Consider the following 72,089-nt stretch of genomic DNA (forward strand, 5'->3'; position numbering starts at 1 on the left):
GTCGCTCAACACCCACTTCTCCCTCAAATCCCCTCTTCATCCCTGTCATTCCTTATTTTGGCGGGTCGGTTTTTAGGTTTGTTTGGAGTAATAACACAGCAGAGACTCCCAGCCCTGGAGAGTTCGCTGGCAGGACTGAATATGACTTCATGGAGGTATACCTTTCTCTCTTTATTCATTTTCCATATTAGACCCTTTATGTGTCATACTGCACAGAAGTGTTCTTGTGCTAGAGTGAATGTACAGTAATTAAGCATTTTGGGACCTCTTAAACTTGCAATAACAGATTTTTCTCAGCCACTTGGGGGCAGCGCAAACAAGCTGTGAACACAAAACTGACTTCGCTTTTAAATTTAGCTAACTTTGCTAATTAAAGCCCTTTTTCCATACTCAGTTGCTGATTTGGCCCGACTTGGTTCGACTTCACCCGTAAGCCCATGCACGGTATCTCTCTATTACAACAGGATAACTCGCTAGAAGGTGCGTCTTGAACAATATTTTGCTTTTATTGTGAAGCAGCAAAATCAGGAAATGTTGGGTGTTTATCAGCAGTAACTAAACACTGCACAGCTGAAAGAGAATGCAAAACAGTAAAATAAAGGAAAAAACTTGTTTCTCGCAGAGTCAACGCGCGCTTGTTGGGACCACGTGCTTGGAAAATATCTGGATGTTTAGCTGCTGAATGCTCTGTTATATTCACCAGTTAGTACCACACTGTGTCTGTACAGGTAGCATTTAAAGATGCCTGCTCCACACAGTACAAGTAGCAATGTGATCTATTGTTGATATAAAAAATATGGACTCTTTTTTTAAACTCAGAACAACAGCTGTGTCACACAGATGTTTCAAAGGTCCAAACCATTTTTTGAGGAACTCATGCACATTGAGTCTGTAAAAACAACAGCACCGGTCTCTGTGTCTGTTTGGATTTATTTGCTCTGGATAGGCTCTAGTTTAAAAGGAGCCTGGCCTCCGCTGCCTCTCAGTGTCGCTCCATCCTCCCCCACAGCTCCTCTAGTATCCAAGGATGTGTCTCATTCTCATGTCTGTGGTGTAAGTTTTATTCCTCTCTAACTCTCATATTCCTCCCACCAATCCTCCCATTCCCTCCAGCTGCCAAGTGAAGACAAAGAAGCTGCTTCAGCCCTCCTTTGGTCTGGTGATTATCTAAGCGAGGGCCCATCAATCTAAAATATCTCCAGACTCCCAAGAATGCCCCCTTTTTCTGGCTGCCAGGTTGGCGATAAACACATATCAGATCCTGAAAATCAGCTCTTAATGAACCATTAGATGCACGCAGACTGATGAAGCCTCCCTCCGTGTTATCATAACCTCCCAAACTGCTGCTCCGTCACGCTTGATAGACTGATACGATCTGATTTTAGCAGCGAGCTCAGATCACTCCATTCTAAGAAAGAAAAAGGCGTCTTCATCGTTTCTTTATTTTCACTTAATTTCATCCGTTAGCCACATGATGCATGATAAGGTTATTATTGCATCTGGCCTCGCAAAGGTTGCATGTGCTGTTTTATTGGCTCTTGGTAGGAATTCCATGAGGCAGGTGAACGAGGAAATGGAGTTCATTCAACACTATACAATTATCTGAATGTTTGTTGTCATTAAAAGCTCTTTTTTCCCCCTCCTTCCTGATGAACAGCGCTGAAACTCGACATTCTGGAGAGCAGACCAGACACTTTTCCAGCTCATTAACCGTACATTTGTACATGTGCAAATAATTTTCACTAAATTGAATAATACTTAGAGTCTCTTGAAGACATTTTATATGACCTTAAAAGTCACATCCAGAGTATATAGTTTACAGTATTGTTGCAGACAGATTTTGGTCCCCCTAAACCGTCTTAGACTGACCATGTCATCTCCCGCCGCCTTTGATCGCCCGGCGTCATTATATCTTGTCTCAACTGGAGCATTCCTTTGTGTGTCTCTGATCACCTCCTGATGACTGCGCTATGGAGATAAGAGACAAGGGACGAAGAGATCTGGATTTAATATAAAAAGGAGCCCCGGTGAAATCAATCACACACAAGAGAACGGAACAGGGAGTCACCCTGATCTCGATTAGTGTCAAGAGAGCGGAAAAGGGGTGTTGACAGGACGGGAGGGAAGGTCAGAGGGAGATGCAGGGTCAGGGAGGGAGAGAGACGATACGTTTTTTAAGGAGGGAATATAGAGTTAACCCCTGTATCTGCGAGGCACGCTTCCCTTGTCCTGCTCCACGCTTGGTCTGATTTATTCCTCTTCGCTTTCTGCGTTTTTGTGGCTTTCACCTCCAAAATGCCACGGTCCAATATCTACTCTACGAACTCAGTCTCTCACTTGCCTGGGTTTGGTTTAACAAACCAGATAATGCACAGGACACGACGGATGAAAGTGACGGCCAAGACAGTTGCTGAAGTTATTTGTTACTTTGCACCATTTAGTGGAGTTGATATAACATGTATTCTGTGGTGAAGAGGAGCAAGCAAACTTTATTATTCTGCCTTGTGTTCGCCGATGTGAGTTGTGTCGTTGAGTCGCCTCTATTTTTGAAACATTGAGTCTATTATATTGGCGGTGGTCTTTCTTTTCTCTTGGCCCTGCTGCAGCACCTCATTCAGCTACCTTTCTTTTTTGTTTCCTCCTCCTCACTGCACAAAGTGTGATTATTGAAACAAGACGTGGTGCTTTTGGCAAACCAACATGTTTCTGTTTCCTTTTCATACTGGTTCACAAGAAAATTAGCAAACAGCACGCCCACTATGTCTTCTGTCTAAAATCAGGAATATCTTGGCTAATTACTATAAATAATCCAAATGTGATTTGAGGTATTTTAATGAATATGTTGGCTGTTGCTTGCCTTTTTTCTTTTCTTTTGGAAGATTATTGTCATGATATTGCCAAGTTTACATATCGGTCTGTTTCTAATTGACTGACCTGGAGAACACGTTGTACTTCCACAAGGAAATGTCTCTACTTATTGCATTTTTAGTGTTCAGGGGTTACTGGATGAACCAGAAACCCATTGAGAGCATTAGCTGGTTATTATTTACTCTTCTTTTAAGATCCATTTTTTGTGCTTCATTGTGTTCATGTGCATTGTCTGCTTGCATGTGTTGTTCAATGTACAGTACAGTATTTGTTTAGTGCTTGCAGGCACACAAATCACACAGTGATACAGACTCTGAATCCGACAACCAGTAACATGCAGTAGTGTGAAATAGGACTGGGCATGATCCCGTCCTCCCCTACCGAGTATCTGACACTTCCCAGAGCTCCTAATACTGTCTAACCTGTACTGCTCTCTGGTGGCTCTTATAGCCTTCATAAGGCCTGGCGTTAGCCCCACTGTACACCCACTGTACACGACTCCAACGGGACGTATTCACTCGGTTTTCTCACAGTTTGTACACGGCCCCCGTGTGTGCACGTCAGCAGCCAAATAGCTTCTTTTATGCGTTTCATACTAAAGCAGACTGATTATGACTGCACAGATGTAGCCACTGTAAAGGTCCCCACTCATCACATGCTTGCTTCACTGACACTGCACCGTTGTTTCAACAACCCGACTAGAAACTTTTAGTATTAATTTTATTGCATTATAAGCGAGGGATGACTGGACATCGGTAATATGTTTCCTCTTCTGTACAAGAAATCTGTGTTCGTGGCTGTTACACAGATTTTTTTTGACACCTTACCTTCTATTTTTTGTTTCTTCAAATCGTACATCTTAACATTATCTCCACATCTATATTGACAGAATTTCACACACACACACACACACACAGTCACAGAGCCATGTTTATACAGCCCAGCGGTGGATTTTGGGAGGTGTGAGGCCAGAACTGGCAGTGTCCTCTTACACAGTCAGTGCTCTTAGCCAGCAGCTAATAAAGACTTGCATTGATCCTGATGGGTGGGGTGGGCTTCAGCGAGGACCACAGTCAGAGGGGGCTATGAACTGTATGTTAATATGCATGCATGAGTGTGTGTTTGAGGTGCTTGATGGGCTCTTTTCAGCTGGCATAGGTCTGGAGGCTGAAACACCCTGCTGGGGTCAGCAGCGTTTTAAGTGAGTGATCAGTCAAACAGGGGCCAATGAACAGTTCATGTTCCTCAACTGTGATTCAAAACCATCCAATGAATTTCTTATAAAACATACTGTGAGGTGGAAAGGGGGGGGGGGGGCGTTACACACTATTGGAGAGACAGCAACATATTTTCGATGGTGTCCAAGAGCGCACCGCATCGCTCCATGTCAGCCCATCCCTCATCCTTTGATGGCCCTGCGTCACACTGTCTGAGTCCTCGAACAACGACAGTTCACATACTTGCTCATTTCCTCGTATTTGCCTTTTTTACAGCACACATTGCATCTAGTAAATCCCTGTTAATGTGGACTGTCGATAGAGAACTTCAAGCTTCAGATTGACATGACTAATTGCTGTAGCTCAAATATTTTCTTGTGTCATTTACTGAGTCATATACCCTCATGTGTATTTATTTATTTATTTATTGTTCTGGTTGCCAAGAGAGGCTAACGAAAAAGACGAAAAAGCACTCTGAATGCACGCATGTAATAAGATGCGTTCTTGATCATTACGATACACTCTAGATTTTTGCTGCTACGGCCTTGGTCTGGTACGACCAGTAGCTTGTTGTTAGCTAATGTTAGCGAACTTCAAATAGATATTTCTGGTTACTGACATGACTGAATCCTTTTACTGATGTAATCTTAGCACGTCAACAAACGTTACACAGTCCCAATGTTTAGGTGGAAATCCACTGGTTGGCATCCTTGATGGTGACAGCTCTGTTTTAGTACTGCAGTTCAGTAGACAAGCAGCAGCGGCCAGTGTTGTGATTCCCTTTCTCCAGTTTGTGCCGCTTCCTTTAATTGTGGTGGCTATGGATACTTATGTACCTTTTTAATTTAATTTTATAGCACTAACAAAACAAAAAAAATCATAGCGTCTTTTTTTCTTTTGAAAACTTTTAAGTTCTGAATTAAATTCTTTGTCAGATCTTGTCATCATATTCTTTCCACAGATCACTTTGCCAATGTTATACTATTTATTACAGTATAACATAATATTTTACTTAAGCTGACTTATTTGATGTCGTACGACACCAGTATAGAAATATTTCAAACAAAACACATGCCTCAATAAGACATGACATGAACTGTGTATCATAGATAAGCAATAGAGAGAAGAAAAAACGAGTATTTTTTAACATTCCGGCATTGAGCCATATTTGCATTAATGCTAACCGCAAAATTCATCACTCTAGATCTAGCAGAAGTCACGCGGCTGATTCTATGGATTTACAATTTGCTGGCTCAATATTTTATATAGGAATATGCCCCAAACCATGGTAGGGTGGTATTTCTCTCTTCCTGGTCTGTTGTCTGCTTTTCCGCCGTCTGTCCTGCTCCCTGCGCCAGAGAAGCCCATTCAGATGGAGCCTCGTCAGTCTACAGTCCAGTAGCCTCCAGCACGGAGGCATTTCAGCTCCTTCAGGGGGATTTGACCAAGATTTCCTGGCCCTTATTAAATTATAATCTCCCTTCTACCGCTTTCTTTCTCCCCTTCTCTCCATCTCGGACAGAAAAATAGGCCTCCCTCTCTGTTTTGCTGCCAACTGATGTGTGTGTGTCTGTGTGTGCATATACGTGTGAAGCTGTTTCGGCTGCCAGCGGAAGGACTGTATGGGATGATTGGCGGGGCACGCATCTGAACTGGGTCAACAGGGAGATCAAGAGCTAAAGCTTTTACTTTCTGCTCCCTTTTCATTTTTCTCCTCCATCTCCCAGTCTTTGTTTTCGGCCTGTCGTGATGACTTCATGTCTTCTTCGTGGCTTCTTGCTTTTCCTCCCCCTTCTGTTGCTTCAATTTCTTTTACGGTCAATAAGGCTTTTCCTCTGATTCTTCCTCTTCTCCCCGTCCCTTGACACAAGTTTCCATCTCCCCCTGTCTCCATCAGTGGTAGCCTTTTACAATGTGATCTGTATTAGCTTAGTGTTTTCATGGAGTGGCAAACTGTGGAATCCTTTGATAGAAAAAGACGACAAGAGGACTTTTCTGGGCTTTTCCCTCCTGGAAGTCAGTCCCAACTACGCGCAGCTTGGGATTTTTTCCAGTCTTGGCAAAAAAGAATGGAACAATTGATGGTGTGCGATTGTTCCGGGTTTAGTCTTCTTATTTAAGCTCCCCGGAACATTTCTCACCTTCAGAGCACTCAATCGTAAATAGACCCATGCACACACGCTCCACATGGTCTTGACTCCGCGCTACAGCCACCTTTGCCTTTTGGATGAACTGCCACCATGAATACTTTGACAATGAACACTGGAAATAACAAAGCTATGTTGTGAAAAAAGAAAAAAATCCACTTTGTTATGAGGAAAATCATGATTCCTTTATGCGACAGCTTGTTTGGAGTACTTTTCTTTGTCTCACTTTTGTCAGTTTTCTGTGTGTTCTCTGGCCTGTGTGTCTACAGCCCAATTCAGAGGCCCCATTCTGGCAGAAGCAAAGCCACCCACTCAGTGAAGTGAGAAAGGTAACAGCTACATGGCACCCAAACACAAGACATAACAGAGACCAAGCCAAACCCAGCACATTAGAGCCCTACAGAGAGAGTCCAGCATCTGATCCCTGATCCTGCACAGCACCATACAATCCAGCTACTGAACAACTGACCACCGACTGTAGCTTTGGATATCTCCAAATGCAAAATGCACAGGGCTCTAAAAAGACCAAAATACAAAGAGTTTGGAGGATGCTGTCTTATTTTTTGTCTTTTCAAATCAAAAACACAAGTCTACCATACGTGTAACAACGTGGACATTATGAGTTAAACTGTGTGTTTATGTTCTGTAACATAAGCTTTGAAAGTGATCATGCTCATTTAACTAGCATGCTATCTACAGCTGGGGTATGTCTTTAGCTAACTAGTAAAACATTTTTGGGTTGCACATTACTTTAGAAAAATCTCAGTTGGGGACCAGAATATTCAATCTGCTGGAGACGTGGTGCTAGTTTCAAGTAACACTCGGAACACTTTCCTGCTCTTTATTTATTTTGTACACTAGAGCAACCCCAGCCAAACCTGTGTGAGAGGACCTACGGGTTAATAATTCTGTGACTAATTAACCTCACTTTGACTGCTTTACCCTTTACCCCTGAGTACACACACACTTATGCTTCTTGTGCACAATACATCAGCCCCATCTTATGATTAGCACGTCTGCTTCTGCACTTACATAAGTGCCCAGGGGTATTAACCGTGCCCTTCTGAATGAAGTCATCAATGAATGGAAACCCTCCGTCTGACCTCTTCACTCATTTCCCCTCTCCATGTTTTCTTCGCAACCTGTCTCACCACCCACACTTTACACCACCCTCCATTTCCTTTTTACTCTCATTCGTTCCCTCTTAAACCCCTCCATCAGCATAAACTCACCCCTCTCCGACCATCTCTCCGCCGTTTTCTCACCCGCTTCAACCTTCAGGGATGTTAGAAAAACACAGCCCTGCTCCACGGGTACCTTTTCCTGAATTGATGAGACTCTTTTACTGTTTTATGAGGGGAGCAAAGCGAGGCTTTTTTCAATCCGGTCTTCAGTTCACCCGTGGTACATTTTTGACTGTCATCTCCCATTTTGCTTCTTCCCGTTCACATTATGACGGACACATTTGAAAACCAAGGACGCACATTCTGTCATGCTGTTGTAAGGGGATCCTCAGGTTGCAACAGAAGGCAACAAGCAAGACAGATGACAGACACAATAGGCCGCCGTGACAGATTCACCAAAAAACAAGGTTGTGATTGTATTCCCATCCCAAGCATTCCATGTGTAAAGTCAGAGAGTGACATTTGTGTCGTCTGCAGTGCAGATATATAAATATCATCATGAAGACTCTTTGACTCTCCATCATCTTCTGTTTAATACATTTCAACAGTTTTCACATGTTTACTGTCTGGCCACATACAGACCTGAAGAAATAATTGTCATCATTTTGTGACATTTTATTGACCAAACAATTACTCGAATCAAAGAATGGAACATTTATTGTGTATGTTAGCGAGTTAATATGCGGTTTAGTGTGATTGTATGTGAGCACACATGTGATGTGTATGCATCAGCATATGTAGAAATGTAAACAGTGCACATCACGTCTCGACGTTGAACAAATTTACAGTATTACTAATGATTCAGTGTAAACACTGCTGAGGACACAGGGGCTTTTATTGTGGCGGCACAGAAGGAACAATATTTTCCTGAGAGCAACCAAACAAAGTCTTCAGCACCACACTTTCCAGCCGGTGGCTACTGAAGTAACCGATGTGAATGCCTCTTAAATATTTGCATTTACTTTGTGGCCACTTTTATACACACACATGGATGTGAACAGCCGTACTGTTCCACCAGTGCTTATTTGCACAGTGTTGAGTGATACAGGCTGCCGTTCAAAGCCACCGAAAACACTACTCAAATATTACGCAGTGCGCTGAAACCGGAAAGGTGTAATGGTCCAAGTGCCACTCGGGCTTAAAGAGGGAGTACCTCATTCGAAAGCAGGTGATTCTCTAAATATAACCCCACACGCTCAATTCCCTCTCCCCCGTCACACACACCCTCAAACTCGGTATAGAGCTGTGTGGCTCCGGCCGCCAGCATGTTGTATAACTGTTGTGCTCACTTTCTCCCTCCTCGGTGTTTCCCTCAATGTCTTATGTAGGTACAGAACAAGGCGTTCACACAGTTCAATGGTCAATGGGGCTCTGTGTTGTCTGGAAGCGATACCTTAGCAACGCTTCGGCCTGTTTGTGTATATTTTAAGAGTTTGCTTAGTGTTCTCAGGTGCATGTATTTTTACTGCAAATCTGTAAAATCCATTAATACTCAAACGTCTAGACTACAGTTTGAAAAATATACCACCGATGTATAAATTTAATTTATTTTTAGAGTGCCTCTTCCTCTCTAGTGCTGGAAATTCACTCTGGCTGTAAAAGGGGAGTCTCCCACCATTGCTTTGCTGAATTTACAAGAAGAGAGTTCGGTAAAGGAAGCTGACCACCCGTGTGGGTTCATGATTAACAGTCAGGAATGGTTATGGTCATGGTGGTGGCTCAGGTTTGTCAGAATTGGATGAATCAGCTAAAATATGTGGTCAGGTTTTAAGTGCACTTCTCTGCGAGACCTGTGGTCGTAACCAAACTATCTAACAATCATGGACCTCGGTTGTTGTTGAACCATTTGGAGTTTTTGTAAAAGCTGGTACATGATGTTCAGGTGATGATTCCCCCCCCCCCACTCAAATTTTCACCATAAAAGCAACCGCCTCCTCTTTCCTCAGTGACACAGAACCCTCACTCTTGGTGTACCTATAATCTCTCTGTGGCACGTGGTTTAGGAAATGCCTGGCAGTCTGGATCCACACATGTACCACTTCAGGGAAGTGGAGGCAGAGCACCTTCAACCTCACCTCCCCAGCGCTGTTGATTTCATTAGCGGGTATAGCCGAGCAGTTAGGGAAGTGTGTGCTTGGCTTGCACTCAGCCGCGGTGTCTGCGTCTCCTTTGCCTGTCTGAGCAGGCCAATTGAGATGCTGCTGAGTTTGGGGTCTGGAGGCTGTTGAGTCTTCTCTGCGGCTCGAAAGCCTTCGCAGATTAGTGTTTCGGCTCCGTTGAAATGGCATCCAACACATGTTTGAAAAAGACTGCGAGCTTCGGGTATGATTTGTGTCTGCGACTCAGATTACCTGGTGGTTTGGAGACTGTGAGGTGTATTGGATGTGGGAAAGTGCGATGTCTGTCTGTGCTCATTATGTACACTCGCCGACATGTGTCTTTGTATTGGATGTGGGCTTGGATGGATTTCCGAACCGACTCGGTCGGCCTTTTTGCCTCTGATCTTTATCAGAGTCTTTTATTATTGAGTAACTGCAAACCAAAAATAGTCCAATGTTTGCTTTTGTTTCTTCTTTCCTTCATACTGCAGCTGGACAGCATACTGAGGCGACAGTAACATAACATTACTAGAGCAATTTTACTTTTTTTAGAAGAACAGCTCAACTTTAAGAAGAAAGAACCTCGGGCATCGCAGGCTGTGTTTGATGGTTTCCGATAATCATCATGTGGACGGCCTCTCTTCATATCCTGTGTGAACAAATGACTGATGTTCAGGTGCAGGTTGTGAACCAACAGCAGCAAGAGTATGGATCAACTGCAAGAAAGTGATGCAAAAAAGATGCAAAGAGACAAAAAACAACTTCAAAGTGACACAAACCAACTATAAAAAGACACAAAATGACTACAAAGAAATGCAAAATGACAACAGTGGGACACAATGCAACAACAAAGAGACACAAAATGATTACAGTGAGAAACAAAACAACCAAAAAGACATCCATCCATCTGTCCATGGATGTGGATGTCAGACATGGTGCAGTTATTTAACAGCTGGCTGGAGGTTGGAACAGCAAAGTGATGACTGTAAGAATGGAATGATGGAGCTGGCGGTGCGGTTGCCCTTTTACACCCGATGGTCAGACTCTCCCTTACTCCCTCATTAATGCTTCTTTTCTCTTCTGCTCTTTCTTTCTTTGTGTATTTTTGGATCTGTTACCGTGATGCGTGTGGTGATTTCTTTTTTTCAGCTAAATCTGTTTTATATAAAGTGTCACTCGGCCTGACAGACGGGACTTTTTCACCGTAACTCTGGATGCTGCTCATGTTTAATGACCGAGGGCGGCTTTGATTACCATTAGCTCTGCTCTCCCCTCAAACCCGGGGTTTTGTCTCGGTTTGTTTTGAATGGGCCGATTTGTATGGGAAAGTGGGGGAAAGTTAACGAGTTTGAGCATTTTCAAGACACCCGCGTAACCACTTACCAGAGCTATATTGTGTTCTCGTGCATACTGAGAGTGTGTGTGTGTGTTGTGTTAGGTGGGTGTTCTCGTGTGCGATGGAGTCTCAAGCCAGCAGTGGCTCATGGTGGCCAGCCAGCCAGACAGGATTGCGTGAGATTCTTTAATAACGTCGGTAGAGCTCTTTGAACAAAAACATTTGATAAACAGATTGTGCAGGTCTGTGAACTGCCTTGTCTGTGCCCGATCCCTGTTCATGCACGGCTCCTGGGTTTGAATGCTTTGGTTCTTGAGAGAGTTTGATGCCTGCAGAATGGTGGGTATCCAGAGCCGCCTGTTAAATTACGTCTGCAACAAAACCTCAGACCCCCATACCAGACGAGGTTCCCTGCCAGCCAGCCGGCAAGTCGGCCAACGACCATACACTGCCCTCCCATACTGTTCTCTCCTTTTCCCGTTTATTTCTTCCTCGTCTTTGCTTTCCTCATTTTGCAGAGATTAAGCTTTTGTGAGCCCTGATTCTTCCAGGCACAGACTCCAGCAACCCACAGTAGCCTACCATAAAAAAGCATAAACAGATACCGCAGACACACACACGCACTTATGTCTAATGACAAAAAACCCAGAGAAACACTTTGGTAAGTGACTGTTAAACCGGAATTTGACTACCTAGCAGTGTGGTTGCTAAACAATCACAGACGTCGGTAAAAGCGAAGCTGTAAAACAGACCTCATCTCTGCACACACATGGTGTCGATGAACACATCGTTTTCTAAGTACGTGTGAGTTGAGGTCTGCTGTGGACTCCCAGATTACTCGAAATCCATGCTTCCAATTAACTGCTGTGTATAATTTGGTGTAATTTTAAAATTACAAAATGACAGATAACTTTCAAATGAGAAAAGCATCAACGTTCTACGTTGTAAACTTTCAGAGTGAACTCTCCTCTCACTGTCGCTCTCCAAACTAAGTCCATATCAGCAGACACTAGCAAACTTCCGCACACACACACACACACACACACACAGGACGAAATGAGTATTATATGAAGCAGGGGAAATTAGCTAGAGACCTACTGCAGCATCCTCCTCCATCTCTTTGGCACTTAATGCTGCTTTATATTAATGACCCAAAATAAGTAAGAGGTGGAATTCAGAAATTACATTTGCCAGAGTGATGAAGTGTATCTCTCTTGTGTCTCATTTTGTTTGCCAAATGTCACCTCTCGCTGATATTGGTGTGACTTTGCTGTAAAGTCCTGTAAGTCCAAAACACTGTATGTCAGTTAAATCACAAAATCCCGAGCAGGTTAGAGAGAAACTTGCAGTTTGCAGTTTTTCACAACCACGCACCGCTTTCTCTCATCTTCACACCATTTCCGTGCCTGATATAAGCATGACATGTTGGGCATTCAAACAGGAGCAGGCTGAACCTGACATTCCATTTTGCATCCCACATCATGACAATATAAGACAGCTGACAAAAACAGCTCAGGGGAGAGTTCAAGTGGAAATTTAAGCCATTTTCACACATAATTCCACCAGTTAAAGGACACCCGCAGTGGCTCACTTATGATACGCAAACACACTAACCATCCTCTGGTGGTTTCCTGTTCGCACCTGACCACGGTTGTGAAAATATTTGGCAGAGGGAGATGTGGTCATTTCTTCCTCGAGTAAATTAAAGTCAACAGATCTGCTTGCCACAGGTTCTGAGAGCCATCTAGGCCAAATATTAACCCAACCAAGTACTTACAGCATATAGTGTAGCAGCAGAGAGCCGGGACATTCATCAGCAATTATGCTCACGTTGTGTTGTATTTGTACGTGTGTGCACCTCATGTTTGGACAGATAAAATGTATGGGTAACAGTCTTGTGTAACCTATCCTTTACCAGTACTGGAGGTAGTGTCAGTCTGTAATATATAGCTGCACATAGAGTAATGTATGCTGTAGTAAAAACTCATTATCACTGTGGGTGTAAATTCCACATCAGCTTTATCCCATCATACTCCCCTTGACTCCCGGATTAATCCTTGCAAACTCCAATCTAAGATTAAAAAAGGAGACGATAAAGCCCAGTCATTTTGAGCATAATAACGAATATGGCCCTCTTTTCTGTTCTGTTTATTCCTCCAGTTGTTTTTGTGTGACATCTGAAGCCTGAGATGCTGATGACCATGCTGCTGGCTCCTGTCTGTGTGCTGCTGACGCTGGGAGCGCGTGCTCTTGCTGGAGGCTATCCCCCCATCGCCCACATGAAGTACATGCAGCCCATGATGAAAGGGCCTATTGGACCCCCGTTCAGAGAAGGCAAGGGACATTACGTTGGTAAGTAATCCATGGGGTTATACAGTATGTGTCTCTTTTACTTCGATGTCTCAGTCTGCTCTGCACAAACTGTTTGCTGTGAACTCTGCGGGCCGATAGGGCCCCTCACACTTCAGCAACAGTCCATTGGGGCATTTGGAACTGATTCATAATGATTTAAACCTACATTGTTGAGATACTCTCCTCAGTAAAGCCATATTAAAAATGAGAAACTGCAAATTAGCAACTGATATTAATGCAGTACACAATACCCAAACTAAGTTTTGATGTTTGTGTTAAGTTATTTCAAATTGAATAGTTCCCGACTCAAAGTTATTTTCTGCAAACAGTATACATGTAACTTTTCTCCAACTATCTGAACCAACGGCAGCACTGATGTGGATCACATGCAAGTCCTAAACTACAGTACAGTAAAGAACAGAGATATAACGACTTCCTAGGAACAAAGGAAGTCTCCAACATTGCGGTTGAATATGTGACTGATGTTGAGACCCTCCCAGGACAGACTTGTGCACTAAAGCCACTGGTTTAGTGGCTCTCTTCAGGCAGTTAAAGGACTCGCTGAAGTGTGTGTCTCGTTGCCCTGCGGGTCCTACAGCACTTGGCAGCTTCTCAGTTGGGGCCTAATGGAGGCCTGATTGCCCACTGTTTGCTGAGCTCCACTTGGCCAGTTGTTCTTCCTGGCATCTGGATGCCGTTACCCCCAGTGTTTATCACATATTTTTCAGCTGTATGATGAAGGAGAGAGTGTGAAGGATATAAAAATAGATTGTATAAAAGGCTCAGGCAAAAGGGGAACTGGGACAGGGAGGGGGCTGATAATCATCCTGAAAAAATGTTCATGCTGTCATTGCTATCATTATCAAATTTGACTCAAACTACCAATACAAGGTCTGGATCAGATGAGACCCGCCATGTCTTAGCGGAGGCCCCTTCTTCGAAGCAAAGTTCAAAGCAAACGAGGGGCACATTTTCATTTCAGTGCCATAATATGATGTTGGAAAAGACAGACTCCAGAAGTTGGATTCAGAGCAATTTCAGTGTTCATGTGTTGCAGTTAAATCCCTCACAGAAACATCAAAGATAGTTATGCTTTCTATAAATGGGATTTCAAAAGTGTGGTAGAAACAAGTTTAAGATTTGGACGAGTGAAACGAATGCGCCATGTGGCTCGCGTGACTACAATGCCTTTACTGCCACCCAGTGGTCACATGTCCACATTGCATCACCACTGAAAGTTTGTCAATTATTATTAATTAACTATATACTATGATTATCAGTTCAGTTGATCTTTATTAACAGACTCAAAGTCCATTAGAAAAACACAAACAACACATACATAGGATCTTTAGATCTACTGTATCCGATGTAGTGTTAGAATTTGCAAATACAGTCAACATCCCAGAAATGTATAAAATAATGTTTGTGATGTTATACAGAATATGTGAAGGTATAACGCATTTGTATAGTACTAATTATATCAAACCACAGATACAAAATCTCATAACTTAGCTTATAATGAGTGTAACTCAAATAATTGTTTCAGTAGATCAGTGGGGAGAATGCGTAAAAAGAAAGGTTAAAGACTATAAAAACTTGTCAAATGTCTAAAAGCAATTAGAAATGTAAGAAGAAGGCTACCAGTCAAGTGTGTAGGCTTTCTTGTGCAATCATTGATGAGCTGTGGGTTCTGTCCTCTCAAGTGTGAAGCACCTTATTTCCTCTCTCTGGGTGATATATCACGGTGCTCAGTAGCTAATAAACAAACAGAGCTGAGGCCAGAATGCTCATTACACACCTGAACACAATGTTTCGGCTGGCACCCTGGCTGATATAGACAAACCTCTTGTCTAAATATATTATACGAACCATTTATTCGGCGGAGGATACCAAAATAATTACACCTGCAATCTCATGAAAACTGTACAGTCTGGTAAATAGTTCAAAGTTAAACCTGGAAGTCAGACAGTAAGCAAACTCATCACATTTAAAATGTAACACTTTAATAATGATTAATTACTTATTAAAGTTTAAATGTTATCATACACAAATGCAATAATGACCACAACCACAAAAATAAAACCTTCATTGTTAATGTTGGTATTTTGCAACCACTTTGGGGCACATATGATCACTTTGTATAAAATGTACGTGTGTCTAGTTCAATTTTCCTACTTTTTTTTCAGTCTTCAAAACTACATGATGCAGGCTTATCACATGCTAAATATAATAATGTACACACACGTATACGGTACTATGACCCATGTGCTGTTGTATTAAGCTTTTATTCTCATCATAGTGGATGGATGCATTCTCATGAAGTGCCAGCAGGGGGAAGTAGTGCTCTGTGGTTAAGTTAGGGGAAATAATGGGATTTCCAACTTGAATGTATTTTAAAATATGGATACTTGTCATTTGTGCTTTCTTATGAAAATAATACAAGGTGAGCTTCCCTCTGGCAGACCTACAGGCGAGGTGTTGCTGAGTTGAGGAACAGCAAGCAATGCTGAAATGTTGTGATTGGAGTGTTCTGCAGACCAGGCCTGTGTTTCTGCTCAGTGTGGCCTTGCTGTGTTGTGCTTCACTCTGCCAGGAAAGAATATTGAGACAGTTTCTGACATGTAGCATACTTCTTCAGTCTAGTTTCCCCTTTGTCACAAAATCAAAACATTTGCATTTCACAGACACTCTCAAAGTCGCTCAGGTGTAAAACAGAAAAGTGAACTCCTGTCCAGTTGTATGATTACATGGATTGTTATAGGGATTGAAGACCTGTCCAGAATATAACCTGCCTTCTGCTCAATCTGACCTGTGATATGACCTGAATAGTCAGGAAGCTTACCATGCCTTTAATAGATGGAAAAGATCATCAAATCACAAAATTGTATAAAAGTGAATTCAGAGGACCCTTTCCAGCATGATTGGGGTTTTTTCCCAGGTAATGATGTTGTGATGTCACATGTTTCATCTATGTAGCTTAATTCATGATTCCTTCTGTCGGCCCTTAATTGTTGTGTTCACTTGGCAATGGACAATGCCCACTCAGTACTATTTTTATATCTTCTCTCTTTAGTGCCTTTGCAACTGCATTTATTGATTCAATGTTGACGATGAAATTTCAAAACTTCAGTGGCTTATTAAAAACTACTGATACCGACATAAAAAATATATTTTTAGAATTGGTCTACTGGCGCATGCTGTGCTGCAACAGGCTGGATCACTATAGCTTACCTTTGGATAGACTTTAAAGGTATTGTGCAGTATTGTGTAAAGTCCAGTGTTTGAAGTATCTTTAGTTCTCACATGACAATGAAGCAGTGTTGCCTTCTGAGTAAAAAAAAACGGTTTAAATGGACCTCTAATGGTGAAGCAGCTGGTTGATGCAGTTGGCTGCAGTGTAGATAGGAATTGCATCCCTCAGGTTTTTTTGTATTGCTTTGACCTACATTCATTTAAGAGATTTGTTTTGATTTCGATCAAAACACACAAACACATTTATATGTTACATGGTATGTTTCTGATCAGTTTTCTACTTCTTATTTGTTTTAAAATACATTGGCATGCCAACGATGTGATCTTTTCTTTTTCCAGATATGCCACCCATGATGGAAGTCAAGGGGGAACCAGGCCTCCAAGGCAAACCTGGACCTAGAGGCCCCTCAGGGCCAGAAGGAATTCCAGGCAAACCTGGACTGGGCAAGCCGGGTCTCAATGGCCAGCCAGGTTCTCAGGGGCCTCCTGGTTTTCCAGGAATGGGTAAGCCTGGACTTCCAGGTCTCCCAGGAAAGATTGGACTAAAGGGGATGCCTGGACTTAATGGCGAGGTTGGCCCTCGTGGTGAACCAGGTCCCAGAGGTTCTTCAGGGCAGCCCGGCCTCCCTGGCCCATCTGGCCTGTCTCTAAATGGGAAACCTGGACTTCCAGGCATGAGAGGCCCCTTTGGGGCTCGGGGTGAACCGGGAACAAAGGGTCTTTCTGGCCCACCAGGTGAACGTGGGTTTAAGGGCGAGAATGGAAATGGAAAGCCAGGGCCTTCAGGTATAAGGGGTCCTCCTGGGCTAAAAGGCAGTTCAGGACCACCTGGTCTTCCAGGTATAGGCAAACCAGGCCTAAAAGGTTTGTCTGGACTGCCTGGTCTTAAAGGTGATCAAGGACTCCCAGGGGAACAAGGAGAACCCGGAGAGTCTGGGGCTCCAGGTCTACAGGGTCTGCCAGGACCAGTTGGGCTAGGGAAGCCTGGGCAAGACGGACTGCCTGGAGGACCAGGTCCACTAGGTCCAAAAGGTGAGCCAGGGACCAGGGGTTCTCCTGGATTTCCTGGCACTCCTGGTTATGGAAAACCTGGTCTGAGTGGGCCTAAAGGAGAAAAGGGCTATGGTGGGTTGCCTGGTCTCCCAGGGGACAAAGGAGAGCAAGGAATGTCGGGCCCGATTGGAGAACTCGGCCTTGATGGGCAATCAGGACCACCAGGACTTCAAGGCCCAATGGGACTGCCTGGAAAACATGGAATGCCAGGACTGAAGGGAGAGCTGGGGCCCCAGGGCCCTCCGGGACTTCCTGGCCTCAGAGGTGACCAAGGCCCCACTGGATCCTTTGGAAAACCTGGCATCCCTGGAGAGAAAGGCATCCCTGGGCCTAACGGTTCTATTGGAAAACCTGGACCCAAAGGTGATGGAGGGCATATTGGCCTACCTGGCAATCCAGGGTTGACAGGTGCTCCAGGGCCAAAAGGTGAGGGAGGGTTTATAGGAACTCCAGGACCCAGGGGACAGTCAGGAATTCCTGGTCTACAGGGGCCCATGGGTCCCATGGGGCCACAGGGTGGCCCTGGCCCAAAGGGTGAATCCGGACATCCAGGGTCTCCAGGACTGGGTAAGTTCGGAGAGAAGGGAAATATAGGTCCCCAGGGTCCTCCAGGGAAACCAGGCCCTTCTGGGCTCAATGGTAACCACGGCGCTCCTGGTCCTCCAGGGCCCCCCGGTCCTCCAGCAAATGGCCAAACAGTTGTTGCAGGGCCAACAGATTCACAGTTGGAAGGGGATGAAGTACCAGGGGACAGGAAAGGGCCTGCATACAGTCAAGTCCCACTCTCTGCCTCTGTGGCACCAGCCTTCACAGCCATCCTCAGCACACCTTTCCCTCCCTCTGCCATGCCAATCAAATTTGACAGGACCCTCTACAACGGGCAAAATGCCTACAGCCCTGCTTCTGGCATGTTCACCGCTCCTTTATCTGGTGTCTACTACTTTGCATACCACATGCACGTAAAGGGAACAAGCCTGTGGGTGGCACTGTACAAGAACAATGTGCCAGCTACTTACACCTATGATGAATACAAGAAAGGCTACATGGACCAGGCGTCCGGTAGTGCTGTCCTAGAGCTGAAGGAGGGTGATCAGGTATGGGTCCAGATGCCCTCGGATCAGGCGAATGGCCTCTATTCTACCGAATACATTCACTCCTCCTTCTCAGGATTTCTGCTCTGTCCCACATAACCCTGTCCTTTCACTCCTGTTCCTGTATTGGCACCTCAGAGCAGCCCTAAACCTGAAATACCTACAGCCATTAACAGAAACACAAAACCCATAGGATTCTCAATATTTTTGCCATCATCTTGATCTGTCTCACCCTCAGCAATATCAGCGAAAGAAAAAACAAAACTTTGTGAATGAAATGTGGAAAGTTTTAAAAAGCAGGGGAAAGAATTTCATACTGTGTTCTTTGTTTCAATGTCCTTCAAATGTGTGTTTTTGGGTTGTATTTGATGATGGTGTTTTTTAGCTTATATTATTTTAATTATTATATTGTCATAATTTTATTGTTATTATTTGGTCCTTTGTCGTCATTGTTGTTGTTGTTGTTGTTGATCGGATTCAGACTATTAAGTGCCTTACTTTGTAATGTGCTAGTAACAGACCTTCCCATGTGACTGCACATCCTGCCCACAAGCTCTGACATCACCAGGCCCTGGGGGGTGATTGGTTCGTCTGGCTGCAGTCACGTCCCCCTTGTGTTCCTATTTAAACCGTTGAATGGCAATACTGACATAAAGAGCAATGACACAACATCGGAAATATAGACAGACGATAGCAAAACAAGGCATTTTGTGCTGAAATACGATTACTTTTCACGTTTCTTTTGTTTGGCCTTTATGGTACTCTAAACAATTGCTACGTTAAAATTATTAATGGGATTAAATCTTTGTTTTAAGAGTGAGATATATATTTTGACAATTAGTTGGCATCTGTAGGGTGCTTATTTCTCTGCTTCTTTCTGAATTTGGTTGGCGACCATTTAAGATGACCTTTATCTTTTTTTTAATATAATTTATTGAACTGTCCAGAAATGCAATCCAAGAGTAACTATGACCTCACAGTATTAGACTTTATAAAATTGAACCTGCCCTGTTTAAGTGGATAATGCAAGAATTTGTTTTTTTAACTTTCAGGACAAAATTAATTAAGGATGATATGTATGCATACAGTCAATGTTTACATGCCATAGAATAGATACTGAGAGCAACTGAAAAATGGACGGTAAGGACACAAATCCAGCAGGATTAATGGCCCGTTTCCTTGTATCGATCCCATTTTTCACAAATGCACTGCAAATCCCATCACGGTGTCGCAGGCATTCCCTTCAGACACTCTAAACATGACATCACCGCTTTCTAATGGTATACTACCTATTCCAAGTGAGCAATCTCTGCTGCCATACTCTACAGGCCCCATTTCTGACCACATTCTGCTAAATCTGTGAAGAGGCTGCTTTAGGAGAAATAGGGATGCAAATGGTTGACAAACAAAGTACATCCACTTCTTCCTTCAATGGCAGTTTCTGTGCAACTTGTTGTTGCTGGGCAAACGAGAGCAATTCTGAATCGTTGGTGGATGAAATTGTTTTCTATTAATTCCCAAACCATTGTGTCTAAAATAGCAGAATTGTTGTTTCGCTTCATGGAACATCCGTGGCTACAAGGACAAGATGTCTCTCAGAGCCCGAATTATGTCAAAAATATACAGCCGGAAACGAGAATCAATCTACATTCACTCCATGAATAAGTAAAGGGACTGACTAAAGCCCACAGGTTGTGAAATACAGGTTGTGTAACATTTAACAACCCCCTGCCAGATTTCTGGGAGAGGTGGTGGGCCAGAGGTGAGAGTGGTGTATTTACTCATTTCTGTTGGATGAGGTATTAAGGATACATGCTCTGTGTGTGTATGCGTGTGCTCGTATGTTCTGGTAGGTGTACCCTTCTGTCTGTCACTATGTCAATATACGTGTGTGTGTGTGTGTGTGGGTGTAGTTCACATTGTCCCCCTGGCATTCAGGTCATGAACACTTCAGCGAGAATAATCACAAACTTGAATGAAGTTACAAAACCTTAGGAAGAGCTTACAGTCCTGTTAATGTTCCACATGTATTCTGACTCCTAAATCTATCGGCCTGCTTTGGGCTTTAAAGAAGAAATGCACACACTGCCTTTGCAAAGTAAGGGAACAAGTTCTAAATAAAATAGTTGAAGGTAACGAGTAGATTACGGGAGATGACATCAAAATAATGAGATAAGAAGACAGCATTTACTAAACATAAATTACTGGTTGACACTGAAAGCTTTTGACTGTTTTGCATATTGGTCCAATGAGTGGCATAATGGTGTGCAACATTTATTGTCACGTACCAAGTCATGAACAGAAAAAAAAACGACACTCTGGTGAAGTGTGCAAAATCTTTCATCACGGTTGCATTTACAGAAGTGAGGAGGTTTGAGCAAACTTGAGAAAAGTAGCTTAAATTACCGAGCGATTGCCGTGCCTTTACTCACGCCGCCCAAACGCTATCGTTACACTGAATTTAGGGACTACCTTACATCTTGATGGAGGAATGTCAATGTACAGTATAGGATTGGGCCAGATATTGAGCTGTTCAATCAGAATGAATGTAATACTGTTTGACTCACTTACAATAGTTTCTATAAATCATCCACCATGCTGTGTCACTATACATAAACAGTAGCTCTTCTGGAAAAGCAGTGCTTGGAAAAGGCCTAATCAGTATTTTAAGTCTATGTAATGCAAACAGTGCACTTGCCCTTGCCCTTTCCTTCTCATAACATGAAAACACCTCCAACTGCTACGTATATCATTATTGTCATGTGAGTCTACAAGACCGTCCAAGGCTGGTTGTGTACTGTATGTTGCCTTTTTTTCGTCGCCTTCTATTTTTGGATATATGAAATGGTGATGTGAGTTACATGTGGCTATAACTCTCTGTCCTTGTGTTTTGCTTGCAGAGTTTGCCCTGTGTGTGCAAATCAGTCAACGAGTGTCAGTAAGATTCATGTACCGTCTCAATCACAAGTTGCTTTGAAGTGTTTTCTGCTTTTCTTTAAAAAAAAACACGTTTTTTTTATTTTTTAAAGCCTTGCTTCGGTTCTTAAGGGATATTTGTTTGTTTTAGTTTCAGTAAATACAAACGGCCATTCCCATTTGCACATGAAATTAATGAAGATGTATTTATACATTTATGATTTTAATAGGGATGCCAAAACCGACCACCGAAGCCTAGAACGTATACATGGTATTTAACAGCATTGATGAGTTAAGAGCATTTACGACATGTAGTTAGCATTCTAGAGTTGTTTGTGAAGGATTATTTGATGACTTTTGTTTTCTATTTGAGTAATGTAGAATGTATCAACTTATAGGATTTTTTTTTGCCATACAAGGCTATTGCGTGCACTCTATGCAATAGAATTTGGGTATAAAATGCACTCTTTTTGATTGAAAATGTTTGTCTGCTTATACAAAATCTACAGTACTTGATTGTATTGATACCACATCAATAAAAACCTTCTTGTATATTATTGTCAGGCCCCCTCTTTCTATCTACTGTATTTGCATTTGTACATATTGGTAGTTGTAGTGAGGGATTTTAATGCTTTCTAGGTAAAGATATCTGCATGGCACATCTGGTGTAGAAATCTATTGCAGGTAAAGGAATGAACACTAGAGGGAGATATGCAATATAGTAAAAACAGCATTTCAGGCCACGCTTTTGACAGATCCTTGTTGATCTACTAGTAAACTCAGAGCTGCATTGATAGACTTTTGTTGGTCAGTTCAGATTACTTAGATGACAATTGTGTGTTAGTCAGTTACTTGGAATGCTCATTCATTGCAGACAAATGTTTAACACAAAAAGACCAATCTTTGTCATAATTTGCCCTGTGTGAAGATGCCATCCGAAGAAAAACAAGCTCAACATAGCAAATCATCTACTGGAACAGTGTCCAACCTCCAACTAAAATATTTTTAGTTATATACAGATATATATACACACAAATGATCAAATTCATGAAATTGAGGTTGCAAAACAAACCCTGAGCACAGCCATAATTGTGCGGTTATTTTCTGGAACTGTCGTCACTATAGTGAGCTCTCATCGTGCACCCGGATTCTTCTTACGTCGCACTGACGCCAGACCTTCATGCTGCATTCGTGTAGTACTACTAAACTCGTTCATCTTTTTTTCCCGTATTTGCGATTACGACTAGACGTGCATACACGTCTTTAGTAAGAGATCGTTTCGTAACAGCTTTTGCTTTTATTTACCTAGTGTCATAATTAATAAATTAAGTGACACTGAGCTGACATTTTACTACAGCAGGGAAGCAAAGAGAGAAGCAATATATTCAAATATATAGTCAAAAATTCATTGCAGCTGTCTTCCTTAGTTTGCTAGAATAGAAATGCATCGCTTGAGCTCATTGTCAGGCACCTCGCTGTGTGTGTGTGTGTGTGTTGTTTTTCCCAAAATTACAAAGCACGTGTGCCGTAGAAAGTGACAGATTTCCCGGGTGTTTCCCACTGTGTTGACTTGCCGCTACCTTGGACAGCCTCGTTTCACATATTTCCGACAGTCCCTGAATGTGTGGATACACTGAGAAGGCTCCTCCCTCAACAACAGTTCCCGACCTCCGACGAGATTTCAAGCTGCCACATTGAAGTGGAACAAAAAGGCAACCTGGCAGCGGTCTTCTACACTCCCTCCACTTTCTCCGGGGTAGTCACGGGATTTCAATGTTCAGCCTGCTCTTTGTAAGTACCTAATAACTTAAACTAACTCATTTGAATGTGTGTCTCTGATATGATCGCACACCACTGCAATAACACAGCTCCGCAAAAAAAAAGCCTGATTTAAAAGTTACATATTGTAAAAATGATCAGCACAACACAAGGGAGGTAAAGTGAGTTTGTCTGAGTAGACGGACCAGTATGTAGCCTCGATAACGTTAGCAGAGCAAACAGCTAACGTTAGATTATTGGCCACGCAACGTTAACGCCACACTATTCAATGTGTTAACATCTAATAATACAAACCCTCAACTTAGTCAACTCTAACTTAATATAGCGAGTCTTGGCATATCTCTGGACTGGTTGCTAAATGGTGAAAAGCAAAGTGACGGAGCTGAGCTAGCCTGCTAGCTAATGTAGCTCCGTTAGCATGCTATGTGGGCTAAGGCTATTTCCTAGAATAATAGTAACAATCATCTCGTTACGACTTCAAGCATCAGCACGGGGTTCACTGGAGTTAATTTTTATTTGGTAACACGGCACATTGTGTGTTGTTAAACGCCATGCTGTTGTCCAAACGGACCGTCGTCTGCAAATTTGATTTAAAAAAAAACAAGGGCTAATGTAATGCTATACAACGAAGTCTTGGCGTGTCAGTGAAGGTAGCCTCTCTCTTGGACAACATGTAGCTTAACGTGAACAGTTATTTGGTTCTTTTTGGCGTTCATGGCAGCGACACCATTCACATATTTATAACCAGGGATTGTGATTTCCAGTATTTTCAGCTTCTTTAGCGGTGGACTCGACAGACGTCGGTGACGTTAGTTGAGAGAAGCTCGGCTAGGGGTATATAGATGGCGACTAAAGCTAACTGCCTTCCGCCCTTTGTGACAGATCTTGACCCAGAGAGCATGCTGGATCCATTTATTTTGAAGCCACATGCCAAGCTAACATCTTAATAAACCAAACGAGTTGGTCGACAACCCCCCCCCCCCCCTGCTGTTATGGTATCGTGGGTGACAGTTTGTGTCGTCTCTCTCTTTAGTTGTTAATTAGTCGGTTTGTCTCAGTAAATGTGTCAGCCTTTCATGCTACAAATGTAGCTAGCACCGAAGTTACGTGTGTCTATGATTTTAGCCTTTGTCTGTTTTTCTTAAAAACAGAAGGCACCCAACCATTTAGCCGTGTTGGTAGACGTGAAATGAGGAAATGCACTATGGGGAGGAAGTTGACTCGAGCAGCTGTGACACTAAAGGCCGCAGCACATTCCCATGCCTCTCAGTTTTCAATTTATGACCTTCCTATGGTTTCAGTCTCCTCTCTGTAATAAATGCCAGTGGGTAGCGAATACAAATGAATAAGCTCTGAACATTCCTACCGACATGGGTGTATGAGTCAATGAGTAACCGGTGTAACAGGTAAGCTAATTACATCCCTGCTCATGAGTCACTGCAAGGTGATCCAATTTGCCTACAGCGAGGATATGAGATGTTTAATGCAATCAAAACAGACTCGAGGGCAATGTACAGTAGAATAATCAAGATATTCCTGTTATAATTCTTATATTTATATGCAAATCACATGATTGTTCCACTTTATGTAATGCAAGCGACAAAGAAATAGACACGGATTCCATATATCTTACACAATAGTGAGTCTTTATGCTCTTTTCACATTTTATTGTGGAAGTAGGACACTCGTACTGGTGACCTGCTTTATGTTATAGCTAATTGACAGCCCGATGTGGAAATGGCATAGCTCCTCTCAGTCCACTTACAGCACAGCCTGCAGCTAAACACAGGCCGTATACAGTAGGAAGCCCTCATCCCTGAGACACCGCACTTCGACTCGCATTACCTTATTTTTGTGTTTTTAAACCATGAACTTCAAGGTTAATCTTAGCCTTCATTTTGCTGCACCATTGTTGGACTCGGGGCGAAACACTTATCCATTTTGCATTGCCTCCTTTTGCATACAAAACATTTGGTATAAGATTGGGAGTGTGTCGTAGTACGCCTATAACTAGCTACATGACATTTTACACCAACATATTGGTGGTTCCTCTGTCTATAGATGGCATTTAAAAAAAAAAAAAAAAAAAAAGAAGGGCGATGTGACAAGTGGGGAAGTTCTCAACCTTGGTTACCGTAACAGAGAAAGGCGAGCCCAGTGTACAGTAACGTGACACCAACTTACTGAGGAGGTTACTGGGGGAGAAGAACACCTATGTTGTAGCCTGCTGGCAGCCGGCCCATCGAGCCACAGGGTGGCTGCGAGTGTTGAAAGGTAGGGTTGAAGAGGTCTGTTCCACAGTGACTGGCTTAACAGATTTGGCCAATTTTAAAATCTAGCTATGCCCCATGGCGTCTGTGCTGTGGGGAGAAAGAAATGCATGCTTTTGGTTTTTAACTATGTGTTAGCTTGCTAAGATCTCTGGCTCCTGGAGCACTTTTGTTGTTGAAATCAGGTGAAAGTGGAAAGCTCGGATTATATACACACACTTTTTTGCTCTTAAGTGAAAAGCCATATATAATTATGCACTGGTAGCCATGGGCACCTTGTGTTGGTTAATGAATCATGCCCCGGTCGGCACAGCGTTCGTTTATAGTTGTTGCCACAGCGCTGGGATAAAGCAAAGACTCTGTAGTACTGGCAGTATCTGACAGGTTGACAACTCTTCTAGATGCTGCTGCAAGGCTGCCCACTGACATGATAGCAACAGGTAGGAATAGGATCCTCCTTTTGTTAATTGTGTTTACAGTTACCTTGTCGAGCTGCATTTAGCAGGTCGAAAACACGGTCCTTTGCCAAAACATGCCACGGTAAAGTGTTGTTGTTGTTGTTATTAGAGCTGTTGTTCGTAGGCGCATGTAGCTGCTCACCTTCACTGATCCAGAAAATGTTTTAGTTTTGAAGCAACTATAGTCTAGAACATGCTGTGTTATTGCACATAGAGCAGCTTGCTGTGTTTTGCTATTGCCTAGGCACTGTTTAGCTTCTCACAGCAGCGTGGCTTTCTCCTTAAGCAGCTTATTAAACGCATGAAATGTGCGACTACCTCTCAAAACATGACCTCCAAACTAATTCATTGAGGCCGTAATCTGAAAAAAAGATGGATTTTGTACTTTTTGAGCTGATTCAAGATCACAGGGAGGGCCTATATCTTTGATATCTTTGGTGAGGAAGTTGGATTTCTGAGTTTATAGTTTATATGAGCAGCCATAACTCTGCTCTGACCCTCTTCAGCGTTGCAGATTGCACACTGCATTTTCAGCTTTAGCTCTGCAAATGATTTAAAAGTGCGCCATTGCTCTTCTCTGATCTATTCACGAGGGAAACCGAAACTCCCAACAGGAGCACTTGTTGCTAAAGCTGAGATAATTGTTGGTATAGCAACAGGCATCCCCTGATGCTGCTGTCAGAAAGCCAACTTAGTTTCCAAATGTCAGAAGACTTGATGTCACAGTGGGACTCTGCAGACATTCTCCTGTCTGTTGCCGAGTGTCGGCCTGAAACCTATTTCTATTTAACATTAGACTATGACTATGATTTCAGTCATGGTGATTGTGACCTACGTTGACTCGGATAGATCTCGGTACTAGTACTCTTATCGATACTGCTTATCGGTGCGGTACTTGGGTCTTAGCAGTCACGACGTGTCCTTCCCCGATTCGTCGTGCCGCCAAAAGAAAACAGACAGTAGCCGTGATTATCGATTAATTCAACATGGATGACGGATTACAAGAGTTGCTGACCGTGTTGTCTGTACTAGCAGCTGTTGTGCAGTTAAATTCTGCGTTTTATAATTCTACTGCTGCCGGCACGCAGAGAAAGCAAGCTATTATTTGAGCGAGCGGCGTGTCCAGCGGCATTATCAGAAGTAACGGTTTGCGGCTTTGAGGGCGATGGACTCAAAAAGGATTTTCCTTTTCCTGTCGATGCTTATTTTGTTCTGCACAACTGTTGTGACGTTCACAGAAACTGTAAACGAACAAAAGCATAAATGCTCTGTAGTGACTTCCAGCCTCCGGCAGAGCTACGAGTGTACAGACAACAGCAAAACCGAGGGGAACGAGTGAGAAACGTGTGTTGACCAAATACCTTGACCCATAATCTAGTAAAACTTTAATTTGTAAGTGTTCATTATAAAGCAAATTTGTGAGAGACTTGTAACTAAGTTTGAAAAATAAAACTTTGTTTTTTGGCCGTTTGAGCATATAGAGGAAGATTATAGAGGAAGTATCAAGTGCGACCTTTTATTATTAAAGGGTACAATAATACTCGGCAACCAATCTACTTCCTGTTTGTACCGTATGTAAAGTATGGACGGAAATCATGTCCAAAAGGGTGCTGGAACGCCCGTGTGGATGTAGATCACTTTTGTTTTAAAACCCTGTTTAAAAGGAAAAGGCATTAGTGTGGCTGTAGCCTCAGTATTGCTATCCGTGCCTCGATGTGTTGGCAGAGAGGTAGAGGTGTGGCTCACTGCTGTGACGAGTGTGTCTGTCGAGGCTGGGAGATGTCATCCTGCAGCCGATTTGAGGATTGTGACATGAGATTATGACTTATCAAAGGAGCTCAGAGATGGCTGAATATAGTCCCTCGACCCATATTCCAGATGCAAATTTATATAGAGTATGAAAAACGTCTATCTGGGGAGGATGCAGCTGTGTTTTCAAAAACAAGTGATAACAATGACAAGACAGATATGTTGGTAGCAAATTAAAACACATTGGTAAGAGTATAGCTGGTCATTTCAAACACTTGTAGGCTGGTGAAATGTTACTTTGAACTTTATTGCAACATCATATCCGTTTCAAGAGTCCTTTAGTGAGCCATTAAAACATTGGAAATGTTCAATCGACTGAGGCTCAAACGGGTTAATGTTTCAATCGTTTTGGCTCTCGGGATGTCCCAATATAGTTTATTATTTAATATGTAATCTTTATTGTACCAAAGTGTTTCCTACTAGATGTATTCTGTAGGCATAGCATGAAATCGATGACTCTTCCCCCCCCCCCCCCCCCCCATATTGCAGTGCAAATGTTTTTTGTTTTTTTTGTCCACCACCTTTTTGTCTCTTTAAGTTATTGGCTTATTGTCATTAGTGTTCATCACGCAGGTGTTTTTAATTTAGTGAAAAGTGTGATTAAAAGTGCAACGAGGCCACGGCGAGAACAGGCCGAGCCTTTGTTTGGATATGTTTTCCTCTTTTCATTCCCATTTCTAAGGTACTAAGCCCTGTTCTCTTTCAGTCCTTTCCAGAGACGGATCAGTCCTTGCCCCCCCCCCCCCCCCCCCCCCCAGGGCTATCAGAGGCCTTTGATCGTCACACTGTTTATCTGCGCTCACGCAGAGGCTGCAAAGCGGAGTGATAAGTGGGCTTTGCCGTGTGTGCAAGGACGTGCGCGGGGAGTGTTTGTCCGTTCATAGAAATTGCATATTCTCTCACCAGTCCACATGGACACAAGGAGCCAGAACAAGAAGTACTCTGTGGGAAGATTAGCTCCCTGTCCTCAGGGAGCAGAGCGAGGTAACCTGTTGCACTGAAGGAGACCGAATGAGGATGTCCATTTAGCAACATTTTAGATGGGCAACAAAACAACTGCCATCATAATCTTTGTCTTTATTCTAAACTTGTTTACTTTTTCCAGTAAAACAATTTGCATGGACCACAAATGAACGATAAAAGGCGTGGTACAGTACACAAGCATTAAAAGTCAATAACGCAGCAAAGATGGTGTGTGTACACTGTTACGGTGCATAACAACATAACTTACTGAGCGACTGTAGACAGAGAATACATTAAGCGATAAGTGGATCTAATCAAGAAGGAGAAGTGCACATCACGGCCTGCATCTTGTTTTTGCCTCTATTCTGACAAACCACAGAACAATTCTTTGTACAATATGTAGGTGACATGTTTCCAGACGGAATGTTGCAAAAGTGTTACCAAAATAATAGCTGTTGTGTCAGTGGGCACACTAGTGCTAAGCCCTTAGTACCTTTCACTCTTCTCTCTTTTAAAATTTTTTTTTAAAGGAGCCGTTTTTAACATTCTGAGCGTTAATATAGCAGCAAACAACTATTTGCTGTCTAAAGATATACCTGCACGGAGAATGAAGTCGCTCTCCCTCTGTGTTTGTACATGTTCGTACATTCAATTCAAAAAACCCTAAATTGCTTCCGCGTATGAACGGGTAGGAATAGTCCTGATGGGCAGGTGGCACCTTGCATGGTAGCGGCTGCCATCAAGGTATGACTGGATGAATGAAGTGGTGTGAAAGCGCTTCGAGTGGTTGTAGAGATGCGTGAGCTAATGGGAGAGGAGGTGACTCTATAAACCCTTCAAGAGGTCTGCCGCGGCTGGAGAAGTCCAACTCGTAGGCAGCCTTGAGGATTCTTATGCATCAGGTGAAGTGTTTCTGTCGTGGAGGGTCTTTGTGTACCACCAACCTGTGTCTAGACTTAGATTACCGTATTTTCCGCACTATAAGGCGCACTTAAAAGCCTTTAATTTTCTCAAAAAACGACAGTGCGCCTTGTAATCCGGAGCGCCTTATATATGGATCAATTGGTTAATTGGTTGATCCATACTGGTTGTACACGGCGCTCTGTCAAAATGTTTCAGTACGACTGGTAAACTACAAAGCCGCACCGCGGTACACACCGGTACTGTGCTTACTCCTAGTCCAACACCACTTGTGTGTATAAAGACCCCAAAATGGCACCTTTCAAGAGACACGCTTACGACGCTGAGTTAAAACTCGTTTTATACGTAAATTGAACAATTTCAACGTTTGACTGTAGTAGTTTCTATTCTATGCGCCTTATAATCCGGTGCGCCCTATATATAAAAACAGTTCTAAAATAGGCCATTCATTGAAGGTGCGCTTTATAGTGCGGAAAATACGGTAAATACAGTCCACCCACACACAGGCTTCAACATGAGGGATGTCTTGATAAAGGTTGTGTATATACTCTTGTTGTTGCCATCTTATTTGCCATTTTGTCAACAAAATAAGAGTAACTGTTGAAATCTGACACCAAACCTTTTTGGCTTTTTAAAGGTATTTCCACATTTGGATTCTGGACCAGGTCTTACACCTTGAGGACTTCTCGTCCTGTTTTCTTTTGTGTACTTTTTTGGAAGTACTACTACCAAAAATGGGGACCCTGTTTATCGCCCTGTGGAAAAAAAAAAACCACGGGGTTATTATATTTTCACACTGAGACAACCACAAGCCCGAGTCAGACTGGTTCTGTCTTGACACAGCTTAACAGACGAGACCAGTTATGAATCATGTCTCAATCATAAGGCTGTGATTAAGTGGCTGGGTCCAAAGGGCAGGTCACCTTAATTATTCGAGTCTAAATACTGGCCTGAAAACAGAGTACATTTGATTATATCAACATGTCATCGGTGTTGGCAGATAAAGGCTTTAAAGTGAAATATCGGCGAGAGATGAACACCGTGTGAAAGTAGGATACATATTTCTGTTTTGTTTGAACATGCATGTTTTACATGTAAGGTAGCCTAACCTGAAGGGTAACCTACAACACGCCTACAACAGAAACGTGTGCGTGTGCATCGGCAATCTGTCAAAATGAGCTGGAAGATATCTGAATATCTTCAAAAATCCAATGTTTTTGCATTCCTACTTTTTATATTTGAAAAAGTTATAATCGACTGATTGAAATAATGTAAACACACAAAGGCTAAAGTTAACACGTCCTAAACTTGCACAAATAACTTTAGTGGAAAAAAAAAAAAAAAAAAAAAGTTTTTAGTATTTCTCAATTCTCGGTTCAAAAAATAGAAATGTTTCCTCTTCCAAATGCTGCCGTGTCCTATCTGGCTGTGCTATTTTGAGCTCAACTGGTGTCGGACACCCTCATTTCTGTTAATCTCTGTTGCACCTCTTCCCCGCACCAAGACTGTATTGTCAGAAACCCACGGGCACATTGTCAGAATTCCCCAAACAAAGCACAAGGCCACACATCGTCAACTCCACTTCCAAGTATCACTTTCAGCCCGAGGTTCCCATTTGCAGAGCCCGGAGGTGTGCTGCTCACGGGACGCACAGCAGCAGTTTAGGATCTCTGCTGCAGTTTTGCATACAAGCCGATGTCTCTCAATGCCGTCGTGTCCCGGCCTGCCTGTAGATCTCAGTCTTGGTTGTTATTCTGGATAAACTGGTGAGGCTCAGAAAAAGTATTAGAAGCTTAACCAGTGTAGCTGATTGTAGTTTAATGTGTGTGTGCGTGTGTGTGCTTTCTTGCTTGCCTGCCTGTTTGTCTTTGTGTTTTCAAGCATGTCTGATAGTGAGGGTGCGCTGCGCTACTTGCTTTTTGTGTGTACTGTTTGCTGAATGGTGTGGTGACCTGTCGGCATACCCCACACTGACGGGCCCCTTCAGGCGCACACCGCGTCCCCAGAGGCCATAGCCTTTGTCTTTATTGAGCATGAAGTCGATTCTCTTACCTAGTTGCCACTAGAGACTTTTATTGTTACATTTTCGGACTTCTCAGAACCAAATACTTGAGTTTAAACCAAAACCTGTTTGAGATATGCTACTGAAGGTTTACTGTCCTACACAAGCTTACAGCTGATACTGCTGTCCCGAGCAGCAGCGGAGTGCCCATCTTTTTTTGGAATTCGGAAATGATACATAATAACATTCAATCTATCATTCCTGCAACGTGCAGAGGCACCCTATACAAATCAACATCATTTCGTAATTGATGACGAATCATCATGCCAGCCCTCTCTTGGGTGTATTCACACCTGTACTTAGAAATGTCCACTTGTGATCGACTCACCCCAAGAGTAGGCATGTGTCAGTAGAGCTCCTTGTATAAAGTAGGGCCCCGTCACCGAGATCTCTTGTGTCCCAGCACTCATTTGAAATGAATGAATACTGGTTTCTTCATCTTTCTGCCGGTGTGAGAACACAGTGAAGTTGAGCACAGCTCCAATAGGAGGTGAGATCCACCCACCCAGCCTATCGACAGCATTGACGTCACTGCGTAGGGACCCAGCTGGTCCGTTGGGCAGGTGTGATCCTCTGTTTTTATCTCAGTCACTGCCAACTTCTTCACTCTTGACTCTTTTTGTTTGTCTTAACTTTTTTTTAAACTTGTTTTAATTTAACGTAGCCATTGTTATGTCCGCTTGATGATTTCTTAGCAGCTTCCTTCATGTATCCTCTTCCTTTTGTCCCCGTCCTCCTTGACATATCCGTTATCTTCTGTTTGGTATTCATAGCGGCCACAGGAATGAAGACGTGTCCCCGTGACTTATGGCCGCATTTCTGTTTCCCACTGATTGACGGTGTCTCTCGAGTTTTGATCGCGATAGTTTTTTTTGTTTGCACGTGTGTTTGAGTTAATGAAGGCGTGTGATGTTTTGACATGGACGGGCGCGGCCCCCCCCCCTTGCTTCTCACACAGCAGAGAAGCCCTGCAGCTGCTTCAAGGCAGCACAGTCTGGTCACGCTCAGTCTGGCTCCAGACAAAACACCAGCGAGACTCGGAGCACAACCTCAGACCACCAGACAAGGTTACGTGTAATACTGACATTACGAGGATGGACTCAGACGCACCACATTTTGTGTAAACCTTTGTTTTGCAACTTCCAGTCTGTATACTCCACGTCCAGACGTTTGAGTTAGTGCGAATTCAAATTTTGGAACAACCCCCCCCCCCCCCTCCCTTGTGGCAAATGTACCGCCCGCAGCCGGCTTGTGACTGTCCACACTATGTACACGGTGTTACATAGTTTATGAACATATCTGTGGTGGTGCGCCAGTGATGAGGATCGGCCACCTGACGGCTATCGGGTGTCGGCAAGAGCTGCCCACGGCCTCAGCGCTATAATTACGGAGTCCCATGGCAGTAAAGTCCTTAACGATGTGGACGGCTTTCAATTAGGACTCCCACTGTAGATGTCTCCGTGCACTTTAGCTGTGATAACTTAACTTCCACAGGCAGTGTTCCGATCTGTTTCAGATATCATACGCTTTGTTAACGGAACATATTCAATCGTGTAATCTGCTCCTGTAAATCACGATAAATGAACAGCTGCCTCGTCTCTTACACTCGAACCACACTTCAATCAAATGCATGTTTTCAGATCGCTCTATACTTTGCCAGACAGGCTGATGAATCATCCACTAAATAATGAGCTGGCAGTTGCAGGACACCCATGCCCCGGTTGCCATTCTTTTGCGACTTTATCGCCGGTTTAGGTTTGTGTGTCCTGTTCTGTTCTGAGACGCAGTGGTCCTTATCAGCTAATACCGCTACTTCCTGCTCTCTCCCACTTCCCATCCTCTCGCCTTCTCTTCTCTCTCTTTAGTCGCTGTAGCAGATTTCTGGGAGAGGTGGAGCTGAAATGATGAGATGAATAATGGCATTTTTAAAGCAAAAAATGCCAAATGTTTTGTGAAATAATACTTAAACATCGCTTTTTTGGTGGATAATGTGTTTGCCGTAATGACAGGAGATGCTCGGACAGATACAGAAAAGAGGGTGAATTTTATCGGTACGTCTAGTTGGTAATTAGAGCCACGTTGTTGTTGTTTTCCTTGTTTGTCTGCTGATACCGTGCAGCCGGCGAGCGGTGCATGACCTCCTTTTTATTCTTCTTTTTAACTCCATTTGTGGACTCCGTCCTTCTGGTTAGCCCGAGCTAAATCCATGGAGGTTATTTTTTGGCCGCTTGCAGAAAAGTTCAAACCGCTCGATCCCAATCTCGATGCCATCCCTTTAGAGCAGAGCGCTACAGCTCACACATTCTTAAAGTACTAACAGAAATGTTTTTTAGCAACAGGGTATTGCGATACCTTTTCTGGTATCGGTGTACTTTGCAACACGACTGTTTAGTGTTAAAGCGGTAAAGTAACGACACGTCAGCTGTTCACTTGGTGCGATTGAGCTGCAGGCTGCTCAGTCTTGAGGCTTTGGTGTGTTCTGCTTCTTGCTTCCTGTGTGGTTAAACATGTTTGGGGTGTCTCTGCATGTGTTTGTGTTTGTTCTTCCTGCATCTGTGCGCTGTGTAACTGCAGAACCAGTTTGCAAATGTCTGAGTGATTTGCATGTGTTCCCAGCAGCGCCAGCGTGATGTTGTCACAGTTTACTCACTTCCCCATTGATAAGCTCGCTCGGGTTGTTCCTGCGGTCTCTTGTCAGATCGGTGCAGCAGAGGCATGTTGGACTTGATCATGATGACAGAATGGCATCCAATAAAGAAACAATCGTGCTGCTTCCCATCTAGCCCAGAAGTTCTTCAGTCCATGTTCCAGTATGAACTTTAAAATGGCCTTTTTGCTCTTGGTAACGCTGCTACGCTACGTTGCAGCGTCCCTACGCTGCTACGCTGTATGAAGTCACTTTGTGCATCTGGGCAACCCTCCACAAACCAGCTGCTTTTCATCTTTTAGCATAAGCTGTCATTGTGGTGTCCTTGATGCGTCTGTGAGCGTTTTTGTTCTTCAGTGTTTCTGCCATGTTTCAGTCTGCTCTCCTTTCCACATTCAGGCTTCACAGATGAAAGCACATGTTTACTGCCCCCTCTAGCCCCGTGTCTGTCCTTTTTCCTTTTCTCGAAGATTAGAAGCTTTTAAAGTCTGGTTGCTCTTCTTATTCCAAGTTTCACTTGTCTGCATGCAGCAATGCCACATTGTGTTTAGAACTGCTCAGTTGGTAATTAAAGGCGTCGCGGAGGATCTCGGCCATCAAGCAAGAAAAAAAAAAAAAATAATAATCAGTTAGCTGAGAGGACAAGTGGCACTGGGGTATATACGGGCTTACGGTTCAGTTTAATATCCTGAGTAAATTCTGACTGAGTGAGATAGGAATGGAAAGAGAGTCAGGAAGAGCACAGAGAGTCTTGTGTCGGTCTCAAGTAGGTGAAATGAGGGAGCGTGGGACTGTACTGCTTGTTTGAACCTTTGCCCACCCGGCAATCCTCACCTTGTGACTGCCGCCTGTGACACGGTGCTGAAGTCCAAGCCCTTTCTCTCCGCTGCCCGCCCACCAGTGTGTGCGTGTGTGTGTGTGTGTACGTACGTGTGTACACACACACCCTCTTGTCGTCCCCCCCCCCCCCCCCCTTCTCTTCCTACCTCCCTCCTGTGTTGCTCTGAGACAGTTCCAGCCAGTTTGTGGCGGCTGGGTTTAGACTGTCAAGGACTTGGCACAGTTTGACTGACTGCACTCTGGCTGGTTACAGACCAGACATTACCTGTTGTGTTGGACACCTCCTTTTAAGCGCGTGGCGCGTCACGCTGAGCATATTATTAGTTTCCAGGTGATAGAATAAAAGGGTTATGTAATCCCACGGTGTAGTTGGTTTACAGCTTCATGCAGATGTATGAAGTTTTGTTTATACTCTAGTCTCTATACCCGAGTGATGACAACAATTATTAGGCGCACGCACCTCGTGCCGGCGTCTCTATGGCACGCATAAATTATATATAACTATGGCTGGAAGGTACAATCATGCAACTTAAAATGACATGTGCAGAAGGCTGACATTTAAGAAGCACAGGGGTCTAATTAAACTCTTAAGATGCGACGGTCTTCTCCCGTTGTGACCACAGGTGTGAGCATGCTACAGGTTGTTTCAGTTGCTAATCATCTTCAGAGACATTTTTTCATATTTCCGTTGAAATTCTCATTGCATCCCGACAAGCAATGGATGAATCAAATGCTCCGTGGCTGTCGAAGGATTGTAATAAGCCCGTCCAATTATTGACAGTAAAACATCCCCCAGAGCGTTAATATAACAAGGCCTTTTCACACTTTTATGAACATCAAAAGACGATGCAGCTCAGTCACTGTAGGTGTGTGTGTGTGATGTCATTACCATCGTGTGACCTCACTCTCCTCTTCCTCCTCTCTCCGCAGGGTTTCTGTGTTGACTTGAGCCGTACCTATATGGCGTGTGTGAGTGGAGAATTCTGCCAGGCACAGCACCTCACCTGCGTGGAGAAGTGAATCGGCCGCCCCCCGAGGGACTACGCTACCCGGAAACCGCCCTGACAAGCCGGCACACTAGGAACTGCTGACTCATCAACCAACGGCCCCCCCTCTCCCTGGGATCCTGCGTAGTCCTTGGCCCCGACTGCTCCGCCTTGTCCCAACCAATACGACAAGTCTTTGCTCGCCGCTTTCTTCTTGAACAGCCAATCACAAACAGCTCTCCTGAATGGGGTAAACTGATTGGATGACTCCTGGATAGTCTCTCCATCTTTTCTTTTTTTTTTTTTTTTTTTAATTCTTTCACATTTTTGGGTTTTGTATAAATTCATTTTTTTTACATCCCGGAGTACTGTGGACTAGTTGATCGTTTCCCTTTTCTGTGTACATCCTCACATAGTTGAACAGCTGTTGTCCTCCTGAACCCATCCTTCACCACGTGTTGTCATTTTTATTTATTCTACCCGTTTCTGAACACATGAATCTCTTAGCAGTCCTTTGCTGACTTCTGAGCCAAAAAGTTTCTTTTTGTTTTGTAAGAGTATTGTATTGTAATTGTTTTTTAAGCCGTCTCGCCAACATGAACCGCCCCGCTGCAGTCGAGATTGCCTACGAGTGCATGAGGTTCGTCATCACCCACAACCCCACCAATGCCACGCTCAACAAGTTCACCGAGGTACGCCCGCATCCCACCACGCCTGGTGTCCGCGTTCGCTTGCAAGTCCCGTGTCTAAAAGATCTCTCTTTGTCTTCCCAGGAGCTGAAGAAGTGTGATGTGAACACACTGGTGAGAGTTTGTGATGCCACTTATGATAAGACTCCAGTGGAGAAGGAGGGGATTCAGGTCCTGGTAAGAGTACACACACACACACACTTGTGGCAGCCTTTCTTATACGTTTCACTCCTACACTGACACTCTTCTTCTTTGGTCTCCTCTAGGACTGGCCCTTCGATGATGGCGCGCCTCCTCCCACCCAGATCGTGGATGACTGGCTCAAGCTGCTCAACACCAAGTTCCGAGAGGAACCCGGCTGCTGCATCGGTGTGCACTGTGTAGCAGGACTTGGACGGTGAGTGGCAAGCTGCATCCACTTGTGTAGAGAGAGATGTGACAATAACGCAAGAGGCAGTGCGGATTGTCGTATGCTCGACTTTTTAGCGTTAACGGTCTGCTCTAACATCAGTAACTGGTGATTAATTCAGTATCTTGAAAGGTTGTCCTCTCTTCCTGCTCGTGCTCCGTGAAGCCAAGTTCACACTCCACGACTTTCAAAGTTCTCATGCAAACATTCGACACATTAGGTGCTGCAACAACAACAACAACAACTTTGGTCCGTACACATGGCACACACAGGTCGGCTGTAGGCGTGGTCGTCGCTCCGACAGGTTTCTCCTCAACCGGTGTCCTGCTCACTCATTGGCTGTAGCTCCCTGACCGATCCAGACATTCGGTAATGCTAGATATCTGGAATGAAACAATCGGGGCTAAAGTTGTGTGAACTGGGCGTAAATGGACAAATCGGCTGGTTGAATTATCATAAGTGTCGACACTCGGTTGCTTCTGCAGACATGAAAAGAAAAGGCAATTACATTTGCATGTGAACTGAGGCTGCACAGGCTGTCGTCGTATTCACAGACCAATGTGACAGTGAGTTACAGGCGGGTTGTGCAGAATAACAACACAAGTGTGAAAACAAAGCGGGCAGAAGCCCGTGACGTGGGAGAACGAGTGTTAAAATGTCCTTCCTCACCACAAACGCACAATAAGCCAATCAGTTCTCAAATGGCCTCCAGCATTTTGCATTGCTGTAGCATTCCAGAGGTTGTATAATTTGCAGTATTGGTTAGACTGCTATTTTCTGAATTCCTCTCCTTCCCTGGCCCCTCTACAGCAGTCTGATCTGCTTTACACCGGCCTTCTCTTCAGGGTCTTGAGTGTGGGAGGCAGCAGCGGTCCTTGTTGTTGTTTGTTCCTTTCTTTGACAATATTCTCATCCCTCGTTCCTCTCTATCGCACGCTTTCTTCTTCCCGTTTTTGTCCAATCCCTCCTTTCTCACACGCTGTCCCTTGTGAATGTTGTGTGAGAGAACAGCCACTGGAGGAAATGCTCTGTCAGCACTGAGATTTGACCCTCCAAGTGGTCGAGAAAATCTTTTTTTATATTTATTTATTTTTCTCTCATCTGGTGAGAAAGGAGAAGGTTATCTTACTGTAACTTATCACCGGGTTTTTTGTGTGCGTGTGTGTGTGAGCACCGGGCCCCAGCAGGGCAACAGTGAACATATGCACCCCTGTTGATTTCCCAGGCCTGTTTCCCAGGTTTACCCCCCCCCCCCCCCCCCCCCTCCCTTCCCGTCCACCATATTACTATGGAACCATGTGAACCTTGGCATTTAATCTTCTGCTCTCCTTCTTTGATTCTCTCGCTGTCTCCTTGAACCGGTCCACTGGATTTCTTCACCTCTCAGAGCTCCAGTCCTGGTGGCCTTAGCCCTCATTGAGACTGGGATGAAGTATGAGGAGGCTGTGCAGTTCATAAGGCAGTAAGTACCCTCCCTACCTTTCTACTTTAATAAAGATAATAATAGCCTCTTATTGCTATTAACCAAACTGTGATTCAAAGTTGTCACTCAGGTAAATCGGTTATGCATTTTGGCTTCTTTGGTATGCCGACAACTTTTGCGTTTTTGGCATTTGTCCATCGATAGTAAATACTAGGGAGAGGTATTTCTCGAGTTTGGCACTACAGCAGGAAACAATGGTGTCCAGAGTTAAAGGAATAGTTCAACACTTACAGCATTCGCCTTACGGCTGTGCTGAGACTCCAGGAAGTTACCGCTCCCATCCACGAAATCCACGACCAGGCTGCCAAATGCAGCTTATATTTAACAGACTAACTCTCTGGCATGAAGTGAATGAACAGAATGAACAATGTTCTTTAACCACATTGTCGGCGGCTCCTTTCTGCCCGTATGTCCCTGGGTTAGATGCTTGCTTAGAACGGGTTAAATGCAGAGGCCATTAAAAAAAAAAAAAGAGAAGCGGAACAATTTTGCGAAGGGACGTGCAAAGTATTGTCCGTGGTATTTGCAAAAGTTAAGCTGGACTGTATATCACCACAGTAATGCTTGCTTATGGTGTGCTCTTTGCCTAATTTTGTGCGTATTATATTAATGTTCTTTCCCTCCATTTCTCCTCTGCTTTTCATAGGAAGAGACGTGGAGCCTTCAACTCCAAACAGCTTCTTTACCTCGAGAAATACAGACCCAAAATGCGTCTGAAGTTCAAGGATACCAACAGCCACAACTGCTGTGTGCAGTAGGCGGCCTGTCGGTGCATCTTTCTAATGCACATCTTGTGGGGAATCTTCCAACAAGGGGGAGATAAAAAAAAAAAAAAAATGAATAAAAAAAATGAAGAGTGCTATCAGTAATTATTGTGATGATTTGTCAACACTGAGTCATGGTTAATTGATCAGAGAGCTAGTGAATGAATCCAGATCTGGGGATCCACCAGCCGAACCGATGAATGGAAGGTCAAAGCACACAGACAGGCCTGCCTCCCGGTTATACTGTTCAACCACGGGCCAGAATCTTTTCAACTTGAGTCCATCCTGTTTCTTTTCTTTTCTTGTTTCAGTTGTGATCATGGGATAACATTTTCCATTTTGTGAATTTTTATTTCTTAAACAAACAGGTGATGAAAAGATGTAACGTTAAATGATAAACTGATTTTTATTTCCACTAATTGATATCATGATTAGGCCATAATGATGTACCTTTTAAAAAAAAAAAAAAACATTTTAAAATCTTTGAACACATATTGTGACTGTCCATTTTGGTATTTGGGTGTTTTTTTTGTGTGTTTTTTTTGCACAAAAACTTCAAAGGTTCACCTGAAAATGCAGTAATGTTTTTATTTTTACCCTTCACTTGCTTCAAGTCACTTTCAGTTTAGGGGTTCACTCAGTTTGAATATGTCTGAAATATTTATTCACAAGATATGACGTGTGGCAGTTATGTGTTTGGCAGGGGCAAGGACACTTTGTTATCCAATACTTTTGTTGTTGTTTTTTTTTTATCCATTGAGAGCCATGTTGTTTTTGTTTTTATCTTGGAGTGCAATAATCAGTCCACCTCAGATAAGCCCACCAAACCTTGCTGAGCATCCTACACACAGACACACATGCACTTCAGACCACCTCATCCAGGCAGTTAAACAGGAAAACACGCAGCAACTCTTACAGAAGGTACTTCTCTGGCTTTCATTCATTCTCCTTAACAGGGCTACAATAGGACTTCCCTAAGTATACATATTTAAACTCACACACAGAGCCTAAGATTCAACCTGAAAGACAAGGTGGAGAAGAATGAAAATGGTCAGTTTTTTATCATTGTACCCATTTTGAAAACATCCCCAATTCGTATTGGTTCTTTAAAGATAAATAAATTGAAATAAAAAGCACACGTGTCTGTTTTTTCTGTTTGAATCAGGGTTATTGTGAAGGTGGTTTGTACTATATGTAGGCAGGCAGTGTACAGGTGCTGGTCATATAATTAGAATATCATCAAAAAGTTGATTTATTTCACTAATTCCATTCAAAAAGTGAAACTTGTCTATTATATTCATTCATTACACACAGACTGATATATTTCAAATGTTTATTTCTTTTAATTTTGATGATTATAACTGACAACTAAGGAAAATCCCAAATTCAGTATCTCAGAAAATTAGAATTTTACTTAAGACCAATACAAAAAGGATTTTTAGAAATCTTGGCCAACTGAAAAGTATGAACATGAAAAGTATAAGCATGTACAGCACTCAATACTTAGTTGGGGCTCCTTTTGCCTGAATTACTGCAGCAATGCGGCGTGGCATGGAGTCGATCAGTCCGTGGCACTGCTCAGGTGTTATGAGAGCCCAGGTTGCTCTGATAGTGGCCTTCAGCTCTTCTGCATTGTTGGGTCTGGCATTTCGCATCCTCTTCACAATACCCCATAGATTTTCTATGGGGTTAAGGTCAGGCGAGTTTGCTGGCCAATTAAGAACAGGGATACCATGGTCCTTAAACCAGGTACTAGTTGCTTTGGCACTGTGTGCAGGTGCCAAGTCCTGTTGGAAAATGAAATCTGCATCTCCATAAAGTTGGTCAGCAGCAGGAAGCATGAAGTGCTCTAAAACTTCCTGGTATATGGCTGCGTTGACCTTTGACCTCAGAAAACACAGTGGACCAACAGGAGATGACATGGCACCCTAAACCATCACTGACTGTGGAAACTTTACACTGGACCTCAAGCAACGTGGATTGTGTGTCTCTCCTCTCTTCCTCCAGACTCTGGGACCCTGATTTCCAAAGGAAATGCAAAATTTACTTTCATCAGAGAACATAACTTTGGACCACTCAGCAGCAGTCCAGTCCTTTTTGTCTTTAGCCCAGGCGAGACGCTTCTGACGCTGTCTGTTGTTCAAGAGTGGCTTGACACAAGGAATGCGACAGCTGAAACCCATGTCTTGCATACGTCTGTGCGTAGTGGTTCTTGAAGCACTGACTCCAGCTGCAGTCCACTCTTTCTGAATCTCCCCCACATTTTTGAATCGGTTTTGTTTCACAATCCTCTCCAGGGTGCGGTTATCCCAATTGCTTGTACACTTTTTCCTACCACATCTTTTCCTTCCCTTCGCCTCTCTATTAATGTGCTTGGACACAGAGCTCTGTGAACAGCCAGCCTCTTTTGCAATGACCTTTTGTGTCTTGCCCTCCTTGTGCAAGGTGTCAATGGTCGTCTTTTGGACAACTGTCAAGTCAGCAGTCTTCCCCATGATTGTGTAGCCTACAGAACTAGACTGAGAGACCATTTAAAGGCCTTTGCAGGTGTTTTGAGTTAATTAGCTGATTAGAGTGTGGCACCGGGTATCTTCAATATTGAACCTTTTCACAATATTCAAATTTTCTGAGATACTGAATTTGGGATTTTCCTTAGTTGTCAGTTATAATCATCAAAATTAAAAGAAATAAACATTTGAAATATATCAGTCTGTGTGTAATGAATGAATATAATAGGCAAGTTTCACTTTTTGAATGGAATTAGTGAAATAAATCAACTTTTTGATGATATTCTAATTATATGACCAGCACCTGTATATGGCTGTGATCTCTCTGTCTAGGCCACCAGCTGCTCTGTTGTATTCAAGTAAACATGCTTTAGTTGGTCTTCCCCTTAACACTTCAAATACATATTCTCTATACACTAAACTCAAAGTATATAACTTTGTTGTACCAGTCCATAACAAAATGCATACGTTTTATTTTCCTGTTTTGAAAATGAGCACTTGGTGATTAACAGTCTCGGTGTCTCCCAGACTGCGTGTGTGCGTGCTACATGTCCTTTCCCCAGCAGAAAGTGAGTCAGCACCTCGTGGAAGGCACAGGACACCGTGGTACTGAGAAATGACTCCTAATCACGACACCGGCCTACACCTGAACCATTTGAAAGGGCTCCCTCTGCTGCTCACATCTAGTCATGGCCAAAGCTCTGAACAGAACGTGCACATACAACACACAGTATTTAATGAAACAAACCGCTCTAAGATTAATAACTTGACATGACAAAGTTTGGCCATTTAGACTTGAATACGCACTGAGATTGTTTTGTTGGTTATTGTCGCTGCCTTCAATAATGCAGCGGAACCACAAACAAATGAGCTTGTGGCAGCAGATTAGAGCTGCATAACCTGCTTCACATACTATGAATGCCAAATGGGCTTCCAGTGAAATGTGTGATTCAAATCTGACTTTTGTATTTGTTGTTTCAGTTGAGAAGCTGTATTCAGACACCACCTCACGGTGTTATACACTCCACCAAACTACAATAAACACAACCGGCCTTTCATTTTCCAGTTGACTCCTTTTGGTTTATGATTGTGTTATGAGTTTTTCAGAAGCAGATTGCATAACTGGTGTTATGTTATACAGAATTCCAGCTAGTTTAGTCTTGAGACAAGAACATCTCTTTGTTCTCCGCATGCCTGTGTGAGTGTCCCTCGGTCCAAGTCTGAGGTGAAAATATAACCTGCTATGGGAGAGATGCAGCAGGCCACTGTCTTGTCTTGTGCTTTCAACCCATTGCACAACAGCTTTATGGTTTTGATCATTGTCTGATCCGGCAATCATTTATCTACTGGTCTGGCATCAGTTCCAGCCCCGCCACCTGTTGGTGTGAAGCACAGCACACCCAAAGACCCTGAACACCATTAATATTTGTAACACATGTGCTTCTCCTGGTGTGACAAGTCAAACATAATATTGAAGGCTATAGCATTGATTGAAAATAAGATTATTAGATAACGATCATGCTAAAATAAACTATACGTTTTGGTGACGCAAAAATATATCCGAATCACTTCCTGCAACCACCTTGGAAATTCATCATATTGGCAATGTAGTCTATTTATTTTATTTGTGGTAGCTGGATAGAAAAGTCAAGAATATTACTACGTTTGTTTTAAATTTATCTTAAAAACATATTTGTAAAAAAAAGTTCTCAAGATGGGCTGAAAATGATTGTTGAATGCAGTCATGATACCGTCATCAGGTGGAGCGGACATGTTCAACGTGAAAACGCTTGAATAGGTGCAAAGGACGTCCAGCTCATTTTCTATCGGTTTTTCTCTCTGACTTGGTATTATTCAGTTGCCTTATTGTTGTGACATCTGTTCATTTATTAAATATGGAAAAGTGTAGGGCTGCTGGTCGGTAGTTTTAGCCTTATAGTCATTTTCTAAACCCTTTTTATGCTGAATGACTTATTTCCTTGAAGGACATCTCTGCTAAACATAAGAATGAAAGTGTTGCTTTTGTGCGATTCTTTGTGGAGAAACCTTACAGATCTGTCCATTAAATCAATTAATCGATGAGTGGACAAAATCGTACGAGTGTTAGTCGATAACAAGTTTGTTTTTCACTTAATCAATTAACTGCTTGGTCTTTAACATGTCAGATGCTTTTATAAATGTCTGCTATGTTTAGGAAAATGCCTGTTACAATATACCAGACCACAAGATGACATCATTGTCATGTATTGATATGAAAAGTCCAAAACCCAAAACTATTCAGTTTCACAGGAGACAAGGAAAAGTGGCACATATCCATGGAGATACATTTGAGCTACCTTTACTTAAAAAAAATAGAAAAATAAATATATAAAAAAAGATTATAAATAAAACAGCAATCGTTTTGACATCAAAGTTAGTGCCGTTTGATTTTATAGAGGTGTTGATTCCACTTTTGGAGGCTGTAGTTTGTAGTGCTGTTGAATAGTATTGGGTTATACTGATATGAATGAGATGGAGAAAATATGAGAAAGACTTTTCAACCCAAACTGAATGTATTAGTTTGGCTATGGACTTAATAAACTCTAAACTGAGGTCTAAATAGTGTTTTTTTGTATGTATCACTACAACACTTGATAATATGCAAACCCTGCCAATTCATTGGCCCAAAGCTTCTCTTTACTCTTCTTTTACTATGTGAATTGTTAGTCAGAGGACATCAGGAGCCCCGGAGCTACTTTTATGTTTACTTTAAAGGACGTAGGGGAAAAAGGCCAAGAGGTCCTGATTCTTCTCAAGAAGACACTAAGCCCTCTGCAGATCTGATCTAGGCCACACTGTTAAGCAGCCAACTCTGCGATGTGCCATTGTGATCCGTGGCCCTTTAAAAATGCATGTTCGCCCTTGGCTCTGTATCTTTAATGAGGTGTGTCTGAAATATTTGATAGCCTTGTGCTCATTTGAAAAACAAGTACGTTTACTTTCATTAATATTTGATTCGGAAATGAATATATGTAAAACACATACATTAATTAGTCTGTTTTGATCAATTGTCTGTCTAATGCGCAGCGAGGATTTCCGCACAGTAACTCCCCACAGGCTACACTGGTGCATATCATTCTCTGATGCTTCAGAGCACAGCCATTTCATTTCCAAAGTGGGATTTAGCATCTTCTAAGACTATTTACACTCAAAAGAAATGATCAGTTTTCACCAAGCGTTGAGGCGCATTTGTTTAACGGATGTTCGTCCCATTAGAATGTGCTGCTTGAATGATGAATGAATAGGGATGTAACCATCACAGATGTGGCATTGCAGATGTGACAACTGAGGACTGATTTTGCCTTGGTGGCAAATTATTGGCGGGTAAGGAACGCACCACCAGTTCACTGAACTGACTGTCTTTAATATGCAATATGAAACATTCAAAGTCTTTAACATCAGCTGATACAAAATCATGAAAAAAAAACCTGTGAATTTACTGAAACACTTCCTTCATTGTCAGAATCATTAGTTCAGTTAGTGGGTGTCGAGACACATCACAAGCACAAGAGGAAGATAATAAAGTGTAATGTCTCCCCTTCCCGCAAGATGGTGATGGAGACCTATATGAACAGTGCAGTAATGCATCTAATGGCCAGTAGAGAGCAGTACTAATACACCAATCCCTCAGATGCTACCCGTGGGCTGCAGTGTCGAGAAGTGTGATGTGTTCTCTCTGGGAGCACCTTGGACAGCGCCAATCTGGTGAGTCATACTGCCACTGTATCCAGCCTGTTTGGATTCAGCAGGCAGAGGCCGCGCATTAATTAATAAGCAGGTATTTAATGTTTGTGGAACAAGGAAAGGGGTGGAGAATGGAGATTGTTTAGCTTCTCTGCAACTCACCCCTATACCTAACTCTATAAAGAGAGACTGCAACAAGGAGAAGGTGTTTCTGTTTGTACTCATAGAAGCTGATTTCAGCTTGTCTTGGCATGCGGAAGTATTCTTTTTTTACAAGTTATAAAAAACAGTTTGTAACCCGTTTCTTTCAAGCTCTTTCCCTGAGATGACAGCAATTGAAATGTTGTTTGTTTATATCAGAAATGGTTGACACAGCACTCAGATGTCTTGCCAGAATAACATGGATGTTCACTGAAAAAGAGCTGAGAACGGGGAATCGCATATTTTTTATGCTGCGCAGTCGTTTGGCAAAGAACAGCTTTACGTTGGTAAATGTTATTGTGCAGCGCTGCTTTCTGCCCTTGGCTCCGTCGCAGCCAGTGTTAATGAGTGTGAGTGCATGGTGAATGGCAGGCCAACACACTGCCAGTCAATCAGCAGGGTTGTCTGGCCCCTCTCCTTCACTCTCCAGGGGATGAGATATGTGTCATCCTCCCACGAGGCATCTCACCACGGCGCTGCCTCCATTCTCCCTCCACTGTGCCAAGTCCTCCCCGCCCCACTCTGCTTCTCCGTGCTACTTTGTCTACTATCCCCTCTGGCTTATATCGGTGGATGGTGTTTTCTCTTCTCTTCTTCTTCCCATCTTTATTCACCTGTTTGCTTATCAGCCCAGCTCTCATCTTTAACTCCAGCTGCTTCTTTTCATCTCACCCTTTTCCTTCGGATTCGAGACTCAGCAGTACCTCGCAGCTTCAGCCTCTAGCCCCGTCTTCCACCCATTCGTCGTTTCCCTTTCTCTCTAAGCTGGTGAGGCACTAAAAACTGAGGCAGCAAATACACAGCACATGAGTGGTACGTGGTTAGCCGGCTGATCTTCATTTATTTGCTCACTGAAGATGAAATAGTAATCCGGAGCGGAGGCGTTTTTTCGCTCTTAATGCACTTGTCAGCAGCCATATCAATAGCCCCAAAGCAGCCATGAAAGGCCAATCTATCCTGACACAGCATGCGCTAAGTGGCCGGTTTAACAAGCACCTCTACTAATTGGTTGTGTTTGAGCTCCCTATTCATTAGCAGTTGGGGTCACGCCATTGCAGTGGGCAGGTGTGCGCATTCCTTTGTTCTTAATCTTCATCTTATCTCTCTATCTTTCCCCGTGGAACTTTAGCTCTGTGGCTATGTGATTCGCAGGAGCCGTCCTGAGCATTTCCTCCACTTCAGCACGTATCTGAATAGCTTCGGAATCTAACAAAGCGGACACACACACACACACACCGACACATACACCTACTCCTATACATACCCCTACAGACACACTACATGTGGTCCTTAATCAGCAACTATTCATTTTTCCTTTCCGACCTGTGAAGAAGTAAGACGTGGGCAGAGCAGGTTAGAGGCTATGCACACATCCAGACATACAGTATACGTACAAAATATGTATTCAAACAGAAGTTGTAAGTTACAGTGTATGTATAGTGGAGGAATATTGTTTCAGGGACGTCCATCTACATCTTATTTAACCATCTTTTTATTTGCTAAGAGACCCTTTTTTTGCACTGGTCAGGCTTTAGGAGGTAAATTATTAACATACTGTACATCATGGTCTTATATATCCGATCTAATACATAGCCTATGATATGTTAAACATGACAAAACAAGAAGTTTGTCTATTGTGACAAATGCTTTGAAGTACCTTCAGGATTAAAGTCAATGCTCAGTAAATGTTCCAGGCTCAAGTCATATTGGATGAATCTGTTTGCAATCCCTGAAGCAACGTTGAACCTAATATTTATTGTGTCTGCTCCTCCGTGGCACACTTGTGTTTCCATGAGAGATCGTTTTTTTTTTTTTTTTTATCGGGGTCATCTGTCAAAACACTCTCCGGAGCGACGACGTCAGTATCCCAGGTGTAATCTGTTCTGGCAGACAGCTGATCCCTGCTGAGTGAAATGGTTGCCAAGGAGTCTGGTTTGAATGTGAACGCTCCCCCTCCAGACTCTCACTGACAACAAGCGAGCCAAGTCCATCTCTGGAGTCAAACTGCTAATCAAAGGGAAAGGCATTAGCTATTCTTTTGCAGCGTTCAACAAACGCTCCACCTGCTGATTTACAACCTTCACACGAGCGCATCTCCAGTACAGTCCTTGTTTAGACTCAGCATCGAACCAGGTAGTTCAAGTAATGCTAATCTCACAGTAATGGTTAAATCATTGACTCAATAATGGTTTCTTTTCTGTGCTGCCCTTTTCCACTATTGACTCTTGGTACAAAGCTTTGCTCATTGACCACTGGCAGAGCGATATTCCAGGGAGTGGATGAGAGGGGCTTGGAGAGGTGATCTCATTATTATCCCTGAGCTATTCTTCCATTGTGGGGAGATCAAAGTAGTATTTATGCTAGGCCTGTGGATATGTGCATGTCACGTTGCTGTGGAGAAGTATACTCCAATGTAGTGTGAAAGCCTCTCCATTAATGGATGAAAGGTTGTTGGTCCAAATCATCAAATGGAAGTTCAAAAGGGCTAATCAGGCCCCGAGCTATCAAACGAAATGCTATTATTGCAGAACAGCCATAATACACGTTGCAGAGTATCTGCAACGTGTATTATGGCTGTTCTGTTTTAAAGGAATAGTTTGACATTTTGGAAAATAGGCTTCCTTTCTTGCCGAGAGTTAAGTGAGAAAATAGAGACCACTCTCAGGTCTGTGTGGTGAATATGTCGCCGAAGCGAGCAGCCAGTTAGCTTAGCTTAGCTTAGTTTAGACTGGAAACTTGGGTAACGGCTTGTTTGACTATCTCCAACAGCAGCACAATCTGACTACCAGAGTGCAATTAACACTCTATATCTTGTTTGTTTAATCCGTCCAAAAACTGAAGTGTAAAATGTAAATGATCTGCCGGAGTATTTCTTATTAACTTCCTGGAGTCTCTACTGGTTGCCTGGTCACCTGATGATGAGGACAAGAACCATTGTTTCCCTGAATTCACATTGATGCCAAGCCAGCAATCGTATATACATGTATTTGACAGTTATAGAGCATCTTTGTTAAAAAAAATAACTAACCCATCAAACTGTTGATGATATTTAATAAGATCCAAGAGGGCTTTATATTTACCGCACAGACATACGACCGCTGTCTGCTCTGCAAGAAAGATCAATTGACTTATTTCCCAAAATGCACTTATTCCTGCACTTTACTTACACTATTTTAATTTAAAACAAATAGGCATCACCAGAATTTCCCTTTTTCAGCAATACAGGAATCAAGTCACTGGTTTTGCTCAGGTACTTTTCATCTTGTGTATTTTACTTTCCAAGAGAAACGCATGCAGTGAATGAATCACTTAAAGAACAAAGTGCACTAACCTACTCAACTGTGCAACTTTGAAGCAAAGTTATTTAAATGCAGACTCGACTGTCGCCTGCCACAGTTGGAGGTACACGGTGAGCTCATCAGTGTGTGAGATTGAGGCATCTGTAGGTGCTTCCTCCCGGTAGCTGTGATCATCTGTGGCATCTGCCTGTTCAGAAGATAAAAGTGCAGGCACTGATGTTTTCATTAAACGTCAGACAACATGCATCTGTCTGAAAAATGCCTTTTAATCCTCACAAACCACCACAATATCTCTCTCGGTTACTTTACGCTTCCGAAAAAGAGATTTAGACAGGAACCATGTGTACCTGTCAAGAAACATACCTCCGTTTTTCTGTAATTCTGCGAGGTGTGTTGAGAAAATGTCCAAAAGGCTGTTCAATTCCAATGATTGAGCATTGGTTGTTTTTTTTAAGCCATCAAATGTTTGTTGATGCAGACCATCAGCAGTACAAATGTAAGATTCATAAAGGGCATGTAAAAGTCAAGCTTAAAGGTACAGATTCAAGTCTCTGTATTGAGAGAATGAGGTGGCAGGGGAGTTTCTTCACCGTAAACACCTGAGTTGCACAACGACAGGTGTGTGCGCGTGTAATTGCATACCTCCATGTCGTCAGCGTTCACCGCCCTCTATATTTTTTTTTACCCCCCGTCGGTGTGTACTTTTCTGTCTGTTTGCAAGTGTTAGGTTCTTTTTCATCTGGTCTTTAGGAGAAAGGCAAGAGACGGTGGCTGATTGCTGATCGCAAAGGCACCGCATGCGGCGGCAGGGCTTGCATACTGAATGCCGGAAGGCTGGAACTCCGATTGCAATCAGGGGGACCGAGCGAACGCAGTGGTGGGAGGGAATAAACAATAATACATCCCAATTCAACAAGAGCAGTTGACAGAGGGCACCAGAGGAATGGCTGAATATGAAGCCAGTGTAATTGACAGCTGATTCTACACAGCGCACCTCCGACCTTTGCTGCTTTGTTTTTCTCTCCCTCTCAACACACGCACTCACAGTGATCTCCAAATACATGTATAATTCAACCATGTTCGAGCCCAGATAGAAACACCGTAGGAACCTATTTAATATTCCGACCATTTACTGTGCTGGCAAACACCCACCACTGTCAAGATGTATAACAGGTTTCCTGTTGGTGGAGGCAGGGGAGGAAATCGGAGGGTGACGAGAGGTTGAGGAACTGATGAACTTGTCTTCATGCAAATGCACAAGTGAACTATTCAGCGTGTGTTTCCTCAAATGTGTTTATGGTGCACCACCTTGATGGTAATGCACACAGGCTAAGACTTGGAGGCAATCTTCTTGGCAAACAAAAGGCAGGGTGTAGAAATAAACTGGAGAGGGAGGGCAAATCAGAAAATTCATGCCCTTGGGGCTGTTTGTTTGCATACATATATATGGAAAAATATGATGCAATATTTTTGCTAAATAAAGCCCCACAGTGTTTACTGTTGGATGACTATTCTACATTCAGGGCCAGGCACCCAAGGCTTTGTCTTCAGCTGTCTCCAGTAGTGAGAAGAGGGAGACAGGAAAAGGTCTCGGGAAAGGTCTGCCAAGGGCTTGGCCCCTTGTAGCTAATCAGGCTCTCTCTCCGGGCTGCTTGTCCATTCAAGGCCTTTGCCTCAATCTGACTACAGACAAAGACTTGTTATAACATAAACTCCTGGTGACAAACTGTGACATCACCCTAGGCAAGCGCACATGGAGGGGTTGTGCATAGTTTGCACGCAATACACTGAGTCAAGCAAGGAGCAAAGAGTATAATCGGTGTTCTCTTTCTTGCGCCTCCTTTTCTTCTCACCTACCGCTTTAAAGCATTCCTGGCTGCAATTCTTCTTTCTCTTTTCCCCATCTCTCTCTCAGAGGCATGCAGTCTATCCTTTGTCCTCATCACTAGTGAAGTGGCATGGATTTGCCATAAGTGACAGGATTCTCAGGCCTTACGTCCTGAAAGGCCCTTTTGCAGGACACTCGCATATGCTTGGCATAGAGCGGACGTTGACTTGATCGAGTGTGGCTCTGACATCTGTAATCATCTGCTGACAAGTTGCAAAGCATTGGCCTTAAGGGACAGACTTTTGAGGAGAATGTTCAATTCAAGCTCGTAATATGATTCGGCCCACATGTTTCTGCGAGGGCATCCGATACTGCAGAGTATTAAGTTGCAGGGCATCACGCAAGGATATCTTCGTTCCACCAAGCTGTGTGAAAAGAAGTCCAATCTAATACAAGTTTGGAATCGCGGTAACACAAAGCATAAAAGTTTCCTTTTGCAGCGTCGCTACTGCTTCCACAAGCGTAGCAGTCAATAAATATCGGAGACAATCTCCCCCTCTTCCACCCTTTATATCAGGCTGACTCTAAATCCAGTCTGGAATGCATTCACTGCTATCTGATCCCGGCTGTCACTCGCACGCACGCATGCACGCATTTCACAACCAACACAGTGCCTACCCAGCTTGCATGGTCAACTCTATATTTCAGAATGCGTCATGTACCAATGTGAGATATGGTCCCTGATTACATTTATATGGAGCAATGCTTGCTCTCTTATCTGTGCTGGAGTGAAATAGCTGTGGATCAACGTCGTTAATGTGTCAGTGTCAAACTGATGGAGAGTTTACATGCCGCAGAGAGCTGCAGTGGAGCATTTGGAAGCTGCAACGATACGAGGGAAGTTCAGTCGAGTTTCACGTGCCGATGTTCGCTCCGAGTTTGATTTTGACTCTATAGTTCTTAGGTCGGTGTCAAGAACAGGACATCTAGGTTCGAAACTCTGATGTCAACACTGAGATTATGTGCAAGGATTTAATCAGCGATTGATTTTCACAGACACCGACGCAACATTACTCAGGGAAGTCCATTCAACTCTGCCTTGAGCGATCACCTTTTGCTGCGTGTTGATTCATCTTTCCGGCTGTGTGATAGAAGTGATGCTCAGGGTCAAACGCCAGATTCCTGAATTTAATGAAGTTTTTACTTCGTTCGTGTGATTTCAATGGAAAACGGGATTTCTCTCAATGAAATTTCTATGTTTTACAAATCTCAAAAGGTTTGACTCCTCTAAGAAGACAAGCATTTCATTCTGCTCGTAAAGGAACTCTTAAGATTTGGTACCTTTTATTTTTTTAATGCATTGTTTTATTTCCAGATATATTATAACCATTCAACCTTTTTAACCCAATTTTTATTCCTTTTTTATTTTGCGTCCAATCCCAACAAATTCACAGGCTCAAAAGAGCTTGTCTTTATTCTTTCAGGTCTTTTGACTGCTGCAAATCACACACAAATTAAGTAGAAAGATGGATAGAAAGCAATCAGTGGATATTTTTAATCAAAATACCTCATGAGCCAATTCCACTATCTTAGAGCTCCCTTTTCTTTTTAATAAAAGCAGATTATTTATTTCCATCTGTTATTGAATGCTGTGGGTTTTGTGCTGCTCTGGGCTTTGTGCTCAGTAATTGAATCTGATGGTCTGGTCTGGATGGAAACTTTGTATTCTTAGAAACAGCAAGCTGAGCTGTTGGCTTATGGAGATAGCAAAAAGAAAGCACACACTTCTAGCCAGCCATCCCAACCCCACAAGCATAACTAATCATTGCACAGCTTACTGCCTCTCATCAAAGCAGCAGTAACATGTAGGGATTTTGGAGTTCACTACAGGCTACTTGAAGTGTAATTCTGTGAGATGTGCAAGCATCAATATGAAAATAGACCGGCGCTGCGTAAACCTGCACGATCTGTGCTATCTGTCAGAATCAGTAAAACGCTCGCAACTGGATCCGAATCCTTACATTGTTTGAAATTTGGCAAGTTGTCGGTGTGTATGTTGAGCTACAAATGGGTTCTGCTTCACACAGCACTCATAACACTCCATCACAGCTCAGCGTAAAAAAGACCTCTCGCAGCCGCTTCTTGGTTTCTTGGCATTATAAACTCCCCCCCCCCCCCCCCCCCCCCCGTTACTAGTTGTCGTTCTTGTTCTACATAAGCAGTCCACTCATTCCCTTACGTTCAAGTAAACTGTATAATAATTAATCTGAAACTCTGAAAACCAGATATAGAGTTTTAACATTTGAAATTATTCCATAATTTCTGACTAATGCGTGACTAATAGCTTGCTTGCTCTTTCCGTTTTCTAGCCTATCTCATCCCCCCCCCCCCCCCCCCCCCCCCCTTCCTCCCTCACTTGGCTCTCGGTTTCTAATAGCATGCTTTCACTGCTTCTTTCCTTCAGTTTGTCAAGAGATGTGGCGGAAAAAAAAAAAACATGGAAAAAGCCGGGGATAAAAAGCTGCCACTTTGCCGAAATAAGTTTTAATTGGGGCCCAGGGGAAAAGAGCTCTTCCCGTTTTTGCTATTTCTCTCTGTTCTTTATGGATACAAATCCCATTTCCCAATTGGAAATGCATTTACGTTGACCAAAAAAAAAAAATCAAAGAAGGATGCTGCTGCGCACGTTCAGAAGACGCCTGCTTGTGTTTGTGTTTCTAAAACAGCAGGGTTTTCTTTCTCTCCCTAAATGATGCAGCACTTTAGAAATCAGCCGTGGTATTTCACTGTCACTCAACATTTCATCATGCCGTCTGAAATGTCTCGGAGGACTCGGACGGGTGCTATCTGTGGAATAAGATGTTATGCATGTAAATAGAAATGAAATGCGATTGGCATGAATAAACCATGGCTGGATTTCACTCGAACAAAGATAATTTCTCAAGTCTTAGAAAGTCTTTATTACAATTGGAATTCATTTTGTATAACCCAAAATCACGACTCGCAAATCTGCCTCACATTGCTCCAGGAAGAACTCCACTCAAAAAAAACTTTTAATGGAGAGAAAAAAAAAGGAAGAAACCTTAGGGAGGGCAACAGAGGAGGGATCGTGTTATAGATGTCATGTGTACAGAATGAACAACATAACAGAGTTACAACACATTTAATGCAGATGACATACATGATTCATATAATAAGAGTCGTGAGCAGAATAATGATGACTACTAATAATAACAGCAGCAGTGGACATAATAGAATAATAATGATAGTAAATGACGTAACGCTATCGGCAATAGTAATAGCAACACTACTACTAATAATGATAGTAGCAGTGGATGTCAGGCAGAACCACGGTCCAGACATAACCACGGTCCATGGAAACCTGCGAATCTATCTCTCCGTCTGTTGTCTCTCTCCCTCGCCCACCATTACATTCTTTCCTCCTCCCTCCGTTTCTTTCTGAAAGTTCATTTATACAGGCACCGGTCCATATTGAGTTTCTGTCCAGGCGCCGCCACAAACTGCCAGCAAAGCTCAGCACAAACACTAAAGAAATGTCTGTCAAAAGGCGTGCGAACGGGAGGAGCGGCGCATAACAACAATGGCGGCGGGAGTGACCCCTTGACAGAGTGACATCACCAAGAGTAATTGCCTGTCATGTGCCGTACTGTTTCACATTTCACATAAAAGCCTTTCTGTTATTCATTTAAAGTTAAAGTTTGGCCGAGGTCGCCGCACTCGTCCTGTAAGGAGAGGGATAATTGAACAGCGCACCTTCTCTCCGGACCGACAGGGATGGAGTGACAGCAGTGTCAAGAATGACTGGAGGTTAAAGAAGAGACACATTTTGAATTTGAATACAGCTTGTGAGATTTGTTGGTGTTTCTGGAGTGTTTACGCAGTTGTGGGCTCAGGGTGACTCTTTATCCTGCTTTTCATTTTCACTCTCTCTGTCAGTCCCTCATCTTCCTCCTCTCTCCCCCCACTAACAGGGGAAACCCCAAACAAGTTGGTGATTTCTAACCCTCTCCTCCTACTTTTCTTCTTTAGGCCGTTGCCTCTTTTATTTGCTTTACCCAGTGGTTCCCAAACCCCTAGGGGGAGCTGGAGTTAATACATATTCCTATTCTGATAATTATGAAGCTGTATCCAATGCATCCCCTGTCATTGGAGTTGCAAACATTGTCTTTGGTTGTTTTCGCCGAGCTTTGTTTTGCTGAAATTATTATGTGATACAATTGTATTAATTTCCCCACACCTAAACATGAACATGACGTGTCCTCATTCAAAGGTTCGTATGATATCTTACCAAAAGTTATTGATTATTTTTTGTTTTCCTACGAAAGCCAGCAACACGTGTCAATTTCTGCCCCTTGCATGCATACGTTCTTTTCAAAATAAACTTCCGTCTCAACAGGAAACTACTCAGTCAGGTTTAGGCAACAAAACGACTTAGTTAGGTTTAGGAAAAGATCATCGTTTGGGTTTAAAGTGCCGTTACAGAAGTACACAAGTTACGTGACAAAAACATTAACGCTGACTTATTGAAAGATCACCGTTTCTTGGACCCATCCACCTCTCCTCTCGCCCACCATGTGTGGTCTTTTACGGTCTTTATACGTCCTCGTTAGCGATTACGTGGATAACGTACCAAATCATTTTGTGTGATATCTACAAATTGCGACGCATTTCTTTTCGTAGTTCAAGCTACGAATGCTGGATGAGACCAGCCTGAACATAAGATGTGGAATATCTTGTGTTTTGTCCAATAAAATGTAATTACTTGACATGCAACATAGCTCCTTACCTGCACAATAAACTGCAGCAGGAACAAGTGACTAAAAATGAAATAATTAAAGAACATGTGAACTTCATCTTCTGAAATGGCATAACATACCGTTCAAGCCATTTCTTCACAATGACTGTTTCAAATAGGCATTTGTTTTTATTGAAATCCATGCTCATGAAAAATATAATCGACCATCATTCATTTTTTCCATAACACAACCAGTGCTCAATATTTTTTCAATAAAATTCTCATATGACATTTGTGGGCATCCCTTATGAATGTTTCAGATTGTGGCCTTGTTCCTCTGATACTGGATCCAAGCGACATTTGGAGGTGGTTTGAATTCCAATCTATCCACTCCAATCTTTCCACAGATGCATCTCAGTCCGAATGCTTTGGCTGCTAAAATCAAATTTGATACTGTCTTTTGCGTCACACACAAAGTCTGCAGAGCTCAGTGTGGGGAGAGGTCTGACAGTGCGAGACAGGAATATACACACACACACACGCTGTGTGTGAAGCCGCGCCCTATACTCCTCCTCGAGCAACAACACAACCTTCAAACACACCAGTAATTCAAAATGAAAAGAACTATTGATCGTTTTTTCTGTTATCAACAGTGCTGCGGTGCCCGTTACATCCGTCCTCTGCCCTGAAAGGCCGAGCCCAGACCCGACATCATCACCCGTCGCCTGTCTCGCCAGTCCCCGTTAAAATGATCCTGACCCAACAGTATGCGTTGCAATTATTGCAAGAAGTGCGATCAATGCATGGCTGGGAACACGCGACGGCGGCCAAACAGAAGCACCGAGTAGTGAGAAATGATGATAAAATGTAACACAACTTAAAATATGAGTATAAAGGAAACATACAACGTCTATATAAATTATGTACACTCAACGGCCACTTCAAAACTTGAAATGTTAACTCTCTTTGTTGTTTATTCTCTCTCTGTTTGTGTGTTTCAGTCCTTTTTCTTCTTGCATTTTCACCAATAATCCTTTCGATGTAGTGCAACACATGTTCTGCACCGCGACTTGGCGGCGCGATTGTTTCTCAGGGTCGAAATGACGGACCCCCCATTTCTCATGCTTCCGCGTTGGAATGCCACGTAGCTACGTCGTTGCTGATGCCTGCGTCGCTACCGCAACAACCCATGTGATGTCTCGACACACCAATCCAATCCAATGTGATCGCTTGCAAATAAGAGCGAGGACAGTCCGCCTTTAACGATGTGGCTGAATGAAAAACAAATGGGATTCTCCTGCAATCTGGACAAACCTCTATGACGGGCCTCTTGAGATAGAGCAGGCGGGACTTCCAGCTCCAGTGTTTTCATTATGCACTTGTATTCTTCTCATATGGGACACTATGAGAAAATTAATTTGAAAATGATTGATAAAATTGATTTATCACCCAGCTATAAAAGGAATACTGTGTTGCATTTTCTTATTTAATTTGGGCAGAATTGAGGCATCATTAACGCAAAGAGCTCAAATGGCTGGCAGAGGATGATGATCTTCATGGCAACGGCGTGTGTTGTTTATGGAAATTACACTAATCACTTGTCGTTAATATGGCTATGATTTATTAAAGTTAAAATGCTCTCCAGTATTGCACCATTTTAGATGGTTATTTTTGCAGTGCGACGATGAAAAGGAAGCAGAGAGGGGGAGAAGGGGGGGGTGGGGTGGGGGGGTAGAGTGGGGAGCAACGGTTGCAGAGGTGATGTGATAAAAGATTCATAGAGCAGCAGAGCCCAGCTGGGTCAGCTGGGGCCTCTACAGCCTCTCTATATCACCACCAGTAGCAGCAGCAGGCCAGGCACTTGTGCGTGTGTGTGTGTGTGTGTGTGTCAGAACAATATAGACCAACAGAGATGGAGACGGATAAAGATGGATTCTAATCAGAGAATCTGTTTATTCCTGCAGCGAGATAGATTGATCAGCCGTAACACTTTAAACTTTAAACAACCGTAATGTCTTTATGCGCCTGAGTGTGCTTTGAAAACATCCATAATGTCTGAATACACAAATGATATATCACCGCTCCGTGACCCCAAAAGCCTCCGTATGAACATCCTATACTGCGCTGTGTGTGTGTGTGTGTGCTGAATGGAAATGCCAAAAGTTAAACGTGGGTTGGTACAGATAAGAGCATGTGACTACACTCCCCACCTTTAGCCCATAAAGCAGTGAGTCTGATAGTGCCAATGAATATGTTACCAAGACTGTGAGATTAAGAGGGACAGGCAGAGCGTTCCATATCAAATCAGGTGGAAACCATTTCCACCTCTGCCATATATTTATCATCCCATGTCATGAGTTTTTTTTTCTTCCCCCGTTCTCTCCTCCTCACTCACAACGTCAAAACAACACCTTTTGGCATTTATTGGATTTCATATATATTACTTTTTTTTTTTTTTTTGTTCACTCTCTAGAGAGTAGCATAGATTTTGAGTAGGGAGAGAAATGAGTGATTGTGTGATGAGTTGGGTGTGATTTATAATGAGGTGTTCCAGTGCCCAAGTGCAAAAAAGAAGTTTCATTATTCTAACTCCCCCCCCTCCCCCCCCCCCTCCCTCCCCCATGGATTCTGTAATGAAGATGTATTGCTGGCATTACCTCCCCTCTCTGATTTGACGCTGGCATAAGCAGCCATATTGAATTTTGTTGTCTTTCTCCTGGCGGTATTTATGGGGGAAAATGTGCTTTGCCGGTGCTGAATTCTCCGTGGCGTTTTTTCTTTTCAGGACGACAAACCGAGGCTTGATGGCAAGCAGGAATAAATGTCACAGGAGTTTTTGTTGCCATTTTTCCAGGAAGAAGAATACAACTACAGGCTCCTCGTATACTGCTGCACAGCTTGGAGGAAAGTTAAGTTTGACACATTTTGATTAGAGGGAGCTTGAATACTGCTGACACTACATCAACATCTGTATCAAAAATGTTTCAAAATGTGCCTGGATTTTTTTTTTTCCCACTTTCTTTTTTTTTTGAAGTGGGGGCTGTTGTAGATACAGAATACCAGAAATAGAATTCATGGTAAATCAACACTTTTTTTGAAGTGTATTAAAGAAAAGTTGTGTGCACTTGAATTCATTTGTGTGTGTGTGTTCCCGTGAGCGTGTGCAAAATTACATCTCCGTTGGCCATGATCAAATATCCATAATGCAGGTGTTGTGCTGTCACTTTTGATTATGTTGAGGGCTCCTAATGTTGCCTGAAGCCTTGTGTGTCTTCACCATCGCTCTGGTTCTCCTGTTGCTTGCTCCCACTCACTCACTCTCTTCATTATTTCGCAAGTGGTAAGCATTTCTTAGTGGATCTGACAGCACTCATGTTATTCCAGTCTTACCCGCTGGAGTAAGAGTGAAGGAATAAAAATGGAGAGAAGTTGTAGAGAGGAGAACTTGGTGTTGTCTTGTGGTGGAGTGAAAGGATTTGAATGTTTGGGATGAGGAATACGAGAGGAACATGGACACGCACACTACCACACAATGCTAAATCATCCCGGCCACATTGGTTGTATATAGTTCTGGTACAGGCCTTTAAAAGGATTGAGTCTCTAGACATCGGGCGGCTGGACGGCCAAATGAAAGAGAGTATATGAATTGTTAGCGATTTACAAGACAATGTTATTGGAATCAATGAAGCTTGCGGCAGATCACTGACAGAAATGTACTGACGGGGACGAACACTGAGGCGCTGCTGAAGAAAGACCTGGCATTTCACAAGTTCAGAGACACTGCTTTTGTGTATTGTGTGTATATATCTGGTGATATTTTGGAAAAGGATGATTGAGAGGTGAAAAAAAAAAAGATTGAAGTGGGACAAAAGCAAATGGTTCAGATCCTAGTGGAGAGCCACTCTTTGTCTAAATGAAGTCGTTCTTTAAATCAAATTCATTCCAGTTCTTTTTTTTTTGTACTTCACATTTAGTGTGCTTGGCTGTAAACTACATAGGGCTACCGCTAATGATAATGATATTACAAAGGTAATATTTCCACTATCTCTTGGCAACCAAAGAAGCAAATAGATATTAACCTACACATGTAAACCACCAGATGCTCTGTGTTTTCACACCTTGGCATTTACATTTGTATTTGTTAATAAGTATGAATAGTATTGAATGCGTTTGTGTTTTACGTACATTTGTCGTCCCGATGGGTAAACCCCCCCCCCCCAAAAAACTAAAACAAACAGACTAATACAATATAAAGGCCTAATAAATTTAAACATTTACATTTGCTTTCCACATCCTGTGATTGAAAGTAATGAATTTTAAAAAGTGTCTACTGCTGCTGATGGGGGATTAAGGCAGAAGACTTGGGATCACAGGAAATCCTGCAATCTAATGCTTCGGCATGAATCTATGCAGCATCCTCTGTAAGCACAGCCTTTAGGGGAAAGTAAAAAGCAACATGTTCACACCAACAAGTAAAGATCAAATGCAGATGCAAACACCCTTTTAATTTGCTGCACTATTGAGACAGAAATGACAGGTTTATAGGTAGGGTTGACAGTGAATAGAAGAATAACGACTGTAGCATGTTTCTCCGGTAAAATTGAATCATACTGTCCTCTAGATGAGTCTAAGGTAATTACTCTTCATGAGTCAGAAAAAAAAAAACCCACTTTGATATTGATTACTCTCATATTTCATTTTCATTTTATGAGAAATCTCTAGAGGGAGGGAGTAAAATATGCTGGCAGATGAGCAGTGCGTCTTGAGCAGAATGTTTTCCCCTGCAGGCTTTGAGGTAATAGATCCCTGCTGCAATGATTAGTGGAAAGGACTTGGCCTTATGGCAATTTTCACGGTTATGCACACACACACACACACACACACACACACACACACACACACACTCAAACTTAGAAGTGCACCCACAACTAAAAAAAATGTATCTGAGGATGCTTCAGACGAGAGTGACAACCTTTTCAGTCTGTGCGTCTTACCTCTTTCTGGAAACTGAATTGGTGACACTAAACCTGCCCATCTTGAAACTGGTGATTGTATACATCTTCTGTGCTGCCGGGTTCAAAATGTGTGTGTGTGTGTGTGTGAAGCATCTTTGCAGCAACATTTAGAGATGTCGACAACTTTGTGTTCTTTTAGAATCTGATTCATTGGCCAAGCTGATAAACGCATCCGAGGAATATGACTGTTTTTGCTTTCTTTCAATGAACTTGCACACTAATACACATACAGCAGAACAACAACGCTTAACAAAGTCAAATCAGTTTTATTAATTCATCCCTATTTTACAAATCAAAAAAATGTGCCTGTACAGCAAACGACACCCTCGATCCTTCGACCCAAATCTGCCACTCCTTGTTGTAGAGATGGTGATTGATATTGTCACTCTACCTCCTCTCCGTCACTGCCTCCACACTGTCCAGTTCTAACTTGATCACCTAGCTGGCCTTCCTTAACAGCTCGTTAAGACTGCTGACATCCAAGCCTTGATGCGACCGTTACGCCATACCACCACGAAGGACTGCTGGCTACAGACTGATCTGTTGGAGGCGGTTGCACACGCTGAAGGATCGAAGACTTTTCAGGAGGAACAATCTGCTCTGTCCTTTACTGAAGAGGGCTTCAGTGTGTTGTGGGTTCAGTCAAGATTTTTATTGATTTGGACCCCAAGGTACTTGTACGAGAACATCCTGTTCACTTCCTCTCCCTGGCTGACAACCAGGACAGAGGGTTTCTTGTTCTTTTGGTTGTCCACAAGCTCATTGTTAATGCTGATATTGAGCTTTAGTTCATTGTTGTTATACCATGTGACAAAGCTCTCTATTAGTTCTCTGTACTCCTATAAAAATGGTCTCTAAATGACGGCAGCGTGCATGTTTCTGTCTGGAAATGGATTCATAGATATCAATTTAGGGAATAACCTCGCCAAATACATTTAATATCTTGTATTGAATTCCTTCACAGTCTTCACTACTATGTTACTTGACAACCGTGAGGTGATAATTCTAGTTTATTGCGTCTTTAATAAACTATTTTGTTGTTCTTGGCCCAGTCGTAACCTCTTCCTTCTACAAATGTGAACCTTTTATGAATTTATGCAAGTGTTTTTTGCTCCATTCCTCTATATTTAACTGTTGTAGTGTGTGATTTAGGCTAATGGTTTTAAGATCTCCTCTTCAATACTTACACACAGAAACTAAAAAGTGGCTCTGATGACCTACAGTTGAAGATTAACTGTGGATAAGTATGAATGCACGACCCTCCTCCCAATAGATCTTTCTTTTACTTCTTATTGACATGTTGATATAAAGCTAATGTAAAACGTTCAGACATTTTTGAAAAGTGTTGTTTTCCACAAATTGAGTTGAGACTTAAAGGGACTTGGTGATTAGCGGCATGTCTGATCCTCAAACCCAAATCTCTGCAGTATTGCCAACACAAGTGACCTTTACCACAAGTATCCCATTAGTTGTGTTATAACTGGCGTTTAAAACATTTACACCGAGTGACATTCTGGAAAGGTCATGTCACTCAAGATTTCCAAGCGTTAACTTTAATCATAGTAATACATTTTATTTGGACAGCACATTGTTGCCTTACAGGTTTTAAGGTTTGATTCAATACAGACTATATTTGATACAATATGACGCCTCAACGTTTGGAGTCAGCAGCTGAGAATGACTCCAAATATAATCTTTGTTCTCGTTCTCTCTGCTCAGTAATAGCAATTGGCTAAATCCGGTCTTCTGGTCGCTCCCACCGACTGGTATGTTGGCTATTGCTACCGAGGCACAGTGCTGACAGAGTGGTTCAGACAAATCTCGCCATGCATTTGCAAAAAAATGTACATAGACAGTTGAGAGGCCTGCTGAATTGTAACTAATGATTTGTCTGTATTTCCAGCTCTTAATTAAAACAAAATGCTTTTCTCAGCCAATATATTTATGTACGCATTTACAGATGTGTCTATACAAATCTCAATTCACTTGCAAATCTGAATACAGATTTGGAGATTGTTTTACACATTGACAAATCGGATTATGCACACACACACACACAGATTGCGATCCAGTTACACAAGTCTCCACACACATTTACAAATAGATTTGCTTCAACAACGGCCCCAACAGTTTTGTCCTTGTTGAATACATAAAGTCAAAGAGTTTATCTGGATCATGTCGAAGAAAAATGAAGATGGCTTGATGGAAAAGAAAATTAAGTATTTGAATAGAAATTTGGTCAAAATTGCTAAAAGAGACAATAGTACTTGGACAGAAAACAAGTTCAGGCACTGTCTTCAGGCTGGGGGCTTTTACCTCTTTGCAAAATGAGACTGGAAATAGGAAGGGATGACAACATAATTCACCTTTCATGAAAAGGAGAAGAGTTGGGTATTGAGAGTGGTTGATATTTTCTTGAGTAATCACCCAACATTGCCATTGAGCCTTGCCGCCAACGTCACTAAAACTATGAACCATTTCCTGGAACTGATTCCAAAAGAACAATCGCCAGAAAGTGTCCAACTGCTCGATGACAGACGAGATGAAACATCCAGACGTGAAGAAAGTAGTCATTACAAACCCCCAGTTACAAAATGCTTTGTAGTTATGATTGAAGGATTTGGCTGCACACTTATGAAAACCCATGTTTTTCAATGAGACACTTGTAATCAAATGAGTTCCATGATTATTCTGCCACAAAACAATCAGGGAAGATAATACCATGTGTTGTTGCTCCTTCTCTTTCTCTTGCTATCTCCATTTCCCTCTCTTATCGGCCTCTATTCTCTCCAATCCTTTTTCTCATTTTGCCTCTCCACATGAGCATCTCATAATGTCTCCGGCTAATCTCTGACTCATGTTCCTCTTTCCTGTCCATCTCTCTGCAGCCCTCTGCCCTCTCCCTTTCCCTTTCCCTCTTCCTATCTCGTCTTCCATTCATCATTAATTCATGTGATGCAGTGCAGCAGAGCTTCAGTGAGTGATACACTTCAACCATAACAAACAAGCCCAAATCTCTCCACTCAGCAGGAATGATCTGCATCGACAAGGACCGAGAAGGGGGAGAGTGAGATGGGGATAAAAATGTGTTTACCAATTTTTTTATTTTTTTGACTCACAAACTTTTTCCTTTTTCATCAGAACTTGTTTTGATATGTAGATGAAGTGGAATTCTAATTACATTTGATATTTCCAGAGCTAGAAAGAATATTAAAATGTCTTACTGAGTTCCTCAAGCCTGAAAATCACTACTGCTAGTAAAGTAACGTTGCTGTTTTTTGAAAAACAGAATTCTGCACTTTTATATTTCGCATGAATCATCAAAGTTCAGAGTTCTCCCTATCTACTCTAAAACCTTTTTCATGTCTAAAACCGACTGCTTAATTAATAGGAATCTGCAAATGACAGTAAACCCAGCTGAAAATAAATTTGATACAAATATTGAAATACAATAATGATTAAGTATAAACATTTTTGACTAAAGGTCATGGCCACCAGCCCTTTAGTTTTCGTAATTAAGGAAAGATTTGAAATACTCGTAACATCGACAGGTCAACACACATACGCGGTACATTCGGAGCAGCTTTCCCAGATTTGTGATTAGCAGCTAATGTAAAATTTTCAGCTCCAATGAAATGCCCTAATTCTAGTCTATTTTCTGATAACTGCCTCATCAGCTTATCACATCCTCTCCCGACGCCCAACTCTAATTTTGGGTCACAGATTTGTTCAAAACAACGTCGAAAGTTGGGCTTGACTGGAACAGCCCGGGCACTCGTGGTGCTCTGACGTTGTCCAGCCTTCCAGGACATTGAGCAGATTTCATCCCCAGGGGAGAGCACAGCCTCTGAGCACTTTCTGCTGGCTCTTGTCCCCCCCCACCACCTCTGTGGACAGACCACTTCTGGCAGGCTGTTTGTCAAAATGCCACAATATTAAGTGTGCCTGTAGGAATTTATTCATCCAAGTCGAGTGCCACGTTATGCTCGCGGATTAGTCTGTTGGATTTGTGAGTGCGTCTGCACATGTCTGCTTTGTTTGTCTATTTTTTTTGCAGCGTTCTAAAGTAAAAGTGCTGTTTCTGTCTGCGTCACGCTCACACGGAGCCCTTCGCGTCTTGTTCGAGCAGTCACCAAAAGGATTTACTTTCTATGCTGCCCTGATTCACCATCTACAGCCACCTTAAGTATAACAAATCCTGCTGCCCACAGCTGTTAATATTGCATGTCATGTTTTATAACATTACCCCACCGTACCCCAGGCTCATGCTCTGGAGAATACAGAAGCCGGACTTTAGAATAGCCCTTCCACACGCAAGCCATTCGTTTGAGACAGTGTTTGACTGATTGCAAAAGTATTGCTTTTGGATGTGGCTGCACCTTTTTTTTTTTTTTTTGTCATTGTTTTCAAATTTGACTTGAAAAATATGATTGGGGGTGCAAGTGGGAATCCCTACCGCACTCCACTGCAGTGTGTGCTTTAGGATATTATGTTATTTGGTGCTGTCATTCACTCTCAGTTGGACTTTTCTAAAGTGCATCATAGCACTGAACGGTGTCATTCAAAGGAAATAGTATCAGCCCATGGGTGGATGTAATGTGTTCCTGTTGAGTAAGTTTGACTGCAATCTTGTTCATGGAATACTTCAACACTTTAGGAAAAGGGCTTACAGTACTTGCTCTCTTGTTGAGAGTTAGTTTACCGTTCTAAGATCTGAATGGTAAATATGAATGTATAATGGACTTGCATTTGTACAGCACCTCTGTAGTCTTCCGACCACTCAAAGTGCTTTGCACTACATGTCAGCATTCAACCATTCGCACATTCATACACTGAAGGGAGGACCTGCCCTGATCTGCCCATCAGTCTAATAATAATATCATATGTATTAGACTGACTGTCAGGATTGAGATGCATTTCATAGTTAATGCATTGCAGTTATTTAATGGATTACAGTAAGACTGCAGTTGTTTGAAGCACTGAAACACGTTTAAAGGAACGTGCTTGTAGATAAAGATGCACTGATCGATCGGCTGTCGATCGAAACCGGCCAGTTTTCAACTGACCTGCAATGACGGGTGACCGGCCGAGCACTCTTTTATTTTTGTTTCTTCGGCCTGTCACATTTACACACGCATGGCATATCGGTGTGGAAGTTCTTCAGCATGAGTGAAGAAGATATATACGATACAATATTCCATGGAGGAACAATCTTAAAACATCTGAAACAACTTAATCAGACTCGGTTTACTGCAATCATTTCTATGCTGCTCTGAGGAGTAGCAGTTAACGGCTAGATTTCGTTTTTATAAAAGCAAGTTTTTAAATAGAAAGGAAATCTCAGACTTTAAAAAAAGAATCTGGAATTGGAATCGGTCACGACATTTGCAATCGGTGCATCTCTAAATGTGGATATATATTTTAGATGTGCTGAATGTGTTGAACTTCTCTGTGATGTGAAGTGATGCTCGGCCAATGGAAATTACCTTGGGGTTGGATTTAGTTGTCATCTAGCATTCATGAAAAGTAAGATGAGGGAGTCAGAGTTGTGGGCTGACCCACTATCTTTAAAGCATTTATCTTCAGGTCCATTTAATACTCTTAGGATCGTTAATGGGAACTTGCCAATTGGAAAGTGTGCCCTAACAACTCCATTAGTCTTCTTTCACATTTTGTTTGTTCCTAAACACACATATTTTTAGATAACAATTTGCCTAATCGCCTGTAAACAATCTTTGTCCTGTCCCTTAGGAGGGTTGGACCCTGCGCATCGTGTTTAAACACTTATTGTTATGGCCTAGCTCCAAAAAGAAATGCTCAATTATCCAATCTGCACTTTACCCCTCCTCCCTCTGTTTTATCTTTTCTTTTCATCCTTTTTCAAACAGCATGAACACACGCACTCTCCCATCCTCTTACTCCCCCATCTCAACATGGTATTCAGTGCCGCATTACACTTGCAAATAATCACGTTATTGCCAAAGACAGCCTCTGATAAACAGAGCATGTGTGCATGTCAATGAATTTGCGCATAAACAATGCGTTATTATTTTAATGAAGATATGTCACTGTTGCTTAAGTGCCTGTGTGTCTTTTTACAAACGGCATTTAATTTGCCACAACAGTGCCACTGGGGGCCAGTGACAGAATAATTGAACGCGATTTAAATAATGAATGAATATAAATGCATTAAAAAGATCCTTCTGTGGAGACTTTTTTTTTTTTGCAGCTTGATTGAAGGGAAACTGTGGGTTATGGCAATTAGTATTAACAGTCGAACAACTTTTACCGAATTATTTTCAAAGTGTTTTTGCGGCTGTATGCAAGGCCTGTGATGCCCCCCGATTTAGTCACCCATCACACAGCCACAATGCTAATGAGCAACAAGCCGGCTTAATCTAATTTCTTCTGCAGTCAAGTTTGGCCAATGACACATGAGAAAGAAAGAACGTGTAATGGTGGGCTAAGAGTCATATACAAGTTGTGGCAACTAATTAGCCACTAATTACTATGCAAAGTAAGTATACTTTGACAAAACAGTGTAGTTTCAATATTATTACAATTATACAATATTTTTCTTTATCCACCTTTCCAGCCATAGATGTATAGAAAACAAACGCTTTGCTTCACTTTGCTGTATTTAAGGCAAACCTAATTTGCTCCTGATCATAAAGTTGCCATACTTTTTAAATCCACATGTTGCATGAAGGAGAGTCTGATTTCAACCACCCAACTGTAATACATAAAAGAGAATCGCTGTAATACTGTGTGTTGGCTCCTGACAATTCTACATGGTCGACTGTGTGTGCTATGAGTAAAGGCCAAAAACATTTAACTTAATATTTAACAAAACATCTAACTGAAATGCTCCAACACCAACTACACTAAACCAAACACGATGAGCCATTTTATGCATATGAAAAAAAACATTTCATATGCAATAAAATCTCTCTGGAAAAGTCAGAGGTGCTCAGACAACATCAAAATCAGAGGTGTGAAAGTCATGTGTTCAATGGAACAGCAAGACATGCATTGTTTTCAACACTGCAAGTGTTCAAATGATCTATTTTGTAACCCTGAGGCTTCCAAAGAAAGGATTGTTTTCTCACCTCTGTGAAAGACACTGAACTCTAACAGGAAGTGAAGCAGAGTTGCCCTGGCAATCAATCAATCTTGAGCTTGACCGAGTTTATTCTACGTCTTAGGTCAACCCTTTCACACTGACAGTTGATCTCACATATTTCTTGGGTCAGTAGTCCAGTGTGAAGTGTGTGTGTGTGTGTGTGTGTGTGTGTGTGTGTGTTTGTGTACACAACAGGGAAGCACTTGATCAGTCTGTGTGAAAGGTAGTTACAGAAATGGGTGAAAATGAACCATGCAGATGGCCATTGTTGCATGTCATCTCATTCAGCCACCTGTTAGTTTCTACTGTAACTGCCAATCTAATACAATTATAAAAGATGATAAAACAATACACTCTGTAATAAGCACATGAACAAAACTGAAAAAGTGCTGTTAAGAATTGAGAACTCTTATTTAAATAAATGTACTTATAAGAGGATTGCTGTTACTTAATTGGTGGATATAATCCCAAACTAAAATGTTTTACGAGCGCATCGCCTGAAGAAAAGAAAAAAGAAAATAAAGAAAAGTGGGCTGGGGTTAAATATATCTGAAGTTTCTGTGACATTTGTTGTGTTTGGAGACTTTAGCTGCTGCTACCTCTTTATCATCAGAATCACACAAAGCCCTCAGTGTACCTGGACGAAGCAAGGAATCAAAACCTGAAAACACCCTCAGATAAAGAGCTCGAGGCAGCGGGGGGGAGGCGGCTCAGGATTGAACAGAGATCTTTTTTCTTTGCGGGCAAGACGACCAATCTCAGAATGATTCTGTGTCAAATAGCATTGCCGTTGCACAAGCTTAGTGTGCATCTGTGTTCTTATGCATGGTTGCTTCTTTCCTACATATTCAGCGCACAGCATGACAGGTTATGATATTGAGTCTATGTCTGCATGTATGAATGTCCGTATATACCGCAGGTGTGTGACACGTCAGCGCGGCCAAGTAGGTGGTGGTGGTGGGGGGGGGGTCAGGAGCACAGAGGGGGAAGCAGTGAGACAGTCTTTGTGTCTCAGGTGCACTGCAGGAAATGAAAAATGAAAAAAAAGGATTGCGAGGAGCACTTGTCATCGGAGGCGACTGCCATTTCTGATGGGAAATTAATCACGTATTGTTGCAAATTTGTCGTGTTATTCTGGTTGGGAGGCTTGGATGAGTTCTGCTGTGGACTGGAAGCAGGGAAGAATGCTGATCAACTGAGAGGAAGAAGACGGACGTACACACTAATGAAAATGTAGTACACACACACACACACACACATATATGCATACAAATTCTTCCAATATTGGATAATCCGAATGCATTCTTATTTTAAAAAAACACACAAGCTGTTTGCTATTTATCTATTTATGTCTTGTGAAATACATACTTAACATTAATTGACTGTGCGGGCTTATATGTTTTGCGAGTGAAAATATTGATTTGCAAAATGCAGCAGGTCTCCAAGGGCAAGTAAACATCTTTAGAGTGATGGGTTGCAGGAAACAAAGATAAATTGATTGAGATAGATGTGTAAATTATTTCCCTAATTTAAAGGCAGCATGAAATTGAGTCATACCATCTTTTATATTTGCATACAAATTGACATTTTAACTCTCTTTATCTTCTGCAGCACACAAATTAAAAAGACATTGTGTCAGAAAAGACTGAATGCACGTCTGGAAAGCTGCACACACCTGTGGGAAATCGTTGGGTATGTTGCACTTTCATTAGCAGTTAGATGTGTCCGGCACCCATCAGCTGCATGCAGGCAGCAGCAAAGTACGTCCAAATCAGTCTTCTAATAGACACTTGAATAAATGGGAATGCTTATATAAGCTAAACAGCACACGGTTGAAGCTGCCTGGCTATTACTGAGGCTGTGGATTTACATTCTGCTCTGTGTCAGTCGGATATTGCTTTCCTGAGCGTGGAAGGTCAGCTCTCATTGCTTTACTAATATCCTCAGGTCCTCTTTTCATCTCTTACGGCATTCTCTTGTCCCCCCCGACTGTGTGCGTAAGTGGATGCCGGGGCAGTTGTTTCGTGTGTGTAGAAGTGCTCTTAAGGCCTCTATATTCGGATCAATTTCATGGCTGGCTTCATCGCGGCACCACGTCTCTTTCATACATCAGCCACGTTGCAACGTAGTGGTATATGAACACAGCAGTCTTTGCAGACACCAGTCCACCACCGTTGAATTTTGCAGGCTCTCGTATGTCGTTTTCTCCCCGTGCCTGAAACATGCAGGTTCATGTTCGCTGTGTTTTGACTCCTTTCATTAGCAGCTCTGGTTTCAAAATTCCCAGGAGGCAAGTGTCTGCTTCTCTTATTTATTTTTAACTTATTCCTTCTTCTGTTCCTCTCCCACTTCAGTTTGATGTGATCCATCCCTCGGATGACTGTCGAGGTGTTACATGTTGACTCTTAATGTCAGAGACGGGTTGCTTTCCGCATATGGAGTCAAGGCTCCCCTTCACTTCCAGCTAATACTTCCAACGAAATCCGACCTCTGTGATTTAAAGAAAAAACAGAATGAGATGGAAAGAGCAAACAAGACAGATGAAAGAGGTTACAACATCTTATAACTCTTGCACTAAATGGACGCGGCCATTAATAATTGACACGGACGCCTTGTCCCAGCATTTTATAGTCTCTTGCGTGTCACGAGGGATGACTCAATCCACGAGTCAGAGTGAGATCAAGGACAGGGCAAAGTGTGACACCCACTTTGATATCACCATCAACACTCATGTAGAGGAAAGTGTGGAGCTCAACTGTCTGATTCAGATAAGTCCTTTTAGATCTTATAGTTTACAGAAAACACTGCAGCAATATGTGGTTTTACCGTTTGCGCTGGGCGATGGGGCAACCCTTCAATTGTACCCTCAAATTGGACACCCCTGACAAATGATCGTTTGTTGTGCGGTGTGAGGAGGGTCCCGATGCCCTGAACAATTAAATATATCACTCTTGGAAGATTGTTTGGAGTTCAGGGATGTCAGAAACTTTGATCGGCTGTCATGCGGATTGAGTAGTTCCAGTCTAATTCCCCTCATGGCAAATGTCAAAAGATCTGCTATTAACTGTAGTGATCTTGATTTGATCTAATTGCCGAGGTAGTGTTTGACATGTTTTGGCTAAAACTGTAGTCCTTTGACTGAGCTGTGATATAAAACGGAACTTTGCTGCACAACAGACGGACCATATCCTCCGCATCTTCTCAGACATCTGCAAGATCGACATCAAATCCCATCATTTGTAAAACGGGTTAAAAACAAATGCTCCTGCTGAAATAATTTGAATTATAACCAAGAGATTGATTTAATACCATAGTTTATAGAACATGGTGAAGAACAAGTCAGAACAGCACCACTGGAGATAAAAGGTGTCAAGCGAAAGGACATCTGTAATAACGCCACTTCTCTAGAATATTGTTACTGGCTCCATTAGCCTGCAACCCATTGATTTAATTTCACTTCTCATGCATGGAGTGCATCCCAAGGTCACGTGTGGCTTTTGCCCTTGAAATATGCAACGGATTTTACAGATGGGTCATGCTGAGAAGGTTTGTCGCTTTGCTTGCACGTGTTGCCTGCATAGAAGGAGAGGAAGAAGTGGTCATGGGTGATTGGTTCGGTAATTTACAGCGAGGATTGCTATATGGAACAAATTGAGTTCGAAATGTCATGTGTCATTTTCTGTGATTGCATGGCTGGAGCTGCTTTTGCGTTTCCACACATATTCTTAACCTCTCTGCCTGTTTCTGTCTCTCTGTCTCTCTTTATCTCTCTGGCTTTCTGTCCGGCACAAAAACAGACCCACACACTCCCTTTTTATATAATTGGCTGTTTAACAGTCAAGGGAAGGTTTTGTGTAGTGCGTCACAATTCTTTTTAAAGGCTGCTAACCACGTAAACCTTGCAGCTGAAACCTTCTCAGAATCATCGATTGCATCAGTAAAACCTGAGCTGTGAGCCAAGAATCGTGCAGGCACAACGTGCCTTCTTAAATGTCTAATTTCTTTTCTTTTTCTGACCTCGACAGCCGGCACGTACTTGTGC

At 42.6% G+C, this 72,089-nt stretch overlaps 2 protein-coding genes and 1 long non-coding RNA gene across 3 annotated transcripts; 2 read left to right on the top strand and 1 right to left on the bottom strand.

Annotated features, from left to right (window-relative positions):
- Positions 1–15,184: 15,184 nt before the first annotated feature.
- LOC142972085 (uncharacterized) lies at positions 15,185–22,581 on the bottom strand. Its single transcript, XR_012959439.1, has 2 exons — positions 19,098–22,581; positions 15,185–15,789 (listed from the first exon to the last, which is right to left on the bottom strand). It is a non-coding gene; the product is annotated as an uncharacterized LOC142972085 (long non-coding RNA).
- col8a2 (collagen, type VIII, alpha 2) lies at positions 16,795–18,698 on the top strand. Its single transcript, XM_076112879.1, has one exon. It carries the CDS (start codon positions 16,797–16,799, stop codon positions 18,696–18,698), a length of 1,902 nt encoding a protein of 633 aa, XP_075968994.1. The 5' UTR covers positions 16,795–16,796.
- A 568-nt stretch (positions 22,582–23,149) lies between the features above and the next one.
- Positions 23,150–40,731, top strand: ptp4a2b (protein tyrosine phosphatase 4A2b). The gene is made up of 7 exons (XM_076112878.1): positions 23,150–23,306; positions 36,195–36,500; positions 36,834–36,942; positions 37,024–37,116; positions 37,206–37,336; positions 38,736–38,810; positions 39,478–40,731. The coding sequence occupies exons 2-7, from the start codon at positions 36,496–36,498 to the stop codon at positions 39,587–39,589; spliced, it is 525 nt and encodes a 174-aa protein (XP_075968993.1). The 5' UTR covers positions 23,150–23,306; positions 36,195–36,495; the 3' UTR covers positions 39,590–40,731.
- The last annotated feature ends 31,358 nt before the right edge of the window (positions 40,732–72,089 follow it).

The sequence above is a fragment of the Anarhichas minor genome, unplaced genomic scaffold, assembly GCF_050575085.1.
Source record: "Anarhichas minor isolate MPS153535 unplaced genomic scaffold, ASM5057508v1 ptg000051l, whole genome shotgun sequence".
Lineage (NCBI taxonomy): Eukaryota > Metazoa > Chordata > Actinopteri > Perciformes > Anarhichadidae > Anarhichas > Anarhichas minor.

Bases quoted from the DNA above. Each gene is read 5' to 3' on its own strand.
- col8a2 (XM_076112879.1), top strand. From the start codon at position 16,797: ATGCCACCCATGATGGAAGTCAAGGGGGAACCAGGCCTCCAAGGCAAA.
- ptp4a2b (XM_076112878.1), top strand. The intron at 37,117-37,205 runs GTAAGAGTACAC...GGTCTCCTCTAG, and splicing joins AGGAGGGGATTCAGGTCCTG to GACTGGCCCTTCGATGATGG. The intron at 37,337-38,735 runs GTGAGTGGCAAG...TTCACCTCTCAG, and splicing joins TGTGTAGCAGGACTTGGACG to AGCTCCAGTCCTGGTGGCCT.